The sequence below is a fragment of the Cupressus sempervirens genome, chromosome 1, assembly GCF_028749045.1.
Source record: "Cupressus sempervirens isolate cs-2001-9-10 chromosome 1, ASM2874904v1, whole genome shotgun sequence".
In the NCBI taxonomy this organism is placed as follows: Eukaryota; Viridiplantae; Streptophyta; class Pinopsida; order Cupressales; family Cupressaceae; genus Cupressus; species Cupressus sempervirens.
In genome coordinates this window covers 328006731-328073862 of record NC_143118.1, presented here as the reverse complement: position 1 = coordinate 328073862, position 67132 = coordinate 328006731, and the positions used below count along the sequence as shown (strand labels likewise).

The 67132-nt window shown below is 35.4% G+C and overlaps 2 pseudogenes across 1 annotated transcript; both read left to right on the top strand.

Annotated features, from left to right (window-relative positions):
* Positions 1-26260: 26260 nt before the first annotated feature.
* Positions 26261-27893, top strand: LOC149577490 (zinc transporter 11 pseudogene; annotated as a pseudogene).
* A 360-nt stretch (positions 27894-28253) lies between these two features.
* Positions 28254-30098, top strand: LOC149577489 (putative UDP-rhamnose:rhamnosyltransferase 1 pseudogene; annotated as a pseudogene). Its single transcript, XR_016363577.1, has one exon. The product of XR_016363577.1 is annotated as a putative UDP-rhamnose:rhamnosyltransferase 1 pseudogene (transcript).
* Positions 30099-67132: the final 37034 nt, after the last annotated feature.

Below are 67132 nucleotides of genomic sequence, written 5' to 3'. Positions count from 1 at the left end.
AGATTTTACATGTGATTCAACGTCATGGGATCTTTAAGGAATGCAACCTGTTATGTATGTTATTTCTTCCGCTACTTTGTGTTTGATGTGTATGTTATACTTTCTTTTTTTTAAAAAAATGCTATCAAACTTAGTTAAACTTTAGGTTATTTCTTTTGGATCCCTTGGCGAGGTGTTAAAAGGAAGTAGCTACAGCTAGAGAAGCTTGAGTAGTTTTTCTCTTGCTCTGACTTTTCATAGCTATCCACTCAACCCACTTCACAGTCCTTTTGATAATTCTTGCCATCATGACATCAAAGTTTTCTTCTATGTCAACATATGGTTTGGAACTAATGGGAGTATTCCTCAACTTAGTCAAATATGTATTACTGTATATATTTTTACCATCATCTTCCAATCCCTCCACATCTAAATTTATACCATATGTCTTTACCTGATCAATTGTAAATTTGGCAAAGGCATGATCTCGACTCTCTAGTTCATTTTTACAATCTGCCCAATAATCCTCCATGGTTGTCACATGTTTGATTGCTCTTCCAATTTGGAACACATCTCTGGCATATCCATTAGGATCAAACAGGGACCTTACTACTTCATACTCTTCCAATTTGTATTTACTCTCAAATGCTTCGAGTATGTTCTTTGCATCTGACCTGGTTTCACAACTGTATGCTCCAACTTTTATAGGGAATTCATACCCTTTTTTCCTCAAGTTGGCGCTCAACACGTTCACTTGGATTGCTTGCCTCACTATCTCCATGAGCACAATCATATCATCTGGATACCTGGGCAGCTTCATTGGAAAACCATCAAACACTGCAAGACACAAATAAGAAAATGATAAGAACTAAATGAAATAACTGCCAAATTGACCAATGGTCGCCAGCGCTTCTGGACTGAATCTCTACTCTGGACACCCTTGGAGCTCCCTGCAAATCCTCATGGTGAATGCATCATTTACTCGAATGTGTTCTGCATAACTATTCTATAATTGCAAGCATGGATAAAACTCATAACTTTTTACATTATCAGGAAAATTCTCAATTCGAGCGAGTCTCGTCCATAATTGAATAGAAGCCAACATGTATATCAATAAAGAGGACATATAAAATGAATTATAAAACTTGGCTGCACTGAGCGCCCTAGAAAGATGCTCACTGACCTCATATGCCCAGTCAATATATTGTGTGTCTGAGCAAATAACTTGCACCAAAAAGAAGTACTGCTCTACAAAATTAAAAGCTTCTACCTCACCTTTGAGTCGATGCATCAAAACCAAAATGTCAACAATTTTTGGTTTGAGGTCTATGCCGAAAAGAGTTTTAGGGACTTTACTCTTAGCTCCCCTTGGCTTTTGAAACCAAGACTGCATGATCTCCCTCCTCCAAACCATCTTCTTCAAAGAGTACTCAGACATGGCTCCACTCATCGTTAAATCACTTTATTTTACTTCTTTTGCACTATTGTTTTACTTCTTTTGCACTATTCACTTTATTTTAAGCCTTTGAAAAACACAAAACTGACTTCACAAGTAAGAGGTGGGACCCATGGCTCTCTTAATTCCTTTACATACACCTCTTCGGAAAATTAACTTCTGACTCCGAAGTCTGCCATGGAGAATCTCTTTCCTAATTTTTCATCAATCATTATTCTGATCATTTTTCAGACTTCAAAATGATTCTCATTGTAAAAACATAACATCATTTGAATGGTCTTTTCATAACATGATTCACCTTACTTCAATAAAGCTCACCAATAGCATTTGCTAGTCTTTGCAGAATTTCACCTTTGGGGTGCGAAAACCCTGCTAAGGAGAAGCTGGAACCTATTTTTCTGCCAATTCAATTTCTCTATTTCCAGATCAAATGAGGTACAAGAAAATCAATTGATGAAGCTCAATTTGAGAATCTCCATCGGGTATGGTTCTAAACTTCCCTTTAAGGCTCATGACAATGAAGAAATACCAACTCGGGCTATATGGGACACAGGAGAAGGGAAAAGATGAAAATCCGATGGAGAAACTGAGCATCTAAAGAGGAAATACCTATTGACCAGACATTGACAAAATATGACATTAGTGCATTTTCCACTTTGCAAAATTTGTATATGGTGAAAAGTGGGGCAATAGCTGGCTTTGACTAGGGACTTGGGTAGAATATGCCCAAGCAATGGGACATAGAATCTCTGGTTTCGCAGAAGAAAATAAAAGGCAGAAATACAAAAAAAACAAAGCAAAATGGGAAAACAAGGAAAAGACATCGGAAAGGGAAGGCTAACTAAGACACACACAACACTAAGTATAACTATGGTACATTACAAGAGTTACCTATTTTCAATTTGTAACTTGGTATAGCTTGAGATCTTGACCATTATAAGTCAGGGGTAGTACTTCACCATCTTCATATGCCAATTTGAAAGAATTATTTTCAAATGCCTGTTGAATTCTGAAAGGGCCTTTCCATAGAGTATCAAACTTCTTATGCATTCATTTTGGAGCCTTTCTTTTGTCCCAGAGTAGCACCATATCTCCAACCATAAATTTTTGAGGTCTTGTTTTCTTGTCAAAAAGTTCTTTTACTCACATTTGGTGCTATGTGATATGATCAACAATTTCCATCCTTTCTTCTTCCAGTTTACTCAGATATAAGATTCTCTTTTCTAGACCATACTTATAGATATCATCTTCAATTACTATTTTGAGTTTTCTTGTGGCCAATTCCAATGGTAAAGGTAGATTAGCTTTAGTTCTATAAACCATCTCAAAAGGAGATATTTTGATTGCCCTCTTAGGTGTTACTCTATCTACCTAGAGTGCCTCATGGATCTTCTTGTGCTAGGTTTTCTGATTATCTAAGACTAACTTCTTAACAATATTAATTAAATTCTGATTGCTAGACTCTGCCTGTCCTTTACCTTGAGGGAAATAATTAGATTAATGACTAACGGTGATCCCATACTCAAAAAAGAAGTCAGTAATTTCAATTGAAGAAAAATAGGGTGCATTATCCATTACTAACTTAATAGGAACACCAAACCTGACTAGAATGTTCTCTTTTATGAATTCACACACCACCTCAGAAGTACTCTTCTTTGTGGCCTTAGCTTCTACCCAATCAGTGAAGTAGTCAGTTGCAGTTATGATATATTGATGACCAGCCGTGGATGCAGGAGTAATTGGACCAATGAAATCAAGGCCCCATTGTTGAAAAGGTCCTTCAATGATAATAGGTCTTAGTGGTAGTGCAGCTAATTGAGGGTGACCAGAGAAAATTTTACACTTTTCACAATTCGCTAACCATGCATATGCATCTTTGAACATCCCAGGCTAGTAATAGCATTGCCTTAGTATTTTAAAAGCTATAACTGAAGAAGAGAAGTGTCCTCCATAGGCCTCATCATGAAATTCTTTCAACAAATTTTCTTGCTATGGTTATCTACGCACCTCAGAAATGTACCATTAATAGCCTTTTTGAAAAGCTTTCCATCCCAAATCACATACTTGGCCGCTTTTAATTTAAGATCTCTTCTTTGTTTTACATTCAAACTTTCTAGACATTAACCGTATGTTAAAAAGTAAGAAATGTTTTCCAATCATGAATCATAGAGACCTACTGCTAGTACCAATTGCTTCTGATCTGATTCTTCTAATCCTTCAGTGATTTTGTTTTCTGCAATTTCTCTGCATAGGGCATTTCCTCTTATCAGCTTGGTAGGTTTAATCTCAATATCAAATTCGTATATCTTCTCCACCCACACTCCTCTAACATTGCAACCTACTTCCTGTTGCATTAGCACACTTTTTACTGCTATGTCTAGGACAAAGACAACAGAGTGTGAATGTAAGATATACAAATGGAAATTCTTAAGTGCTCTAACCACTGCATAACCATGCTTTTCGATTTGTGAATATTTCAATTCGTGATTTTTCAAAGGTATGCTCATGGAAGTGATAGGAGCTTGTATTCCTTCATTATTCTCCTGCACAAGAATAGTTGATAATGTACGTTCTGAAGCATAGCAATAAATATTAAAATCTTGTAGTAATTTGGATGACATAGTAGAGGGGCATTAGCAATAGCATTTTTTATATTCTAAAAAGCTCACTTTCCTTCCTCACTCCATTTGAAACTTGAATTTCCCTTCATCATATCTATTATATGCTTAGTAGTTTCTGCAAAATCAGGAACAAACCTTCTAAGGAAATTCACCTAGCCAAAGAAAGATTTAACTCTCATTTTGTTTATAGGAAGGCTTAGCGTCTGGATGGCCTCTACTCTGTCAGGATCAATTTTAATGCCTTCCTATGACACTATATGTCCAAGTAGTTTTCCTTCAGTGACACAAAAAATTGACTTCTTTGGATTGAGAGAAATCTCATGCTCTTTGCATCTTTGTAACACTCTTCTTAGATCCTCCATATGGTCTTTCCTTTTTTTGGAGAACACAGTAAGATCATCCAGGTATATGACTATTATTCGATCTTTCATATCAATGAAGGTTTCACTCATACATCTTTGGAATGTAGCCTCAACGTTGATCAGTCCGAAAGGCATCCTATGATATGAAAATGTACCCCAAGGAGTTGTGAACATTGTTTTATGTTGATCTTTCTTTTCTACTTTGACCTGGTTATATCCTAAAAATCCATCGAGCATAGACATCATCTCAGATCCTTCGACTATTTGTAACAAATGGTCCATGTTCAGGAGAGCAAAATTATCTTTGAGAGATGCCTGATTCAAATTACGAAAATCTACACAAATCATTATCTCTCTGTTCTTCTTCCTGACAGGTACTATGTTGGCTATCTAGGTAGAGTGATGGATAGGATAAATGATCCTTGCTTTTAACATTTTATCAACTTCTTAGAAAATAGCATCTGCAACCTTCAGATTATAGTTTCTTTGCTTTTGCCAAAAAGGGACTACATCTGGTTTGAGAGGAATCTGATGTTTCACCTCTCCTCCTCTGTAGCTCTTCAGGTCTTCATAGCTCCAAGCAAAGACATCACTATATTCTTCCAACAATTTCTTGGCAATTTCTCTCTCTTCGAGAGTACAACATTTTCCAATATTAATCATTTTGGGACCATGGACATCTTGAATGTTAAATCCTTCATATTCACCTATGGTAGGTCCCTTTCCTATTCTTTTCTGCTTAACATAAGCATCATGTCTGTTAAATAACTTTTCCAAAGCTACAAAATATGGGGGAATAATATTGCTTTTTAGTTGGACCTCACCACTTTTGTTATGTTCATCGTCCTCATGAGACTTAGGTTCGAAGTTGGCTTTATCATTTTCAAGAAAAAATTGCAAACTCTTATCATCATTAAAGACTTGTCAGGATTCTATATTATTTGGGATAGCAGAGCGATATATAATTTCAATTTGATATTTCTTATCCTTAAAATCTGGATGTGGGAGTAACAAGGATGCAGAGACTGCAAGAGAGTCAGCCTTTGTATTCATTTCTCTTGGCACAACTCTAATGGAGAAGGCATCTAAAATTTATATCTCGTCCCGCACCCATAGAATAACATCTCCCATGCACTTTAGTAAGATTCAATCCCAAGGCTTTAGCTACGAAATATGGCATAACATTATCTGATGCACCTAAATCTATTATGCAATTACTGAGTTTACATCCATTAATATACAATGAAATATAAAAAGGTTCAGGCTTCTATCCAGCGAAGGTTGCTAAAACAGTAGAATATTCTTGATTAAACAAGCCAGATGTTAAGGTTTCATATTCAATTTCAATAGTCACATTATGATTCAAGTCTGAGGTACCTCTTTTGCATTTATTCACTAATCTCTTTAGCTCAGAAGGATGTGACTTTAAATAATCAATAGTGGAAATTTGAACCTTTGACTCTTCACAAAATTGAATGAAATCAAAAGATGTATTGTCCTTACCTGTTTGTGAAGTGGATGTTTCTTGATGAGTATGTACCTTACTCGTAGAAGGACTGGAGTTGTCTTTGTGAGTATAACTTGAGGCTTGATTCTTCATCCATTGTCCATGGGTAAGTGCTGTGTATGACATTCCATCAATAGTTGCGTAACACTCACCTTTTGATTTAGAATCTGATTCATATTCTAAAAATAAATTTCCAAAGTTGCCATTTGAACAGGAATCAAGATCTGAACATGGAGCTACAATATTTAATTCATTAATAGATAGAAATTTCATGATACGAATAGTCTCTGGACAATTTTCGTTGTCATGATGCGTGGTTTAATGAAAGATGGACATATTTCCCTTTTTGGTGCTACTTTGATTTGCAACCTAGGTTGTGAACTTGTAAGCTGCGAAAATCTACTTTCATTGCTTCTTCCAGGTGATTTTTGGTAATTTCATTGATCAGAGTTATTGAATCCTGGTAATTTCTTTTTCATTGCAACTAATTCATTAGACAACTTATGAATCATTTCTTCTGATGATGTGGTATTACAAGAACTCCCTTTAGTTTGAAGTTCTCGTATCCATTTTCCCACAGAAATTAAGTCATCCTCACATTCAATAGCTTTCTTTTGTGTGTCAGCTAGATCAGTAGCGTGTGCTCTTCTCAGATCATAATTGATATCTGGAGGCATAGCACTAATAAAGAAAGCTTTTAAATTGCTAGGCATGGGTCTATCAACAGTAGGAATTCTACTATTAATCTTATTGAAGTTGGCAACGAAATCCCTCATGCTCATAGTCGGTTGCTTCTTAATTGAAGTCAGCTGTGTTAGCAAGGCATGTTCATCTTCTGCAATTTTGAATCTGGCTTGAAATTCAGTTCTCATCATGTCCTAATCCGTTATTAAACCATCAGCTAAATGATAAAACTAGCTTGCTGCATTATCTATAAGGGTTTCTGCAAACAATCTTACAGCAATATCTTCATGTCCTACCCCCAATATATGGGTAGCCACAAAGAATGCTTTAATGTGTTCATCTATAGTGACTTTCCCATCAGTTGAGAATTTAGGGAATTTCTTCCTTGAACCAGCTAGAAGTGGATGATAAGCATTTAGTGCTAACGACCCTATTGTCACGGCCCATGGAGCAGCCATGATTGTTCTAGTAGTATATGGTGGAAAGTTAACAATTGGAGGTGTAGTAACTCTGTAAAGTGCTAACACTAGACAAGTGGAATGGGAAGTGATGGCATCTTGACTTCTAATAGGGGAAGGGGGTCTACTCTAACTTTTACCTTCACCTTTCCATTTTGGAACTTCTAAGATAGGAAAATTGAGCTCTATTAATTTACCAAAAGTGGAATCTTGCCCACCCTATTTCTTGGTACATCTAAGGAACCTAAATTGTTCCAGGATGCTAGGTCTAATTTAACTCTAAGCTTATTGTCTTAATTGTCTTTCTGCTCTTCGAATATCTCTTCTTTGAATAGCTCTTTCAAAAGCTTCAACTCTTCTTTCCTCTTCCTCTAATATCTGGCTAGCATTCCGATAATGTTCAGTGTTCCTTCCGTGCCTCCAAAAAAATGTGTTAAGAGATGAAATTATGTCCTCTTGGTCATCTTGAAAACCAAGGTTAGGTTGGAGCACTAGGATTATGTTTTCATGAGGTAGTACTATCTTTCCTCATGACATAGGCTTTTTGATCAAGCGACTATTCATCTCCCCAGTGGAGTCGCCAAAAATCTTTTGGTAAATAGATTTGTTCTTCTTCTTTTCCTCTTTTTATGTGCCCAAACTTATAATGAAGAATAACTTTACACAATAGTTGGGAAACCATTTCTAAGAATATCTAGTTTCCCTCTGAATTGGGGTACAACTCCCTATGTGAATGATGTTCAAGGAATTATGCTTTATTCCTAAGACTAATGTGGGGTATGCTCTTAACCCAAGAGCAGAAGAGGCAAACCAAATTAAGCCTAACTAGAACTTAATTCAGGCAAGAATACTTCACAATACTTAAGCAGATTCACGCATCCACATTTCTTATGAATTCATAAATCCACTCACACAAAATTAAAATAAGTTGAAAATCAAATCTAAACTACAACTGATGAATTGGAAAAAGAGAAACTAATAGCATCCTTTCATCAAATGAATTGTAACAATACTTATTACATTCATTTGTGTTTTGTAAAATAGGGGAAATGAAGCTTTGTTCTTCCTCAGTTCTCTGTAACACAGAAAGAAAATACTAACTAATCACAATGCCTACTGGAATAAAAAATGATTGAAATGAAGTGCCATTCAATTGTCTCTGCAACAAATAGTACTTCACACCAAAATTTTACCGACCTTCCATTAATCATTTAACTTCATACATATAGGGTTGAGAGATGACTGTTACAATAGGAATTTCAATCGGTTCATCTTCTGAATATGACAAATGGCAAGATGCCAGTTTGTCAAATTAAAAAAAATTCCAAAATTTGCAAAATTTATATCAGAAAATAGAAAACGAGTGTTAAATAAATCAGTTAGATTACTTTCCTTTTTCAATTTTCACCCTATATGTTCTGGCAGCCACTATAATTGGGATCATTTCTTCATGACTAGTGACATGTACATTGGTGAATCTTAAGAGCCACTTTGAATGCTCTCGAGCTAACTCCTTTACTGCATTCAGCTGACTTGTCAAATCTTTAGATGCCACATGTACGTATCCACCAAGTGTCTGCAACTCTACCACTCTGTTTGGACCGCTTGAAGTCATCCTAGATAGATTACTCAAGTATGTGGAGAAGTTATTTTTTATTACTTCCACCCCAATGAGAGCCTTTCCTTGCCCACTGTTTTGTGGATCAGTGTGTAATCCTCGCATGAGCTCAAATGCTCTGTCTTGGATCTTCTTCACCCTTTCCTTTGTTTCTTTGAGTCCTTCCTCTGCCTCTTGAATCATCTCCTATTTGAATTGCATGTTTTGAATCCATTCAAACAAAGGCTTAGTCCACTTCTTCAAAATATTAGCTTCAACTGCCTCTTTTTCCTTCATTTGGATGACCATATTTAGGAGAGAAATGCATTCGTCACAGCTTGCCTTTTTTGCGGCCAAAGTGTTGCGATTAGAAGTGATATTATCCTTCTCAATTTCTAACTGAATGATAACATTTCCAATTTGATCAATTAGAACGGCTCCATTTGTACTGAGCTTCTCAATCCATTCTTTTTCGATCTGGCCAAAATGTCTACCTTTTTGGAGCTATGAGATGAAGGCTTGCACTTCTTCTGCAATAGGGTTCTCAGTAGCAGGTACACCAGTAATGGTTTCCAATGGAACAACTAGTTGCCTGATAAATCTATTTAACTCTTCAAGCTCTGCTTTCATTCTAATTTTTGATGATTTGAGGTTCTCCAATTGTTCTTCTATCACCTCGTTACTTGATCTCCATAGGCCTACTTTTGTATCATGCCTAGCTTCCCCAAGATCAATTGAATGTAGAGTGAAGTCCTCTAACATCATATCTTCAATTCTCCCTGCCTTGTTTGGTTTTGCTACCTCCATAGTTAAGTGCCCTATTTTTGGATCTTGTCCCAATATTGACAAGGTCTTCTGCTTTTTAGCTTTTACTATTGAAGATCCTGAGTGAACTACTTGAGATACAACATCCTTTGAAGGAAAACTTTCATCTTTTCTTTTCCTCTTCTTCTCCAAAGTATCTTTGAGCTAAGACTTTGTACTAATCACTTTGGAGGCTATTCCAAGTGATTCAATGCTGAACATTTTCTTCTTCACTGGAGTCATTGTCACTGTAGTTGTGGAAAAGGCAGTCTTTGGATCTTGAGAAAGAATCCTAGATGAACTTGGAGCTTTCTCCTCTTCTTGAGTTTTCTTTGTAACTTCATCAGACTTAGTGGATTCGCTAGTACTACTTTTATCATCTCTGATCTCTTCTTTTTGAATAGGAGAACCAGTGGGCTTAAGAACAGGAGCACTTACAGATGGAGTAGGGCTATGATGAGGGGATAAGACAAGGGTGACATGAGGAGATAGAGTTGGAGTGACATGTGGAGGTGAGATTAAAGCAGGAGATCCATCTTTCTGTTCTTCTGTTTCTTTTTTAGCTTCAGCTTGAGCTCGAATGACTACTAGTGATCCACCTTGACAGGTTGGGGCTATTTGAACATTCTTCTCTAGGGGTTGATCACCTTCGCTTGCAGATTGAGCTAGGCGTTGAGCAGGTGCAACGGGTGTGGCACTTTGAGATGAACTGGGAGTAGCTGCAGCTGGAGAAGCTTGAGTAGTTTTTCTCTTGCTCTGGATTTTCTTAGCTATCCACTCAACCCACTTCCCAGTCCTTTTGATAATTCTTGCCATCATGACATTGAAGTTTTCTTCTATGTCAACATATGGTTCGGAACTAATGGGAGTATTCCTCAACTTAGTCAAATATGCATTACTGTACATATTTTGACCATCATCTTCCAAGCCCTCCACATCTAAATTTATACCATATGTCTTTACCTTATCAATTGTAAATCTTGCAAAGGCACGATCTCAACTCTCCAGTTCATTTTTACAATCTGCCCAATAATCCTCCATGGTTGTCACATGTTTGATTATGCTTCCAATTTGGAGCACATCTCTGGCATATCCATTAGGATCAAATAAGGGCCTTACTGCTTCATACTCTTCCAATTTGTATTTACTCTCAAATGCTTTGAGTATATTCTTTGCATCTGACTTGGTTTCACAACTATATGCTCCAACTTTTATAGGGAATTCATACTCAATTTTCCTCAAGCTGGTGCTCAACACGTTCACTTGGATTGCTTGCCTCACTATCTCCAGGAGCACGATCATATCATCTAGATACCTGGGCAGCTTCATTGGAAAACCATCAAACGCTGCAAGACACAAATTAGAAAATGATGAGAACCGAATGAAATAATTTCCAAATTGATCAATGGTCGCCATCACTTCTAGACTGAATCTCCGCTCTAGACACCCTTGGAGCTCCCTGCAAATCCTCATGGTGAATGCATCATTTACCCAGATGTATTCTACATAACTATTCTGTAATTGCAAGCATGGATAAAACTCATAACTTTTTACATTATCAAGAAAATTCTCAATTCTAGGGAGTCCTGACCATAATTGAAGAGAAGCCAACATGTATATCAAGAAAGAGGACATATAAAATGAATTATAAAACTTGGCTATACTGAGAGCCCTAGAAAGATGCTCATTGACCTCATATGCCCATTCAATATACTGTGTGTATCAACAAATAACTTGCACCAAAAAGAAGTATTGCTCTACAAAATTAAAAGCTTCTACCTCACCTTTGAGTCGATGCAACAGAACCAAAATGTCAACAACTTCTGGTTTGAGGTCTGTGCTAAAAAGAGTTTTAGGGACTTTACTCTTAGCTCCCCTGGCTTTTGAAACCAAGACTACATGATCTCCCTCCTCCAAACCATCTTCTTCAAAGAGTACTCAGACATGGCTCCACTCATCGTTAAATCAGAGAACTCCTCTCATTCTAGAATTCATAAGCAAATCACTACTGCTTGACGATCAATTGAAATCAACACTGTTTGGTCAGACAATAGAATCTGCTTTGTATCCGGGTTATAATGATTGATGCATTCCAAAATCAACTCCGGGGCTTGTACTGCTATAGGGAACCCAGCTGCTTCCACTAATCCACTTCCCCGAAGTTTCTCTATTATGGGATGAAATGGCTCTGCTCTTAATCTCCTTTGAAAATATTGCATATCATAAAAATGGAGTGAAGTATCTTTGATAGTCGACCATGCTAACTTAACTCCATCAAAACTCGTGATTCTTGTTGCCATTTTACTTGATGTATGATAGCAAAAATTCAAACAATTGCAAATGATACAAGAAGCAACTCTATAACTTTGAAAATTACTTGAAAGCACTATCCAATACAACAGTATAACAGTAAAATGGTAGTTCAAAAAATTTGTTGCTTCCCTCTTTATAAAAGAACCCTAGATTTGCTTGTTGAATTTCATAAATTGCGCCACACGAGCGAAATTAAGGGTAAATCTGTTGGATTGGTGGATGTAAAGGTTCTAACAGATTTATCTTTGTCTTTTCACTATTTTTGTTGTCTCAACAATAACTCTCATTAATTACTGGTTTACTTTCCATTTTCACCTATCTTTCGATAAACTAAGAACGGAGACCTTCCTAGGGCAAAATCCGCTTAAGTTAATTTTGCTTGCAAAAGCCTTATCAATTCACTGATTTGCTTCGATTTACTTGCCCAAAATAATCTTCAATCAATTCACATACTTACCATCCTTGCAGGAATGATTTTCCTTCAAATGCGAAAAATGACCTTTGAGGGTAGAAAACTCACAGCGGAGAAGCAGATTTCTGATTTTCCTCTTAAGCTTCCGCTTTTACCTTTCTACCTTAAGCACTTTATTAACAACCTTCGAGAAACATTAAAGACGCTTCGTGAGTGAAAAATGGGGCCCGCTAGTAACTTTACCTTTCTATTTAGGATTTTGCGAAAAATTTACCTCTTGGGTCAAAGTCCGCCAGAGGAGCAGCTACTTTTGAGTTTTCTGACGATGCTTATCCTAATCATCTTAATAAGTTTTGAGTAATTTTTTCTTTGAAAACATGATAATTCTAAATGATTTGACCATAATAAGGATTAGCTTTCCTTGTTTCAGCCTACAGATAGCATTTATGGTTTGCTGCAGAGTTTCACCTTCTATGTGCGAAAACCCATTATGGATAAGAAGAAACTTTATTTTTCGCCCAGGCCCATTGTTTTACTTCTTCTGCCCTATTCACTTTATTTTAAGCCTCCAAAAAACATGAAACCGACTTCGCAAGTGAGAGGTGGGACCCATGGCTCTCTTAATTCTTTTACATACACCACTTTGGAAAATTGACTTCTGACTTTGGAGTCCCGCCACGGAGAAGCTCTTTCCTAATTTTCTACCAATCATTATTCCGATCATTTTTCGGACTTCAAAATGATTCTCGCTATAAAATCATAACATCATTTGAATGATCTTTTCATAACATGATTCACCTTACTTCAATAAAGCTCGCCAATAGCATTTGCCAGTCTTTGCGAAATTTCACCTTTGGGGTGCGAAAACCCTACTAAGAAGAAGTCGAAACCTATTTTTCTGCCAATTCAATTTCTCTATTTCTAGATCAAACAAGCTGCAAGAAAATCAATTGATGAAGCACAATTCGAGAATCCCCATCGAGTATTGTTCTAAACTACCCTTTAAGGCTCACGAAAATCAAGAAATACCCACCTGGGCTATATGTGACACGGGAGAAAGGGAAAAGATGAAAACTCGATGGAGAAACTCGGCATCTAAAGAGGAAAGATCTATTGACTAGACTTTGACAAAACATGACATTAGTGCATTTTCCACTTTGCTAAATTTGTATATGGTGAAAAGTGGGGAAAAAAAACTTAACCATGAATGTCATCATAAATGTTATTGCTTCTTACCACCTGGGCCCGGAAGGAAATGTGTCCTCATGTCACTTCCCCACATTGTCTAAAGACTGAGTAGTTTCAAAATGTGAGAAAATGACATTTGTCGATCACCAAATGATCAACAATCATAAGAGATCGTAAAACTATTGTGCTTCCCATAGATATTTCTAGGCCCACAAAACACTCAAAATCCACCTCACTAAATACGTAGACCCTCTTCATGAATCAAGATAAAGAAACTAGCAAATCATCCACCAAGCAACTACCTAACATTCCTTTTCAACCCTTGTAGCCCACACAGAAGAATGGACCCACATGTACATGTGGCAACCTCTCACTTCCCTACATTCTTAAAAACCTTGCATCTTCATAATGCAAAAAAGTGATGATTGTAGATCATGCAAGATCAGATGGCCTAGGGAAAATGTGATCAGCTTGTTACCTGCATCAGTACTTCAGCCAGTAAGGGCTTTATCATATGCCAACTTGACCTAACAACTTTCCATCGTGTGGCCTACAATGAAAACATGATTGAGAAAGGACCCACCTAGCCACATGTCAACATGTCACTTCCCCACATTGTATAAAGATTGAACATGTTTAGAATATGGGATAGCAACTGCTATAGATATGTGCAAGATCTAATAGTAGAGAAAGTTGTGGGGATAGGAAATAACTTAGGAAAATAAAGAAATATAATAAAGTTCTTATTTCATATTTTCCATTAAATATTTTAATATTAAAGGTGGGATGTGACCATTGGGTGGGTTGTGGCATTTGAATTTAGCTATTTGGTGGGGAGGCAATTTTGCCCAACAATTTTGGCAACTTAGAGGGGATACTAGCCTGCTAAGTATATGACTAGTGACCTTCAACATCCATTGGGCTATTGAGTCATAAAAAATGTGGATTCTTTGTATTATGAAACCCTACCTCTACAATAGTAACACTCTAAAAATCCTGCCTCTAAAACCTTTGCAAGACTCAAAACTTCAAAATTTGGCTATCTCACAGAGAGACAACCTGTGCTCAGTACTTCTTGGAAAGTAGGAAAAATAGAAAACAAACTACTCTAACTATACATACATGAACAATAGAGAGAATAAGTCAAGAAAAGATGTTGACTGGCTTGTTGAAATAACTCCATTAAACAATGCCATTAATGCCATTAATACAAAAAATCCCTCAAATGGATAATTAGGAGGCAACTAGCATGTCTTTGCATTGTTGCTAACCATGCATTCATTTGGGAGTGGTTGAGATTGATCATAGAGATCAGATTATGCAGAAAAACCCTCTTCCTTCCATTCCTAGCTCGACAAATCAGCAGGAGTTAGCAGTCAAATAGGTCAACCACCCAGAAAGAGCCATGTGGACCAATGGTTTTATTTCTTTTTGCCACCCTGCAAAGTCTTCAAGTGTTGACCACCTTTTTAGCTTTACTAATTGCTTGCCTCATAAAATTGTGAATTTAACCATGAATGACATCATAAATGTTATCACTTCTTACCACCCAGGCCTGCAAGGAAATGTGTCCTAATGTTGCTTCCCCACATTGTCTAAAGATTGAGTAGTTTCAAAATGCAAGAAAGTGACATTCATCAATCACCAAATGATTGATGATCCTGAGAGATCGTAAAATTATTGTGCTTCCCATAGATATTTCTTGGCCCACAAAACACTCAAAATCCACCTCACTAAACACATAGACCCTCTTCGCAAATCAACATAAAGAAACTAGCAAATCATCCACCTGGCAACTACCTAACATTCCTTTTCAACCCTGGTAGCCCATGTGGAAGAATGAACCCACATGTACACGTGGCAACCTCTCACTTCCCTACATTCCTTAAAAACCTTGCATCTTCATAATACGAAAAAGTGATGATCGTGGATCATGACAGCCTAGGGAAAATGTGATCACCTTGTTACCTGCATTAGTACTTCAGCCAATGAGGGCTCTATTGTATGCCAACTTGACCTGACAACTTTCCATCTTGTGGCCCACAATGAAAACATGGTTGAGAAAGGACCCACCTAGCCACGCGTCAACGTGTCGCTTCCCCACATTGTATAAAGATTAGACATGTTTAGAATACAGGATAGCAACTGCTATAGGGGTGATCCCACAATAATGGGTTCCACTTTTTGACCAATTTTGACACTGAAATCAATATTTTTGCAACAAACATCATGTTCAAGTCACTATATCTCAAAAACTATAAATAATTTCAAGATGACATGAACTAATGATTTTGAGTACTCCGTTCCTACTTTGTAACCATATTTTTTAATCTAAAAAAAAATTATTTATGTTAATTTTTTCATCTCCTTCAAAAAGTGGTACATAGTAAAATTCAATATTTTAAAAGAGTGATAGTTTGTTTGACACACATAACTTTTTTTCTAAAAACGATAATGAAGTAATTCTTTCAGTGTTAGATTCGTAACATCAATATCCAGAGGATGCATTTGGTTTGATTCATTTTGGTTGAATCTTGTATAGTTTATGAAGTTTTGAAGTGACACGAATTGTAATTCAGACATAGGTTCCATTTGAAAAAGATAATTTGAAGTCAATTTATCAAAAACCTTTTTTTTCTTTAATAGAAAGGTATCTCAATAAGCTAGTTCCTACATATTTTTTAAAAAAAATTTGACCTAATTTACTAATTTTCTCGAGGTGTCGAAGTTAGTTGATGTTCAATTGGTAATGAACCTATGATGAGTTAAACTCATATTTGAAAGCCTTAATGATTAAAATATGTATTACAATTATAGTCATTAGAAAGCTTGCTCCGAGCAGCACATTTTGGCATTTTTTAATTTTATAGTAGGAGATCATTTATCTGCAATTATGGGTGTCAAAAGAGAAAAAAAAAAATTAAAAGAAAAAAGGGCCCAAAAAAATGTAATTTTGTATGTTCACACGAACATTATGTTCAGGCAAACATATAAAATATGTTCACGTGAACATATGTTCGTGCGAACATACTTATCATGTTTGTGTGAACATATTTATCACGTATGTTCGGGCGAACATACAAAATATGTTCGCACAAACATGATTAAAAAAAAAGTTCGTGCGAACATATGGTAAACTCAATTTCCCATTTTGCAATTTTTTTCATTTTTGTTCGTCCCACTAAAGTGGAACCCATTATTGTGGGTTCACCCATAGATCTATGCAAGATCTAACAGTAGAGTAAGTTGCGGGGATAGGGAATAACTTAGGAAAATAAAGAAATATAATAAAGTTCTTATTTTATTTATTTCATATTTTCCATTAAATATTTTAATATTAAAGGTGGGATGTGACCATTGGGTGGGTTGTGGCATTTGAATTTAACTATTTGGCGAGGAGGCAATTTTGGCCAACAATTTTGGCAACTCAAAGGGGATGCTAGCCCGCTAAGTATATGACTAGTGACCTTCAACATCCATTGGGCTATGGAGTCATTAAAAATGTGGATCCTTTGTATTATGAAACCCTACCTCTACAATAGTAACACTCTAAAAATCCTGCCTCTGCAACCTCTACAAGACTCAAAACTTCAAAATTTGGCTATCTCACAGAGAGACAACCTGTGCTCGGTACTTCATGGAAAGTAGGAAAAATAGAAAACAAACTACTCTAACTATACATACATGAACAATAGAGAGAATAAGTAAAACAAAGACATTGACTAGCTTGTTGAAATAACTCCCTTTCTTTCTAACCTTGGAATGTTTGACATGTTCAAACATCATCCCTCCACCATTAAGTGGCTGACTATAATACCATACCCCACCAGGACCAAATGCAAAAGGTGGCTCATCTTTATACTCATACCTATCATCCTGATAACTAGAACCTCCTTTAGTGTCCTTAAAGACAAAAATGTCTACATTAAACCCTTGATAAAACCACTAATCATCTAGTTGCTCTGTTTGTTCTTGATGCTCAAAACACTCAACTAGTGATGACTTGGGTGGAACCTCCACATTTTCTTCCTATGTCAGGTTTGGGATGACAACATTCAACTCATGCATAACATAGACCCCTGACTCAACCTCCTCTTCATGTCTAATAAGATTATAGTGACCCTCCTCCCTATCAAAGATAGTGCAATTCATATTTGAAGGGTCAACCATGTAAGGCTCCACATGCTTGACATTGAATGTTTTTTCCGTGGTGAAAGTATTTGTGCCATTCCTATCTTTAAAAAAGATATGGGACCAATCAGTAGCAATACATCCACCACTAATCTTAGTAGTGAAATCTCTGGATAAGAAAATGACAGAATGTGCAGGGAGATCTATAACAGTTATATCCTACAACATAGAGTAGCTAGGACATGCATGTAGAGTCACCTCTAATCCTTTGAATACTCCTATAGTCCTACAAGAACAATCATCCAACTGAATAATCCCATTAGTCACAGGCTCATATCTTATGCCTAGCTGATCAACTATCCTCCTAGGCATGACTGAGGTGTAATCACCAGAGCCTATCATGTAATTATGAACTACTTTATCTTCTATGACTAAAGAGATATAAAAAGGAGGTGGCTTCATTTTCTTATATTGATTTCCTTCCTTGCGAGGCTGTGTATGGGTAGCTGAATTTGAAGATTCACCTTGTGCTAATATAGAAATGGCCCTAGGCTCTTCCTTCTTCTTGCAACTTTGTCCTTTACTTTGATCTTGAACTAGTGTAGTTTCCCCTCTTGCTATCCTTGGGTCCATGACATGCATGGGTGCATTGCAATTGTTCCTCTGACCTCCATTACCAAAATCTTCTTTGCCAAAGATGACATAAGAAGCATAACCTTGCACTTTCAAGCTTGATATCCAACATTGGACTAATTTGCATGGCATTGTTGTCCTAAAGTTGCTGGCATATCTTGTATAGTTAAAGCCCGAGGAAATAAACTTTGATCATTAGATGGACAACCATATTTTTATCCTTGTTGTTCCTAAGCTAGATTTTTTTGATGAACAATTCTCCTTGATTGGTCTAGAGCTACATAAGGCATACCATTGAAAGATTTATTTTGTGCCCATGAGGCTGGTCCTTGATGTGTTGGCCCATATGACTGTAAGGGTTGAGGGGACCTAATAATCTAGGATTGTTATCCTTTGAGGGTTGTTACCTCATTTCTAAGGTTCCAAATCAATGATTGTTGCTGACCAATAGCCTGCCTAATAGATTGTGTTTCTAAGCTTTGATCTTGGAATCTTTTACCCGTGTTAGAACTACAGTCTTGAAGTCTTTTATCTATACTCTACATCAACATCTGCAACATGACGTCAATCCTATCTATCTCATTGGAGGATGTAGAGGCTTGAGGGGCTAGAGAAAGGGGTTGTGATGTGGGATAGAGGGTACTATTGGTTGGTGATTTGGCATATTAGGAAGGAAGGGTATAGGAGGCCTTGGAGCTAACATTCCTCCCTATATCAAGATATTCTTAGCCCTAATGCCAATTTCATAGGCAACATGCGGAGTGTGTCCTCCCATGGTTTGCATTGTACTAGAAATATCACTATTGAAAGCTTTAAGGTAATGCAAGAAAGCATTATCAGGGGAAGGCTTTACTAGAGTAGGTATTCTATCCCATGTTTTTTGGAATCTATAATTAAAATTAGTCATACATTCATGGGGGGCTCTCTTTATAGTTGTTAGCTACTCTAAAATTGATAGGTGGTCACTCTTATTCTCAAAATGCTTACATAGGGCTGCTCCTAACCCATCCCAATCCATTGTAGAGTTATGAGGAAACCCTCTATGTACCATTGAAGTGTTTTTCCTTTTAGGGATGAGGCTAGAAGCCTAACTGCTACAACATCTTTGATGATACCATGAATATTACAAACATTTGAGACTTCTTGAATGTGCTCAACAGGGGAAGTAGAAGTTTCACCAATAAAATCACGGATATTCTTTAGGGCTTATACTGGTATGCCATGACTTTGGGCTAGCAAAAGAGGACTTCCACCATTAAAAGTGGAAAAAGCATGAGCTCTAGGTTGTGCCATATAAACAAGTGGCCTATTGATATGAGCAGATGGTATTCTAGGTTGAGTTATATCAATAGGAGGAGTGGAAAGAGACCTTAAAGGTGAATGATTTATTGCAACACTCCTAATTGGTGATAAGGACAAATTCTTTCTTTTCCATCTAGGGTTTGAAAATGAAAGCTCAAAATACTAAAAATTACCTCTAGAAGATGGCCTTGTGTGAGCTTTGGGCATGAATCACAACAACTTTAGTCTGGAACCAGAATGTAGAGTGAACCCACAAAGTACTTGAAAATGAGCCTCTTGAAGGCCTAGAATACTAAGAGCAACACTATCTTCTCAGCACATGCATGAAATCTTTCTTTGACACTAGTGAACTTAAGATCTTCTAATAAGTATCCTTTGATACTAGTCCCATCGGGCATGCCAAAAATTGTTAACACAAAATCTTGCACCCTTGCCTAAGGTAATACTTCTTTGGTAGCCTTGTGTAACATGGAAACAATCTCAAAAGTGTGGGACTTTGCGACTTGAGATTGAGCCTCTAGAGAAGGTTGGTTTCCTTTATTATTAGGGTGCACCTAACTACTCTTGGAGAGGAAAAGGGAGAAGGAATGCATGAAATAAAATCTACCTATTCTAACCTAAGGGGTGATGCACCAAAATAGAGTGTTCAATCCTATCTTTGCCCATACATGCGCAATTAACTATCATGACATCAAATATATAGATTTAGACTTGTTTAATCTGCCAGTCACATGGAGATTAGACAACCAAACAAATGACACAAGGAAGGAGATTCACTTTATATCATTCATAGCCCAAAAATAAATATAGTTATGCAAATGAAAAAGAACCACAATACATTGAAGAGAGGAAAATAAGTCTTATACAGTACATCAATGACTAAAAGAGATAAGGCAAAATATCATGAAGTTCATAGGTGAAGGGAATTTATAATGTGCATGTCAAAACATGCCAAGGAATCAAAGAAGGATTGACCCTAAGAAGAATTACAAAATCTACCTTTATAGTTCAAGCATAACTCAGATAGCTTCTACCCTAAGGCATAGCACAACTACCATCATTAGGATTATAGAGAGAAATCATGTAAATACGGAGAAAATTTGATCCTAGTACACATCCGGATGCAAGTCAATCATCAAAACACTTACTAGAAGAAATTTTGAAGGTGACATAAATGATGCCATTAATGCAAAAAATCCCTCAAATTGATAACCATGAGGTAGGAAACATGTCTTTGCATTGTTTCTAGCTATGTATTCATTCAGGAGTGGTTGAGATCAATCATGGAGATTAGATTGTGCAGAAAAACCCTCTTCCTCACATTCCTGGCTCCACAAATCAATAGGAGTTAGCAATCAAATAGGTCAACCACCCAGAAAGAGCCATGCTGACCAATGGTTATATTTCTTTTCTCCACCTTGCAAAGTCTTGAAGTGTTGACTATCTTTTTAGCTTTACTAACTACTTGCCTCATGAAACAACAAATTTATCTATGATTGCCATCATATTTATGTTACTATTGCTTACCACCTAGGCCCACAAGGACATGTGTCCTCACACCACTTCCCCATACTGTCTAAAGATTGAGCAGTTTCAAAATGCGAGAAAGTGATGATCATCAATCACCAAATGATCAATGATCATGAGAGACCATAAAATTATTGTGCTTCCCATAGATATTTTTGGGCCCAAAAAACACTCAACATCCACCTCACTAAACACGTAGACCCTCCTGGCAAATCAACATAAAGAAAATGGCATATCATCCACTTGGAAACTACCTGACATTACTTTTCAACCCTGGTGGCCCACACAGAAGAACGCACCCACATGTACACATGGCAACTTTTCACTTCCCCGCATTTCTTAAAAACCTTGCATCTTCATAATGCAAAAATTGACAACCGTGGACATGCAAGATCAGACAGCCCAAGGAAAATGCAATCACCTTGTTACCTGCATTAGTACTTTGGCCATTGAGAGCTCTGTCATACGACAACCTTGACCTGATAGCTTTCCAGGTTGTGGTCCACAATGAAAACATGGTTGAGAAAGGACCCACCTAGCTATGTGTCAACATATCGCTTCCCCGCATTGTATAAAGATCAGACATGTTTAGAATGCAGGAAAGCAACCACTATAGATCTATGCAAGATCTGACAGTAGAGAAAGTTGTGGGGTTGGGAAATAACTTAGGAAATAAAGAAAAAATTAATAAAGTTCTTATTTTGTTTATTTCATATTTTCCATTGAATATTTTAATATTAAAGGTAGGATGTGATCGTTGGGTGGGCTGTGGCATTTGAATTTAAATATTTGGTGAGGAGGCAATTTTGGCCAACAATTATGAACTGGATCAAGGATTTTGAGCTTTCGACAATGATAGTCGTTTACAATCAATTTGCAAATCTCCTTCCAGAACTTATAAAAAGTTGACCAACGATAAATAATTCTGAATGCTAACAATATATTTCATCATATTTTCTATAAAGTACACCATTATAATAATAAAACATTTACCAGGAGATCTTTGTGTTTCTTTTGTCTATTTATTTCTAGACATTTTTAAAGTGGTATAATGATTGCTGACATTAAGAAGATTTTCCCTACCTGAAAGAAAGGAGACAACACACCCGCTAGTCATCTTATTGTCCTTAAGCAGACCTTCACATGACATACTAGAAGATCTATCATTTCACTTGCTACCTTTAGTTTTGAAATACGATTGATTTGAGCATGGTGGCCTCCTCCTTCTTTGGTCGGGTCACCTTTTATATCACTTTTTCTATGCTTCCTTTGTAAATGGACATCCACTTCGTAGGTCTAAGCACATTTAAAATTCTTCATGAAAAGTATTTTGGCTATGAAGAAGATGTTCTTTTTGGAAAAAGTGGAATTTCTTTGAAGGATTTTGATGGTTTTGCTTGAAAAGTTTATTAAGGATCTGCATAGCAGTAAGGAAAAAGTTTCCATGAAAAGCATGATAGAAGGGATATTCTAGTTAGATGATGTAATCATAAGTATTTCGTGAAGTTATTGAAGACTTAATTATGTTTATTAATTAATTAGCAATTATTTAATGACAGATTTGAACAAAGTCAAGAACTGAGAAACAACTTCAATTAAGTATGTATATAACTTCATAGAATCAAGAAGGAATATTATCATAAAATGGAAATAGAGAAAAGAAAGTGATTATAAAAATGAAGAGAGCTAACAACAATACAATATCTTGTAAAAAATTATGGTCATAATCAATATTAGAATTATATTCTTGAACAAAAATTAAGATTACACATAGTCCCTCAATAAAATAAGGCATTTCAATCATAAAAAATGGTTGAAGACTAAAACGTTCTTCTTTGAAAGAACTTAGAATAAAAAAAAATGAAAGCTAAAATTTTGATGGCCATTACAACTTCTCTTAATAAAATCTTGTATTAGTGCTTTAAGAAACATATTTTTTTAATATTTAAAAAAATATAATGTCAAGTGTAGTGTAGAAAGAATACACAATACAATAAAAAATAGAATATGATCTTAAATGTGAGAGTTATTAGTGGCATGGGACCAAAGCAAAAATAGAAAATGTAAAGAAAGAAAATGGAAATTAAAACAAGGATGATGTTAACTTAGAAATTAAAGTTATTAAAATTTTATAACTTGTTTGAAGAACTATATTTAAAAAATAGAAATAATGGAAAGGATAATAACTAGATAACCTCTTAGACAATATTTAGGTCTAGTAATTTGTTGGGTTCCAATGATATTAGAGAAAAATATAAGATTGATCAAGCACTAGAATATTTTTTAATTTATAAGATGCTATTGCATTATGTGAATGTAGATTACTAGAAGTACCATTTTGAAAGTTCAAAGTTAGTAAAGTTTGAAAGAATTAGAATATTACAAGAATTATGAAAACTATAATGTCCTTAAGGGTGCCAATATTTTGACTCCAAGGTAATCCATATAACATATAATAATGAATATAAGATAAAGTGAAATTGTAAGAACATGCAATTTTTAATATCAAAGTTGTTATAATGAAAAAAATAAAAATAAATCTAATTTATGTCTTGTAATTTGACACAATTTGTTTAAGAATAATCATATATACATGTGTTTGAACCTATATAATTGTTAAAACATTTCCTAATTATCTAAGTAATAAAGTCATATTAAAGTACACATGAAACCTAAGATTAATAAAAATAGATAACATCAGATATGTTTTGAAGTTTATTTTGAATAAATGTATAGATATAAAATTGCATTTCAAAGTTTTATCACTAAGCTTTTTATATATCACCTATGAAAAACCTCTTTTAAGCACGTGATTTTTTTTAATACAGTCTTTGATAATCACATTCAATAAAGACCACAATGATTTTGCCAAAGAATTTGATATGTAACAAAACTACAAACTTTATATGCTACAATAAAACAATAGAGTGACAATACGACAATTGAAAAAAAGAAAAGACGGTAGTAATAGGACAAACTACAAGATATGTTTCAACAAGTCATATCATGGAATACTACGAATGGCATACAATTGATCGGATTGCGAGATAATAATTTAAAGCATTATTGCAGACTAATAATCCAACCTGCTCATGATTAATATATTATTTTACAGTTAAACATTATTCTACTTATCGATTGTTTTACTGGTTAAATTACTCATGCGATGGATGCGATAAGTCATGCAGAATGGAAAATGATTTTCGTGTTTTTTTTTGTTTTTTAATTTATGCTTGCAAGGGCATTGCAATTATGATGCCAACATCAATGGAAAAAGAGCACAAATTACACCACCGTCGCAAATTGCTATCACAATTTGACCCCAAATGTTGTAATGACTCTACAACATGAATATACATAATTATCAAATGAAATCTTTTGTATCTTTGATTTTGCTAGACACTTGAACGTATATTAGCATATTGCCAAGAAACCCTACAAAACAACAATAACATCTTGTCCAAAACAATTAAAAGCTTAAATCGACAATAATTTTCTTTCTAAAAAAGCTTAAATCACCAATATATCGACATTATGAGTGGTGTCAGAGTGGGACATGAACTGGATCAAGGATTTTGAGCTTTCGACAATGATAAGACACAACCATTTACAATCAATTTGCACATCTAACCTTCCACAACTCATTTAATCGACCTTCGATAAATAATTATGAACATTAACATTATATTTCATTATATCTTCTATAAACAACATTATATTGATAAAAAAATTAACAAGAGATCTTTATATTTCTTTTGTGTCTGTTTATTAGTTCCTGCCAACTATAGCATTCAGTGAATGCTATTTTGTTTTTTTCTTCAACCAATTGAAATATAGAATTTTTGTCATTCTTTGTACTTTTACAATGTTCTAATTTTCATATCTTTAGTAGAATTTATTAAAAATCTTTTATTTGTATTCTTATTGGCCAGTACAATAAACAATCACAAGTGGAACAATTTGTAATATTTACTTTTCTCAATGAAATATTTTTTCCTCAACTTTAACTTTTCTATAAACTTCTTAAAAAATGTACCATTGGTTGGTGGTTGTAATTAATGTATATCTTTGGAAACATCTAATCTTGTGATATTGCTATCAGGATTTAACTGTGTGATTTTTGAGTCAAACTCATTGACCCATATTTCATGAGTAGTGATTCAATGTGAATCCATCTCTCATGAGAATAAATGGAACACTTAGCACTCACTGGATCTAGGTGATGCTCATAAGGGTGAAAGCACTAGGACTTTCCAGGAGGTCACCCATCCCAGTACTACTCCAATCTAAGCGCGCTTAACTACAGAGTTTCCTCCATGGTTAAACCGAAAGCTTGCAACCCCATTTGCAAAACCTTCACCAAGTGTTGTGCCTTATGAACCTTTCATTAGGAAGTCCCTTAAGCTCATCAATTGATAAGTAGGAGATAATTTCCACAGCAAGTCAAATTGTGATATTGCTACGAGGATTTAACTGTGTGATTTTTGAATCAAACATCTAATCTTCCTAATCTTTTCCTGTCCACAAATTTTATTCCCTTCCATCATATTCTGAAACATTGAAGACAATGTTGAGGCAAAATGAGAAGATAATTTATTGAGTTAACTAAGCTGGGAAATTCTGGAGGTGTGTATGATCAATGCATGTTGTAGTGTTGGTGTTGGAGACGCATTTCTCGCAATGTCAGTTACCAAAAATGCTGTCAGTTTCCCTAAGCATCAAGCGCCATATTGCAATACCAGCGCAGACACTAACTTTCAGCCGACTGTCAAGTGCTACGAATCTTTAGTGGGTTTGCCAAATCGAGGCAGAGAGATGGAAGAGAAGGGCTCACCAATGGCGGTTTTGCTCTGTGAAGAACACGAAAACCGTGGTTTTCTCGAAACTGCTAAAGAGAGTAGCTTGGCATAAAAAAAAAGGGGAAATATTTTCTCTACAATGCAAGATGCTCGTTATTATTATTACATTGCTCGAAATGCTCTGGCGTGGTGTTTTGATATTGTTGTTCCTGGAGATGCAGATCTGCCATAGCATTTTTTATTCTGGGGTTTCTGATTCCACTCATTGTGGCTCATGGAGGTGGCTCAAATGATGACGACCATGGTGATGATGCGAAGCCCAATTTAAGGGCAACATCTTTGATTCTGGTTAAAATCTGGTGTCTATTGCTCGTTTTCATTGGCACCTCTGCTGGAGGAATTCCTCCCTATTTTTTTAGATGGAATCAGGGGTTTTTTTCTCTGGGTACCCAATTTGCAGGAGGGGTTTTCTTGGGGATGGCCATAAATGCATTTCTTGAGCGATTCTGCTGAAACATTCAAAGATTTGATAGAGAAAGAGTATCCATTTGCATTCATGCTCTGTACTGTTGGATATCTGGTTACTATGTTGGGAGACCTCGTTGTCACTTTGGTTTATGTCAAGCAATCGGACAAAACAGAAATCATAACTCTTCAGAATTTAAATGGTATTCCGTTGATTTGCATTCTCTTTGTCCAATCATGTCTATTGCCCAGTCTGTATGTTCAAGTTTATCTGATCATTTTGTGATTACTAGATGGTAATGGACAAAGCGTTGCAAGTGCACACAATGGAGACAACATTTAGATATTAGGTCAGTTGATAGTGGACCTGCAATTTCATGATTTTTCATCTATTTCAGTTAAATGATTTCAAGGTTTCTTTATCTATCTCAGTAAATGTTTTTCAGGTTTTCAAAAAGTTCAAACAAACCCACTTTTGAATTACCTTTGAAATTCAATTTGGGTGCCACTGATTGAGTTGGCTTATCAGTCATATACATAAGTTGCCTCCCCTGGGAATCATTCACCAGTTTTAAACAGGGGAGAAAACGAAAAAGCAAAGTAGGCTAAGTTGGACAGTTTCTAATGATGCTAAATCTATAGATTATTAGGAAAATATTAGTATTTTGGCTGCCCAGTGAATTGTCGATGATCATTTCCACAAGAAAACTTGTCAAAAAGGAAAGATGTTGAAATCATTCAATCTGCTTAATGAAAAATTTGGCAGTGATTGCATCTATATTCTTTTAAATTCTTCAGATTGTACTTTTTAACCTTTCAAGTAAGGAAACATCACAATTTTGTTCATCTAAAGCAGAACAAAATCATGAAACTTCAAATCTCCCAAACTTTTTGGGTAATACTAAAACAAATGGACTGAGCAGTTGAATAAAACCCTGCTGTGAAAAGTTTATGATCAATATGGTTTAGCAATCATGCATGTTTTGCCTTCATACAGAATAGAAAATCCTAGACCCACTGCAAGTATCTAATCATAACTTAGTTCAAACATGGCAGGAGGCTAAGGCCCCATTACCTAGCCCGGCTTCATTGGGCAACAATTTATTACTCATAGTTGCTCTCAGTTTTCACTCTTTCTTTGAAGGAATCACCATTGGAGTGGCAGGCAAGTACTTTTTTCTCCAATTTTTTAATAATTTTGATCACGAATTGACCACTTGCCTCAATCTTCCTTCATGAAACGAATCCAATTAAAAACTCTAAAAGCTGGGAGACTAAACTTCTTAGCCAAATGATTCTAGATGCTTTACATAATGGATAATCTAGTAATAGGCAATTTGGGCATTAACTTTTGAATCAAACAATATGCAATTTGGGGTTAAAATTTTATGATCTGAACTCGGGCAATTTATGGAACAGAAACTAAGGTGGAGGCTTGGAGGGCATTGTGGACGGTGTCTCTTCACAAGATATTTGCAGCAATTCCAATGGGAATAGCTCTTTTTCAGATTGTCCCACACGGGCCACTCTTATCATGTGCAGCTTATTCTTTTGCATTTGCCATTTGGGGTTGCAATCGGCATTATGATCGATTCCACTACACAGGAACGGGTTGCCATGTGGATATATGCGATTTCAATGGGTTTGGCGTGTGAAGTCTTTATTTGTTAATGTCAATTCTTGCAAAATGCATCTACCAAACTATTACTTGACACTTAAATTGGTATCTCAATGGTGGAAAATGAATCATTTTAAACAAATAAATTGTGACGAGTACTTTTATCTTAACACGAAAAGCTTCAATTCTAAATACACGACGGCAGCAACTAGAGTCTTTGCGTCCTTGTTTCTGGATGTTTTTAAAGCGGTATAATGATTGCCGACATTAAGCAGATTGGCCCCGCTGAAAGGAAGGAGACAACATACCTGCTGGTCGTCGATATGACCCTCATCGATTGGACCTTCCCATAATTCCAAGTATATAGTCTTTTGATGACTACAAGTACGGGTACATCTGCCATGCAGAATATAAAATGAAAAAGTGGACTCTGAAAAGATTTGTTATCATTATCAATGACCCAAAATTTTCAATCGAATTATTGCTCCATGTGATCAGCTTGTAGATTATCCATGCCTTAGATCTTATAGACTTGAAAAACCTTAGGATTGATTATAAATATAACAGGGCGGCGTCCTCAAAATTCATTAATTAGTGTTGCAGATGCTGTGAAATAGAATAATGGAAGTTGAAGGCAAGAGGCAGATTCACGTGCTCATGTTTCCATGGCTCGCACAGGGCCATATCGTGCCTTTTATCGAGCTTTCCAAAAGGCTTGCAAATCATGGGCTCAAAGTAACATTTCTTTCCACTCCACGTAATATTGCAAAAAACAGGGCAATCTTGTTAGACAATATCAAGAGTGGAAATATAAATCTGGTGGAGCTGCCTTTGCCGGCGGTGGATGGGCTGCCGGTGGGAGCAGAAAGCACCGCAGACATCCCCAACGAAATGGAAGGCGTGTTAAAGATGGCGCTCGACGGTCTGCAGCAGCCATTTGAGGAGATTTTACGGCGGCTCTCACCTGATTACGTTGTCTACGACTTCGCCCAGTACTGGGCTGCAACTGTCGCCGGCAAAATTGGTATTCCGGCGATTTTCTTCCTCATTCTCACGGCCGCGGTGTCTGCTTACATGTGGGTTCCGGAAAGATACAAGAAAGAGGAAACCACCGCGGAGGATATGATGGCGCCGCCAAAGGGTTACCCTTCTCCACAAATTGTTTGGCGGCCCTTCGAAGCACGGTGTGTTGCAGGTAGATTTATTCGGTGCAACGGCAGGTTGTCTGTCATGGACCGCTTCTTTCTATCGATTCAAAGATGCTCCTTTCTGTTCATCAGATCCTGCTATGAAATGGAGGGAAAGCTTATAGAATATCTTGAGAGAGCCACCGGAAAGTCGGTGTTTCCGGTGGGTCCTCTGCCGCCGGATCTTCCCGAGAAGAGGCTTTCAGGGGATCAGGAATCGTTTTGCCTGAGATGGCTGGACAAGCATCCGGAATCTTCTGTAGTTTATGTTTCGTTCGGGAGCGAATGTTTTCTGTCGAAAGATGAGATCTTTGCTCTGGCACGTGGTCTTGAGGCTACTGGGCTGCCGTTTCTGTGGGTACTGCGCTTCCCTCGTTATTCCAACGAGGAATGCAACGTTTCGGAGTTTCTACCGGAGGGTTTTGAGGGTCGAACTCACGACCGCAGGCTCGTTTACAGCGAGTGGGCCCCGCAGCTGCAGATTCTCTCGCATCCGTCGTTGGGCGTTTTTCTGAGCCACTCCGGGTGGAGTTCTGTCTTGGAGGCGCTGAAGTTTGGAGTGAAACTGGTGCTGCTTCCGATGAATAATGATCAGGGTCTGAATGCGAGGCTTGTGGCAGAGGAGCTGAAGTTGGGGTTGGAAGTGGAAAGAGAAGAGGATGGGAGTTTTACGGAGAATCATATTCGAACGGCGGTGCTTGAAGTGGGCAAGGAAGACAGCGAGGAAGGGAAGATAGTTAAACGGAGAATTAGTGAGATGAGAGAGAGCATATTTGGCGACAGCGGGTTGGAAGAAAAGTACATCCACCGGTTAATCAAACGCCTCGACCCTTCTGCCTCTACAAATTGGCCAGTCTTAAACATCACACACTAATTAAGAAATTAAGCTTGGAAAAGTAAGTCAAACTTTGACTATTTAACACTTTTACTCTAGGAATGAAGCATTAGTGTGTGATGTTTAAGTCGTTCGTTACAAATTAGTGTTTTTCTTAAATTTGTAAAATTCGTAATTTTGTTCTTATCGCTTCCATTTTAAAATTTGATTAAGCTGGCAATCTTGTTATAGTACCTGAAATGTTCTTTTAAGTTTATAAATAATAACAAGTGTCAAATAATGACTAATACTTATTTAAGTAAAATTAATAATACTAGCACTTGTACCGAAGGTTCAAGAGTCACGTCGATTTTTATGCCACAATCTCGATTATAATTTTATAATTAAATTCATTATTACTTTACAACTTTTTTTTTTGGAAAAGAGGGGTAAACATTTATTAAGACAGAAAGGAATACAACAAGGAGAGCTCAACAAAGAGCTCGATCCTGAGCAACAAGATCATCAAATTCTTGCACCATCTCAAAGGACAGTTGCCTCCTATCCCTAATATTCCAACCCGGATCATGACTAGAAGCCCATTTGGCTAAACAATCAGCAGTTCTGTTCCATTCACGAGGAATATATGTGAACCTAATGAATTGAAAAGAGGTAGAGAAGAGAATAATCTGCTTAACAACAATGGCCAGCTGCCAACTAACATCCTCAAGCTCTTGCGAAGAAAGCATGTTCACCACCACCTGGGAATCAGACTCACAGATAATCTTACTCCATCCCCGCAAGCAACACTGTTCCACAACATATAAAATAGCCTGAGCTTCCATGAGATTGTTAGTATAATCACCCTTATGAACTGAGAAGAAAAATTTAACATCCCCAGAACTACAACGAGCCACTCCGCCAATACCAGCAGGGTCAGGATTCCCACGGGAAGAACCATTAGTGTTAATTTTCAAAACTCCAGAGGGAGGAGGAGTCCAGTGCCCATCCCGATTAACCCGACCCTTCCTCTGATGGTGAAGCTGCCTGGACATAGAAGGAAACCTATGAGCTGCAACCCCATCCTAAAGATGAAAATTGAGGCGATTACAGATAGCAAGATCAACCGGATCCATACCCCCATCAAGCTCACACTTCACAAGAATAGTTTTTTGAAGAGAATGTGATATTTTCCACCAAAGATGCAAAACACCAAGCCGATCATTTTGGAATATGCAACGATTCCTCTCCAACCAGATATGCCAAAGCATGAAAGATGGGCCAGCAATCCAAGCAACATGGAGAGAAGAAGACTTGGAGGGAGCACTACCCAAGCGGGCCCAGAACTCAGGCAAAGAGGAAGCATGTCGACAAGAGCAACCCCAAGCGCTCCACCGAAGGTGCCATATTTGAGTAGAATAGGAACAATGGAAGAACAGATGGGAGACAAACTCCTCTCCATTACCACACAAAACACAATAAGAGGGGCCCTGAAATCCACGTTTACAAAGATTATCCCAGGTAAGACAACGGTTGTGAGCCACTAGTCATATGAAAAAATTGCACTTGGACTTACAACTTATTGAAGCTTAAGTAAATAATTTATTTTCATAAATCAACATTCTTTATAGGCAATAATCTTAACAAAGACATAAGAACATTCCAAGAACATTTTTATTTATTCATAACGAAGATAGAATAATAGAAACACAATAGGCTTTATTTAATCCAAAATATATAGAGAAACACGAAAGCATTTATCCAAAAATATATATAGAAACATGGAAGCATTTATTTAAGCAAAAAAAATATTTGAAGCTGGTTAAGATGAGAAAGGAGTGCATAATAGTCAATTTTTTTACAAAAGCAGGGGCCAAATTTTTTTTTTTTAGGCTTTAGATTTATACAGCAGTTTGGTTAATCTATGCAAACATGTTGTTCCATGCAATTCTAGGAAAAAATGAAGAGACATCCAGAAAAGCCATACATAATTTTTTAGTTGTATGGCTTGTCAAAAAGAGCTTCAAGCAAGAAAGTCCTCTGAATATCGATCGCTCCCATTGTATCTCATCTCCTTTTATATAAATTTTGTTAATTCTTTTGCTGGATTTAAGCAATGACTCATGACATAAATCTAATTTAGTATTCTTTTAATTATCACATTTAAATATCTTCAAATTAGATTGAAGTTGTTTCTCACCTAATATAATGTTGCACTCTTTGTTTTCTTTGATTTTGCTGGCATTGGTTTTTTACATTGAAGATTGGAGCAAAACTTGTAGCATATAATAGTCCATAATACTGAGGATGAGATGAGTTTCTCATCAAAAAAAAGCATTACAAATCAGATATGGATGTCCCTCTAAAATTGCGTTGGCATGAGAGTTGCTTACCTAATGGAGGACTGCTTTACTGGATATCTTTGCCAAAAGATGATTTTCAATGTAGATAGATTAATCATTCCTAGCAAGCCTTAGTCTCTAAGAGTAGGCAAAATCAGTCGAGCACCTTGAGTTCCATTGCCCGCAACATAGTTTTTCACCATACCTAGAATTGTATAATGCTGTAACGGGGCTTGACTTTAGATTTTCCAATCACTAATGTGGTAAAAATCTCATTGAAAATGGTGTGATAAAGCTACTTGATGTATCTAGAATAAAGGTTCAGTCAGTTTTCTATTGTTTTTGTCTTATTTTATGGGCTGATTTGCTAAATATCTGGTCTACTATATGTGACAGGGGTCTGATTTCGTTTAAGTGTTGGTATTGTAGGTCTAGGTAGATGTTTCCAAGATGGTCTTGAGCAACAAGTACATCTGAGACTAATAACTTGCCGTTCAAATCCAAAAAATTAAATAAAAAAGAGGAAAATCTAAAACTAAAAAAATCCTACCCCCAATTCAAGAACTTATCTTATGAGTGGGAGAAAAGGAAGGCAAGGCACTGCTAAGAAGCATTTGTGTGAGATTTCTTGACCATATGTATAGTTGTCAACAAGTCACACTTTCTTGCATATTTTCCATGAATCATATAAGTTATTATATAGTTATAAAGAATTTAATGATTATTTAATCTAATCAATTTCAATTGCAAAACCTTGCAGTCATAATATTTGAGTAAGAAATAAAGTAGAAATCTCTGAGTACCTGTGCTATGTATGAGCAATAAAGAGGCAGCCTACAGTAAACCCCAACCAAGAGAAAGGTCTAGAATCTAATTTATATTGCCTGTTAGCATAATTTTCCCTCCTGCAAGTAGCATTATAAGCGAATGGCTTAAATATCACACATTAAGGCTTGATTCCTAGTGCAAAAGTGTTAAATAGTCAAAGTTTGACTTACTTTTCCAGACTTAATTTCTTCCTTAGTGTGTGATGTTTAAGGCTGGCCCATTGTAAGAAGTAAAGAACTAATAAAGGTAGCCTTTCCCTAAATAAGAAGTGGGTACATGCAATAGGATGCTCAGTTGGAAAGATGATCTACATATACTCATGATGACTCATCTACGTCTATAAACCAGCTCAGAACCAACTTTATCTCTGTCTGATATGCACAAATATTTGCAATGTTTTCTTGAGTTTGACTCCCTAGCTTATCCAAGTTTTGATATTTCATCCCTCTTTGTAAATATCTCATAGCATAGATATTATTTTGAGGAAGCTTGTTTTAAAAAGATATACCAATCTTCAAATATATGGCCCACAAAAAAAAAATGACTCAAAATTGAACACCTATGAAGCTGACTAACCCCAAGAAATTTGAAATTCTGATAATTTTTGTAAAACAATAGGAAATGCAATATCTTGGCATCACTTTTTAGTCTTCTTGAATACTATCTCACAACCAACACTCTTGGAGTACATATAGTTCCTAGAGCATGCTATAAAGTATCTAAGTTTCTTATAAATGACCCTCCAAGGGAATGATTATTTCAGACTGCTACAGAAAAGATGGAGCCACAAAATCTGCAGAAGGAAAACTAAACATTTGTCAAGCGGAAAATAGTAACTTCGTAACAATCCACCAAGCAACACTGGAAAGAGAGCTGGATGTATACAGATTGGAACAAAATATAACATATCCAATTATTTTGAATGATTAGAAAGTTTTACCAACTAATCAATTTGATACAGGCTGTACCTTTCAAGTTTGATGATAACAAAAGTAGTTTTAAAAAACTTTAAAAACTTTGATGACCAAAATAAATATTTTATAACAGGAAAAGTATAGAAGATATTGTTCCACAGAAATAGTGTCATGTTTCATTTAAATGTGCAAATTAAAAATCATAGTTTTCAAGAAAAGTAATTGATAGATATTAATTGACAAAATTTTGATATAAAATACGGATTTATATTTAGTTTAAAAACTCTGAGATAATCTAAACATGCCTAAAAGTGAAACCACAACCCAAGAATGTGAGAATGTAACAATAATAAGAATAATTGCAAAACATTTTTTTAAAAGAGTAATAAGAATAATAAGAATAATGGCAATAATACCTCTTTTGCCCGGCAGTAGATAGCCTGGCCTCAAGGCGTTGGGCCAAGTGTTCAGGATTAGCAGAATGTGTAGAATTTTTTTTGGCTTTGAACAAGCTTTGTTTGCTAGCCACTCATGAAATTGCTACAAATTGGAATATTTGGATGACTATAATACTATAACAACTTAACAAATGGCGTGAAAATAAATACAAGAAGGAACTTTCATAGAAAATATCATGATATATAGGCTTCAAATAATTACAAAACAAGAGAAAAATGAAACCAAGTGCTATCCAGGCTAAAATAGTTTGAACAGAATCACGTCTTCAGTTTGACAACTCTAAAACAAAAAATTTGTTAGTCTAGGAGAAACACTTAATACCGGAAAACATAGTAACCTAATTACTTTTCTTAACAATTCATGAACAAGTTATATCAAAAATAGAGAATGGATAAAATTAATAAAGTTTCGCCCTAGATCTCAACACATTGGTTCACAAATTTAACAAATTTATTAAGGGTTTAGATTCCCTCGCAAATATCCAACAATTTACAACAATTTAAACCATATAAACCATATTTTATCAATATAAATTCGACAGATGCAATTTGATGGATGCATATTTGTAATGAAAGACTGCATGCACTACACGAGTGTTGAAAAAAATTCTTGCCCCACTAATATGACAATTGGAAGTGAATTTGATGTACATGATAAATCTACTCTAGTTATCTGCAGAGGGGAGTTAATAGAAACATATAGACATGACCTAAGTATTTGTATGCCTAAAAAAAAGCTTTCAAAATGATTTTAGTGTACCTTTTCCTGGCCTTTCTGACCTACATGCCCATCCAGAAATTGAGAAAATAGTATGCCAAAGAAGTAAGGACTACCCATCCAAATGAAGGAGGTAAATCAACTGCCATTCTACCTCCTGTATGAAATCCAAAGGCATTTTCTTTTGTTTAAATAGAATGCCAATCTTGTGTAAAAGATAAGGTTCATTGTTATCATAAGAACTCAATACAAACTTGTATGGAAGATGTGTAGAAATCCCATTTTATTGAACAACATACAATGCCCACCTCATGGGGGCCTTTGTGGCTAAAGGAGCTTTGTGTTGGTATTTGTATGCTAATGAAGATTCTATGTGGTAACTAGGCTTTAGCAATGCAAGTATTTTAAGAGTGGATCTATTATGAGGAGATGATTTGAGGGTGTTTCTTGAGATTTTCTAGCCTCTTGTGACTTCGAGAAATCTAAAAGAAAAATTAGTTGAATAGCAGGAAATTCAAAGCGAATACTCACCAAAAAATCAAAGGGTGGGTGGTTTCTTACATTGTTGCATGCCCATCATGAATGATACTCTACCATGAAACCAAAAATAGGAGGAGGCCACAACAGGTCCATGATGAATGTCGCTCACATCTCTCAACAGACAGGCACAATAGGAGGGAGCACTGTTTCGAGGCCAAGATATTACATCCGACACCTAAAGGGGATTCTAGTATGGACAGGACATTTCCTAGCCACGAATCCCATAGTAAATAGCCTATCGACTAATTATAATTGTATTTACAAATGAAAGAAAGTAATGAAATTTTTTTAAAAATAAAAATTCAATTGTAATTGTGATTTTACTAATAATTATAATAATAATTGTATTTATCTTTAAAATGATATCAAGAAAATTTTCAAAAATTCCAATTCAAATCTTAGTAGACATAGATTTTTAATATCTCTCTTCATTATACTACTTAGTGTAGGTTTTTATATTATAAGTTATCTTAGACTCACATATTTCAAACTTGTAACATTCAATATACTTACACGAGTTAAGCATGGTTGAAGGATTACAACCCAAACTAATTTCCTAGAGGCATAAAACCATCCTGAAGTAATAGAAAGAGCTAAATTGATGTAATTGATATTTTTGCAATACTAATATGATGAGTTAGTTTGAAATTCTCTGAGTGATGCAAATAACCTATGACGAGACCCAAGCATAACAAGAAACAACATGTCTACTTTGATCAAGATCTCCATCTTCACATTATAAAGAAGGCAGATGAAACTCAAAGTGAATGTATACATAAAACAAAGACATCTTCTAAAAAATCCCCCCCAAAAAGGGATAGTTGTAAATTTTCTACTTAATAGAATATATGTAAGAGACATAATCATAAAATATATTACTGGGGTATTGCCCCTTTTAAAATGTAATTTGTATAGGACAATGTCCTAGGGAAGACTAGAGGTTTTCTTCTCCATTATTTCCTATGAGCGCTCGCTTGAATGGAGTTTGTTGTAATTCTTTTTACTTTAATTAATAAAATATTCATGACCTCAGCCTTTCATTGATCAAAATAAAATAAAAACTTTAAAAAAAATTTAGATATTGCAAGTTTAATAAATTAAATATTTTAGAACTTATAATAATAATATGTTAAAATATTGTTCAAAATATAACAATAATAAATGACATATAACATAACATTCTATATATTATATGATAATATATTTTTAAATTTTAATAATTATTTATAGAATGTGTATTTTAAGTTTCATATAAAATAGTGATATATTATAATATTTTTAAAAATATAACAATAATATATATAATTTATATTGATATAAATTTTATAGAATTTGTTATAATATATAAATTGTTAATAGTAATATTTATATAATTAGGCAAGTTTATAAGATATAATTATATATTTCTCATTTCATAGGAAAATAGACTATTATTTAACAATTCATAAATAATGTTTACTTAATATTTAGCTAAAAAAAATGTAATATGGAATATCCTTCAAAAAAGTTCTCCTATCACACAAAATTAGATGAGGCAACCAAACAATTTATATATTGTATAAAAATTTATAATTAAATAAACAAACTTTAGAAATAATGCAATTTCTCAAAATAGTTATTAGTGATTGGTGAAAATTAATTCAATTTTCTCATACAGTGAATGCAATAGTATATTGCCTACGACATGTACAATAATATATAAATCATTCAAATAATTTTATTTATGGAAAATGTACAAAATAAATGTAGTGATCATATATATATATATATATATATATATATATATATATTAGATGCAATTTCCATTACTATAGTACTATAAGGAAATATTCTTAGGTCTTAATCAATGATCTTAGTCTTCTCACATTTTATTATTCATTTATATTTTATTACTTTAAGTATCTTGAATAAAGAAAGGATTGGTTACATTATTTATGTTGTTTTTATAGATATTTGAACATCATAAGTCATAGAATATCATGGCATTACTTCTCAATGTATATGGTATATGTGACTGTTCTATTACTCTTGCTCATGACATTATCTAAAGTATAGGAAAAAACATACAAAAGAGGTCCTACAAAAGTTGCCTTAGAATTGCAATCCCAAGAAACTTGTAGATGGCTAGATCTAATGTAGACAAAGAGAATACATTAGTTCCCTAAGAACTACATTAATGAAGATTATATATATCTTATAGGTGAAAATGTTTATATTGGATAGAGGTTTTCATTCACTAGTTAGTTGCGGGGTCAGGGGCTTATGTCATCCAAAGTCTAATACAAATGAATAAGATGCTTGGTCTATTTGTGAAATGATTTTATGAAAAATTGGATGACACATAAGAATCCTATAAAATAGGGGACATTACAAGTTCAAACATTTTTGGAATGTTGTCACATACAATATTTTTATTATTTTTTGAAGATTCGGAAGTGGAATGGCTTTGTCAAAATGACCTATTCGATAATTGTAAGTATGATAGCATTGCGAAATTGCTGATCTACAACTTGTATTTATCTTGATTTTATTTAACAAAACAACTACAAATAGATCTCTCTTGATAAGTGGCTAGTAAAAAAGAGACAATATCCTAATCAAATAATTCAAATACATTTAAAGAAACACAATCCACCAAAATTATTAAAATAGACACACATTTACCTTCACCAACAAGATAATTACTCCTAAACAAAGCATCAAGATTAGTATAAATTTTTAACTATAACAATGCTTTTACAACTTGATTGATGTAAGAATATTGATATTGTTATACTACTTCATTAGATTTAAATCTAGAATTTATAGAACTTCTAAAGGTATGAATGAAGCAGCATACCCAATTTCATAAGAATACGAAATCTAATTAGTCTATGCATTGACGTTCCTTAGATGGAACAAATTGATCTGACAAGTGCTTAGACTCAAAGTAGTCGTCTTGAACGGTGAAGAGAAAATGAGTAATCACAAAGGAGTGATGGTTTGACAGGGTATTAATCTTGGCATTCCATCTATCTATGGCGTCTGGTCAAGCAATTCATTCATCACTTTTGGAGAAAGTTGTACTTCAAACAAAAATCGAACGGGGAAAAGTAATAAGACATTTCAATTTGGTCTCTCAGATTGCTCAGGTTGAATGGGAATGATGATTTGACTAGTAACTAACCTTCTCTTTCCAGCTAACTATTGCGCCTGGTCAAGCAAACTCATCAATTATCGAGAAAGTTGTGCTTCAAACAAAAAGGGAACCGAAAAAGTCGTAAAGACAAAACACAAGTTGCTCCCTTTCGTGTCTTGTTATGCCCACAACAGTTCTCAACAGAGACAATTTTGTTTGTTTTCTCTCACGAATGTATATTGTAATTCTATACTACTATCAATAGATCATTGGTCAACTGGTGAAGTTGAATGGTTCACAAAGAGCCCGTCAAGGATCAAGTCTTGCTGAGTGCAAGGCTTCGACACCATAATCGATGAGGCTGGGATCGTGCCCTGGGTGATTTTGACGGCTTGGATGCCCCTTAGTCCTTGGCTCTAAGCCGAAGAGGTTTCAGGCACGTGTGGGCCCATATCAAGTTCCTAAAACTTCAAGTGGCGGCTTGTGCTGGTTGGTAGCTTGCAAGCTTTGTGCCTCGCTAGACTGCCTTGTAGGTTTGAAGCCTCCATCAAAAAAATAATAATTCTGTACTACTTCGTGCTTCTTCTGGGATTGGGATTCAGATATAAATTTTGAAAATGATAATAATCACACCAAGCAATTTGCAACCTAAGAATGAAGATGATGCTCCTTCTTGTACTCGTTTCCTCTTCTTTGCTTTTTTATATGACTGAGTTTTCTAATTATTTTAACTAATCAGCAAATTCTTTAAGACTTCCAAGGATTCTGTATATAGAAAATAAATAATTTTCTACTTTTTAATATATTATCATGCAAATAAATTTATTCTATGGGAAATCATAAAAATAGACTGTGGTGTTGAAAATTTTAAATTTTACAATAAAAAATAGATAAAATATGTTTTTTTATAAAGTAGTTTAAATAAATAGAATTAAAAATATATATGGCAGATAATATTCAATTTTATGTTTTATTAAGATTATGTTAGATTATTTATTAAATTTTGAATTTTGTAATGCTAGTTGATTTTCATATGAATATATTAATGAAAGCATGTCAACATGAAATATGCTTTTGGGTATGGTTTGAAAACTATTAACATTGAAAGTACGTGTCACTTAGTCATTACATATTAAATCCATCATGGTAAGGACTAATTATTGAAATACTTCCTGTATTTTTCCCAGGGTTTTATATTCTTAAGGTTGGTAGATTTGTGGGAGACCTCTTTGGGTTTTATGTTCTTATCTTGTTTCCTATTCTAGGCTTAGTTGTTTCAAAAATATCTTGTAATCTCCTTGGACATTACTTTTGATATATTTTAATCATGTTGATCATATCTAGCCCAAATCTCAATCTCAATCTAAACCTTAACCCCAACCACAACCCCAACCTTGCATTACATTTAATCCTACTAACACAATTAAGGAACTTGATGGTCCTTTTTATATTGTCGCTAGGATTACTAGTCTTCCTTGTTGTGGTACTCTTATTGATCCCTTATGCATGGTAAATGTGATAAATGAAGAGCACCTTTATAGTAAATGCATACATAAAGATTATAAAGATATATCTAATGTTTTTATTCAAACTTGCAATGGTTTAGGTTATCCTTACCATGGTTGCATTAATTTTCCTATGGAAGTTTGTGCTAAATCTATGGATAATCATTTTATTGTTATTCCTACCTCCAATCAAATTCAATTCAAATTTGATCTTCCTTTGAAAGTACCTCTATGAAAATTGCAACTTCATCTATTCATATATGCTTTTAGTTTTTACATAATGAAGAAATCGTGATTGTTAACCATAGGTTTTATTCAACTTTTGTACACTAAAAATATGTTACCCTTGATGTCTTATGGTCTTCTATGCCTCAAATTCTTTCAGATCATCTTGATCGTCTCTTCCAATCATACCAAACTTTCAAGATTAAATGGATTTGTGAACTAAGAAAATTGAAGGACAATCCTAGTTGTGGTCTTCTTCCTAAACCATCTATTCCTCCTCCTTACACTCATCCTATTCTTATTAACTCTTAAAATACCATGTTTCCCTTAGTTCTTCCTCTTAAAGAAGAAAATAATCTTATGTTGATTGATTCTATTCTTCCTTGAATATCTAGTAAAATTAAAAGTAACTAGCATGCCCATGATCATCATCACAAGCGTTGAGCTAGAACTTGAGAAAATGCTTATAAAAAAACTTGTCACCCCATACACCTTTTCATACTTCACTTTCCTTTGACCATACCATGATTGAGCCTATGGAGGAAGCGAATATCAAAAGAGTTCAAATGAATAAACATGGATCCTATTATGATTAATCTTGATTAAGAAGACACTCCTAATGATGATGGTAAAATGATAACAACAATGCTAGCCATGCTAGTGATTTTGATGATATGTACGAAACTATTAAAATTGATTTTGATCTACTAGTTATTCTTTCACAACAATTATCTATCACTCATGTAGTAACAAACATAGCATGACCTACCTTCGAAACACGATCCTTATTTGGAGCTAGCTATGTTTTCTTCTTCAATGCTTCAATTTTCTCCTCTTGTAAGTGTATGCACCCTAAAATGGTCGCCTAGATTATGGGCCCCCATTCTTTAATTTATCAAATGATGGAATCAAGTTATACATTTCCTAAATTAGTGCCTTACAATATTTTCATTTCAAATCAATTTTCTTGATCAAATCGTAATTAATTCAATTATTTCAATATTTCCTAAGGTTTAATCATTTCATCAATAATATTATTTAATTAAAAGAAAACATCCTTTTTAAATAAATAACATAATCTTTTTTTTTTTTAAAACTCTCTTTTAATTAAATAATTTTATCTTATTTAATTAAAATCTCTCTTTTAATTAAATAATTTTATCTTATTTAATTAAAATCTCTCTTTTGATTAAATAATTTAGTCTTATTTAATTTTTTAAAAATCCCTCTTTTAATTAAATAAATAAATTGCCACTTAAAGCTCTCTTTTTGATGAAAAAAAGAAATAAATTAAATAAATCAATTAAAAATAAATAAAGATTCCTTTTTTGCACATATTTATGAGTGATGGGCTTTTTCCTTACACTTTCCTTTTTAGGGATTTATCCCACATTGCTCTTGAGGATGCATTCCTCTCCACACTTTCCTTTATAAGGAGCCCTCTCCTTCTCATTTTCATAGATCAAGATTTTATTATTATGCTATCAGTTTGGAGAGCGGTTTTGGAGGAGAGCTTGAGCACTTGAGCTTGGACATTGCAACTTCTCTTTTCTTATCTTCTTCTCTCATGAATCCATGACAATCCATTTATATTACTCTTGCACTTACATGTTAGATTAGATTTATATTTCCTTTCATAGAATAATCTTGCATTTGTATTTCCTTTCAAAGAATAGTTTTCTTTCATGCATTTTTATCATATAGAATAACTTCCATTTCCATTTACATTCATATTTGATGATCATGGAAACTAGCACTCTTTCTTTTCCTCTTTGAATCTCTCACTTTATGGTGTTTGCATGGGCACAAACTAAATCTAAACTGAGGGCCTCCATTATAAACCCTTGCACTCCATGAATAGAGAGCTATGAGTTGTCATTTGAGACCTCATTCTTGAGAAATATTGGATATAATGATTCATAGAAGTGTGTCAACTTTTTAGTACACATTTTTGGCACCCAATTATGTGGGGTGAGTCACTTTTACATGCTAGTTTTGGTTATCTTTGGAGTTAATCCCCTTGTGCATATTTGTTTGGAGATGAAAACCCTAGATTTTCAAAGATTTAATCATATCTACAAAAAAATTGGAGGTTTGGATTGAATATATTTTTGCAGGTTGGCGACATATTAGGGAAGCTTCGGTAAAAGAATTAGAATTTTCTAAGGTATTGTGATTTTTTTATAATTTTTTCTTTATTTTTCATAAATAACTAATTTTTGGTGCAAATCAGGATGTTTTTCAGAAATTTTTACATTTTTGGAAAGGTCTCTAAATTCTATAGGGAGTCCTTTCTTTACGTTTTAAATTTCAATACAATATTATTGCTAATTTGGTCAATTTATGAGAACTAGTCTATTTTGGGAAAATGGCTCCCTAAGACACAAATGAAAAGATCTTTTTAAAATTATGACATTTTTGGAAAGACTCTATTTTTAAATAGGGGTCTCTTTTCTATATTTAGGTTTTGGGATCTGAATTCATGTCATATAGGTCCAATCCTATTTTCTAGGACAAAAATCAAAATTAAAAATGGGCATTTAATGATTAGCTTGCACTTATTTTTCACATGGTTCAATTCATGATATGAGTTGTCATTTGGATTATCTATTGGTTATTATTTCTCCCAAAAATTAATTTTAAGATCTAACCCTAGGGTTTGCATAAGTTGAGTATACATTGTATATCTTGTTTGCTTGTTTGCTTGACTCTCTTGTTAGAGAGTTTGTGGCTTGCTTGTGTGGAAAAAGCTCAACAAAAATAAAAATGAGGTAAAATATACTAAGTGCATTGCATGGATTACCAGGTATTATGTTTAAATCTCTATAGCATTTGGTTTCCTTTAATTAAAGTGAACCTGTTGCATGTCTTACTTGAGTGATTTCCTGCCTTCCTAGATCACATTTCAATTTCTGCTCTAAAATAATGAACATAGATTTATTTTCTTGCATATCTATTACACATAGTAATTGGGCCCTATGAACACTATTTGTGGATATTTAGAGAGTGGGCTTCAAGCTCTTCTTGATGAAAAAACCACTTGTAGGTAGGGATGGTGTTGATCAACTCTAGGTTCAAAAACTGTCGAGTCTTTGGCAGCTGACAGTGTTCTCTCTCTCGAGAGAAACATAAATTGTTGTCAGTAAATAGACTTTGTTGAGTTGGTATTCATAATTTAGCAGTTCAATTAATCTATTTGTTGTGTTTCGGTGAGGTGAAGAGGCTAGAGGATTATGCTTTGTTCCCTTTGGGAGCATAAAAAACTTGGAACCCTTGAATCTAAACCAAGTCCCCATGTGGTCTATGTTGTGAGTCTTCCTTGTTAGAGAGGGTTAACTGTAGTGGACACTCCCTTTATTGGGTAAACCATATGATGAAACCTCAAGTGGTATTAGCCATTCCTTCGGTGGAGCAACAACCACTATATAAATGTCCTTGTCAAAGAAATCTCCACAAGTGTGGTCTCTTGTTGGGCTATCAAATATCCTCAACAACCCTTGATTAATTAAATTCTTGGATTGTGTCAAAACCTTGGTATGCTAGGATTGAATTTCGTTCACTTGACATTGCAAGATTTGTATATTTGACCATTACTACAAACCATAGTGCAAACAACTTTTTGTTTTCTAAGACTGTGTGCATAACTAAAAAACATTGTGAGAACATACACAAGTAGAGTCCTTAGGGAGTAGAATATTAGGTCACTATTCTTGTTCATGTGCAAGGTTGCTTTGTGCCTTGCTCATTTTTTGAAGACAATCATTTTCTTGAACTCCTTGATTGTTGTCTTGCGTGCCTGATCAATGCTAAAAATATGTCAATGTATCTAGTTGGTCAATTAAAATGAACAAAAACTGAGTTCCTAAGTCAAAAAAACAACTTTTTAACTTGCTTGATTTGCTATCCTGTCAATTTCAATCTTCCTCGGTTGATTCAAGTTAGATTAGGCCACTTACCCATTGTTACAAGTTTGTTTGCACTTTGGATTCTTGTTTTTTGAGCTCTTGAACTAGTAATCTTTGATTTCATGAGTGACCTTACTTAGAGTTGGTGAGCTACAAACTGTCCTTGTTGAGAATATAAACCTTTGGATCATTTGATAACACACTTGGAGAGTCTTAGTAATCTCTTGTCCATTCATTTCCATACAAATTCAAATTCAATCAATATAACTTGAGTAAGTCATCCTCCTGATCCATATGTGTTAGGGTATTCACCTGTTTAGTGGCACCTCTCTGGCAGTGTTTGTTTATGCCTCTTGCAAAATTCTATCTTATCGCCTATCTTTTCAACAAGTGAGTTCTTTTACTATCCTAGTTTGGTACCAACATTTCTTAGGGTCATCCTATCACCTAGTACATCTTCTTTCATGTCAAGTACAACAAGATATCTAGTAGATCAAGGAAAGCGACCTCAAGTAGTCTTCAACCAATTACCCTTAGTTCAAACTCTCCAAAATATAAAGCAAAATAACCCATATTTGATAGATCACCCAAGAACAACTCAAAAGTTTGGTTTGATTCCAAAAGTAACCTTAGTGAGTTGAGTACACCCATAGCATCTTGTCGCTCGGATATGGATATGAGTTACACAATGACTCGATGAGAGAGGGAAGAAATGGATAAACATCTTGATGACATATTTGAAAAACATAAAGATACTATTTCATTTGGCAGACCCTCCCATGAAAATCGATCAGTCTCAAACCTTATCTCAACTAGATATCTGGATGCACACCAAAGGGTAGAAAGAGGTAAGAAGCAAGCCTATCTAGAATAATAATCACAACATGAAGACCAAGATGATGAACCTCATGACAGTCATGTGAATGTAACATACACCAATGACTTGTTTAGACATTCAAGACCAAGTTCACTACTCAAAAATACTTCAATATACACAATTGAAAGACTTAAGAAAATTGAGCTTGAAAAGAAAGCCTTCCTAGATGAACAAGCTAAAATGGAAGAGAAATTTAGACTCTTGGAGTTGGAGAGAAAAACCTTGTTGGAGATAGAAAGGAAATCCTACCAGGATGAGCAAGATAGATTCTTGGCTCAATAACTTAATGGTCAATTTAACAACATGTGTATTGGTGGTGGAAACAACTCTCCTCCATCCACCCCTCCTAAGACTCCATGAAGTGGAAGATGTTCAAGAACACCTTCATGATCTCCTAGCCCTAGAGGAAGGAGGGCTTCAAGACATTATCATTATAGGAGATGAACACCTCTTAGGAATTCAAGACAACCTTCACAATGTGCTCATCATGATTCACAATATGGGGCTAGTAGCTAAAGTTTTTATCTCAACTCCTAGGACGCATGAAGATACAACAAGAACCACTCTTCCAGCTATATGTGGAGAGATACGTAGGGAAAAAAAAAAGACACGTTCGTAGAGAGTTTAATCAACAAGGGCGCTAGAGTCCCCTACAACTTTGATGTGGACAAGAAGATTAAGAAGTAAGGTCCATCTCGAGAAGAAGAGATAAAACAAATTAAAAGTATAATGGAAAAGATGTTGGCACCCAAGAGTTCATTCTCACTTGATTCAATTTTTCCTAATCCTTTTGACAAAAGTGTTAACATGAAAGACTTCCCTAAAAATGTTGAGATCCCTCGATATGAAAAGTATGATGGGAATGGAGATCCACATGATCACGTGTGTCAATTCTATATCATGATTTTTGAGTTCCATCAAGATTATTCATACCTCATGAGATTGTCCCCAAGGAGTCTTCAAGGTCAGTGATGGAATTCTTCACCAACATAGCTCCCCCATTAATATGTTCAAAGAGCTTGTCCATATATTTGTTGAACACTTTTCATACAACCTTTCAAAATATATCACCATGTTGGACTTATGTAACTTAAATTAAAATCAAGGGGAATCATTTGTCACTTTCTTGCAAAGGTGGAGACAACAATGATCTCGCTACTCTAGGATCATCCCTAAAAATGAGAAGATTGAAAACCTTGTTAGCAACTTGGTTCTCAAAATGCAATATGAAGTTAGGAAGATGGTTTTTGATTCCTTTGACACCATGGTTAAACTACATGTAGGATTGAGGATGTTTTGAGAGAATAAGTAATTTTGACCACACATGGAAATAACAGCAATAGTGGTCAAAATAACAACCCTAACAAGGATAAAGGAAAGAACTCACATTAGAATAGGAACAAACAAGTGGTAAATGATTGAGTTGTGGACTCCTCCAAATCCAATAATCAAGATGTTCTCCACTTGTCTAGTGCTATTCAAGCCATGAAACTCAATGCATCTAATCAACATGAGAACAAGCCAAGATACCAAGATAGGCCTAAGAAAGAGAGACACCAATTTTCAAAGCTTGGTGATTGATATGAGGATGTCTTGAAAACACTCATTTCTAACAACCTTGCACATCCTCAAGATCCCCCAAAGCATTATATACCTGATGTTAAGCCACATTGGTGGGATGAGAATTCCTTATTAAGTTTCACAATGACATTGGACATGGTATTGAAAATTGTTGGAAACTCAAACATACTATTTAAGATCTCATTGATAATGATAAACTTAAGGTAGATGGATTGAACAACAGTGCTGATCATAAAGAATTTAAAGAACCTTTGCCCAAGTATGAGAAAGAGAAGGGGGAAACCTCTAAACCTAAGAATGAAAAGACTGAGGTCAATTACACTTACATAGATGCAAATAATACTATCAACATGCTTGAAGTCATAGAAGAAAATATCAACATGATGAGGGGTACAAATCCCTATGGTTATGATTTAGACATAGACTCTTCTCCTATCTTTGATGAAGAACCCATTGTGGTACTAAGGGGTCCTAACTCTAGAATGTCATCTCAAACTCGCAATGCTATCACATGAGGTCAAGGTCCCATTGTCATTAGAGGACCCAGTTCAATTCAACCAAGTAAACAAAGAAAGTGGCATCCAAGAATGTCACCTCAAAACCAATAGTCAATCCTAAGTTGAGCTATAATCTTGTTGATTAGTTGTAAAGAACCCTAGCTTAGATTTCGATCTTTGAGCTCTTAGAGTCGTCCCTGAGACACAAGAAAGTCCTGGAGGATTCTTTGCATGCAACAAACATCCCCAACAACCTAGACATTGATCAATTCCAATACATGGTTAACCATATTTCTAACCCTCATTACCTTACCTTTTTAGAGGATGATGATAAAGCTTTGAGCCACCCACACAATCTCACTCTTCATATTGAGTTCATGATCCACAAAACCCATGTTAGGTGCATGTCGATATGTGGGGGTGTTGGGATTAATATTTTTTCCTTGAGTCTTTTAAGGAGTTGGGTTGTTCTAAAAAAGTCATAGATACCAAAAAAAATCACTATCAAAGCCTATGATGAGGAGGAAAGAAGTTCCAAAGGGTTGGTCATCCTTCCAATTAGGATTGGAGCTATTGAAAAAGATATTTTATTCTAAGTGGTTGACACTAGTCCCCTTGCATGCAATATCTTACTCAATAGACCATGGATTCACAATATGCAAGAAATACTATCCACCTATCATTAGTGCATTAAGTTCCCTTACAATGGAATAGATATTTGTATACCAAGGGATAACACTTTATTTGTTAACTCAATTTCAGCAAGTTCTCATGTTCCCCTAAATAGAGAAGTAGAAGACTTCAATGCAACATTAATTGAATGTAAAGACAAGTTCAAGTCAGTAGACCTTGGCATGGGGGGGTATCAACTCAACTCCCATACAACACTACTAGTTTCACTTAGGTCTTATGAAAATCCTTCACAAGAAATGAGACCTTCCTATTCAACTATGAATTTATTTGGCATGTTTGTAGAGTCTTCAATGCCTATTCAAAATGAGAAAGAAGAGACTACTATTAGAGACTGGATTTTTAGAGAAGAGAAATACATGCACAATGAGAATTTTTCTCCCTCTCCTACAGCTTATGGAAGAGGGTATACTTTTATCAAACATATGGGCTATCCTATACATGGCCCTCTTAGTCACAAATTGGATGCTAGAGCCAAACTCCTTGATCATGTTCTTTTTGGATGCAAGTCTATGGAGATGGTTGGCTTAGGATTTGCAAATCAAAAAAAGAACTTTACTCATATTCTTGATGAGTTAGATAGTGAAGATGAACTAGAATACATATGTCATTTAACAAATCAGAAAGATATGTGTGAAGATGGGGTCCCTTCCACTAATCTCCTTTGGGGAGATTCAGATAGTCTAGTCACTCATGAGACAGTTGCAACCTTAGAACAAGATGAATTAGATGTAGAAAATCCTATCAGAGAAAGTCAATGAAAGAATCTTGTTTGTTTGATGGAAAGAGAAGGTGTTACCCTTGACGACATTAGAAATTCCACATCAAGACATCCCAAACCTTCATGGTGTAAACATCGTAGTCAAAGTTCAAAAAAAAGTTCATATGAGTATGAGTGGGACTCCTTCTCAGAGCCTTCCATAGTTGACATGGATGTTGATGTCATCGAAAGTTATAGTTCTAAACCTGAGGTAGCCAACAAGTCACATGTATGATTAGAATATTTGAACCCACATGTTTCCTTAGTGGACGATTCTTCACTTTTTAGGACAAATCTCAATTTGGGTGACTTAGAGGGATAGTTCACGGACCCCAACTCTTTGGTCACCATAGATGATATCATTCACATTTACAACCTTAAACTAGTCATTGAATTACCTTTTGTTCATCCTAAACTCATTAATTGGTTGACCCAACATTATCAAGAACCTGAGCTCTTAACATTTCAAAATGATTATGAGATAACATGTTACTTGAATGCCATTGAACCTATAGTCTCTTCCACCAGTGAACTGACTACAAGCATGAAAAAGCTAGACATCAAATACCTTAGCCACATAATTAAAATAAAATAAAATAAAAAGAATAGGAGTTTCGATGGAAAAAACCACTGTGTGGTGGTGTTAAAACCAAAAAAAGTAAAAGAAACAACAAATTCAAGGGTAAAAATCTCTTTGAGGCACCTAAGGATGAGGTACTTGATCGTCTCCCTAACTACTTTCAAGATAGATCTGTAGTGCTTATTGAACCAACACAAGCAATCAATTTGGGTACATATGAGGCTCCATAGATAGTACACTTGGCTTAGTCCTTGTCATCACAAGAAAAAGAAGCTTACATTATGTTCTTACAAAAAAAGAAGATCAAATTTGCATGGACTTATTTAGATATGCTAGGGTTGGACACTAATCTTATCATGCATCACTTGTCCATAGCTCTGGGTGTCAAACTAGTTAAACAAAAATTGAGAAAGGTGCATCCTCACATAGCTCTCCTAGTCAAAGTAGAATCTGAAAAAACTATTGAGTGTTGGATTCATATGGGCTATAGCTTATGCAAAATGGATCTCAAACATATTACTTGTATCTAAACATGACAAATCCATTCATGTAGGCATAGAGATTTCTGAGATCTTATCAAATCTTTCCCAAAAGATTATTTCCACTTCCAAACATAGATATGATAGTGGATATGACTACGGTTTATGAGATTTATTCCTTGATGGATGGTTTTTCTAGATACAATTAGATTAAAAAATAGCTCTTGAAGATCAAGCAAAGATTACATTCACTTGTGCATGGGGTACCTATTGTTGGATCGTAATGCCTTTTGGATTAAAAAATGTAGGAGCCACCTATCAACACGCTATGACCACCATTTTTCATGACATGATGCATAAAAACATGGAAGATTATGTGGATGACACCTTGGCCAAGTCTAAGAAAAGAGACACACACTTAGATGATTTAAAGGCATTCTAGATCGCATGGAATAATTTAAATTAAGGTTAAATCCTAAAAAGTATGTATTTGGAGTCACCTTTGGAAAACTACTAGGACTCATCATTTCAACAAGAGGAATAGAGGTAGAGCCAAAAAAAATTCAAACAATCATATGTTGGAAATATTCAGGTCTAACAATGTTACTGAGAGGGGAGGGGTGAATCAGTAAGCTTTAAAGTTTAAACCAATTCAGCATAATAACAAATTCACCATTCATTCATCTACTTTACTGAACGCATGAAAAGATTAACACACTGATTTGGTGACCCAGAAACCTTTCAAATTGAAAGTAAAACTGGGGTGGGGATGATGCCCACGAAACTTCAATACTGCAGTATAGAGTTGGCCGGTTAAGGCTTACAGTGATCACTTCTGGTGATCTGCCTTGTTAGGAGCAAGTAGGACTGCTAGATCCACCTTGTAAGAGGATTTACAAACATACAATGAAGTATGCACTCTGTTAGGAGATTTACATAAGACTGTTAAGTCTACCCTGTTAAAGGATTTACAAAACTAATTCACCTGTTAGGATGAAGCAGTGGATCTGCTTGCAACTGATTTGTTGATTAGATCTTATGTATTGATCACTTGATGTGATGGATATATCTTTGCTGCTCCTTGATAACCTTGCTGAATACTTCGCTGCTGATTCTTTTTCAATTCGCTCAATTACATTCTTACTTCGCTCTTGCTTGACTGTTACTCTTCTTCATTATTTCTTTTTAAATGGTACAATACATTACATATATACCATTCCAATATTTACAACAACAAGGTCGGCCAAACACAAGTGGACAAAATATTACTGAGTCGGCCAGATAGTAGAAAACTCAGGTTCCTCAAACTTACTCAGTGACCTTCTGACACTCGGTATCCACTACATTACACGACATCTTCATGCACTCGGTAGAGGTAGGGGCTCAGTCTGTACTAATCACTCTGAGTAGCTTGGAACTTGGTAACCACTAGTGACTCGGTAAACATTGTGTCACTCGGTAGAAACTAGCTCTTTCAATTCACTTGGTAAGCACTAAATACTATCTTGGTAATCACTAAAACCTTTATTTACCTTTCTAACTCGGTAAACACTAAATCCTTCATTTACCTTTCTAACTCGGTAAATACTAAATCCTTCGTTTACCTTCCTGACTTGGTAAACACTAAAACTTTCGTTTACCTTCCTGACTCGGTAAACACTAAAACTTTCGTTTACCTTCCTGACTCAGTAAACACTGCTGAACATACTTGGTAACCAACGAATGCTCGGTATGAACTATAAACTAAGTGATGAACTCGATAAGGATTCAGAATCAAATAAGTGTTGTAACTAATGACAAATGTATCATTATTCCAACAATCTCCCCCTTTGGCATTAGTGACAAAAACACTTATGAGCCAAACTTTATATACAAGATCTGACAAAACTGATTTGATTCTGTTGTGTTGTGTGCTGAATATACATGGGCTACCTTACATATGACTCCCCCATACAATATACACAAGGTTTTTACATGAGTTATATGACTTTATTCTTTATTACTTTATTACCTTCTCCCCTTTTGTGTCTGATTTTCTAATTTTCCTCTATATATTGCTTTCTCCCCCTTTTTGACAATAATGCCAAAGAATAAAGAATGTATTTACATGTAGACACCAAAATGTGTGATAAACTCAGAATGTACCTAAAGAATTAGTTGTAGAGTTTTATCCCAATTGTCTTGCAGGATTTTACATGTGGAGAGAGCTACTTGAACTTTTGCAGAAAGTTCAATCACATGGTCTGCAACAGAGAAATTATTGTCATGGATCAATGTTTTTGAATATGCAATGTGCTTCTGCATTGTGTTCATGACAGGAAGGATCATATTTTGGATGTCAATCAGAGTAGACCTGATCCTTGCTTCCTCTCTTAGCAATTCTGCCTGTTTCTCTGACAAAAAATTGATTCTCAGATGATGGGATGAACTTGCACTGTGGTCAAATTGCAACATTTGGGCACTGACCTTCATATCCGCATCAATTTTATTCAACTTTTCTTTTACTTCCTTTGTATACTCGGTAACATCACAAAGTTTTGCAAAAAGTGAGGTTACATTATTAAAAGAATTTTCGATGTCAGACAAAATTGAGGTTAATTCAACCTGTTTTATTGCTAAGTGCTGAGCAATGTGCTCAAGCACCTTATATTCAAATTTCTTTTCTGCTTTCTCTATTAATTTTTCTTGTCCTGAGATATCCTCATTGAATTTATTCACTGCTTCTTCTAGTGGTAACAAAATGTGTTGAGATGAATCCACATCAACACCTATAGCCTTAGTTATTATGTTTTTAGCACTCTCAATTATATTGAATTCTCTGTCCCTTTCATTCCTTAGCTGCATTTGCTGTGCCTTTTGCTCTAATAGCTGACTGATCATTCTCATTTCATCAACTGATGCAGTATCTAGATCTATCTTAGGAATGACAATGTCCTTATCCAGATCTATTTTGTCATCTACTGCCTTACTGGAAAACATGTATCTTTTTGGTTTTTCTGCAGTGACTGCACCTTTGCCCTTTGAAATTGAAACAATAGTTGATGATGTTGGACTGGCTGTCAAAACTGGAATGGGACCAACTAAAGGTAAACTAAGAGAAGTGCTGGCTGTATCAAAACTTGATATACTTCCCAAAAATGATGTACTACTCAAAAATGATGTACATACTAGTATATTTACAGTTGGAGAACTGACTGGAGCAAAAATTGGGGCCAATGTGGTTGAGGAAGACAAAATTGGTAAGAAAATGGGAAGACTTACTGTACAAGCTACAGGTGGGAGAGATATACTCGGTGAAGTAGCTGCTACAGTGGATGACTCGGTGGCTGATGATGTGCTTGGAAGCTCGGTAACTGAAGAAGTGACCGCCAGCTCGGTAGATGAAGTGTTTGGCACTTGTATTGCAGAAACTTGGAGCTGAGAGGAGACAGGTGAAGATTGATCAATTGATGAGGTCAATGAGCTCACAATCTCACCAGTAGAAGCTGTAACTATTTTAGGTGGAGAGTGTGGAAGAGATGTAATGACTTCAGCTGCAATTTTTACTGGATCTTCTTCCTCTTTGTCTTGTTCATCTTCTTCTTCTTCCTCCATTTCTTTTTCAGCTTCTTCTTCCTCAATTTCTTTTCTAGCTTCTTCTTCAACTTCTAACATTATTGAATGGAGATCCCCTGGAATATCTTCAATATCATCATCATCATCATCATCATCACTGTTGTCAATGTCCTTGATTTCAACAGTATCATCACTAGATTTGTGTAGATGATAGATGTTTTTCCACATGTTTGTTGCATCATTTATCACATGCTCAATATCTTTGACAAGTATCAAATAGGTGTGGAATCTAATCATCATGTTACCTTCGTGGTCTTTCATTGATGTCTTCACTTTAGCATCAGTGAGACTCGGCAAGAGATTCCTCAGGGTCTGCTCATAGATGTCTTTGACAGTCTTGGTTGCAGCTTCCCATCTTGATTGCAACCTCTCCAATAGTTCTTTGGAGATCTGAGAGGCTATCTGATCCGGTGAGTATTTCCATTTACCCATCTTGTTCAGTACTAGTTCCTCAATCTGCATCTTTTCCTGTTATGTTCTGGTTTCAAACTTCAATGCTTTGAAGTTTGTGAAGCTAGCACCTGCTTCTAATTGCTTCAATCTTGCCTCAAATGTGAGTGGAGGCTTAATGAGTACAGGTTCCTTCTTCCCCTGTCTTGTTCTCCTGGAGAAAACTACAGAAGTTTTCCTTTTAGGTTTGGTGAAGATTACCCTACCCTTTTTCTTTGCTAGTTCTGCTTCCTTTTTTGGCTCCTCTTCTTCTTCTTCTTTTTCTTCATCCTTATCGTTGCCCTTGGTAAGCATAAGAGGTCCAGTATCAGCTTTTAGCTTTTCTATCTTTCTCTTGCCTTTAGAGATTGCTTGAGGAAGCTTGATTTCAAGCTCTATTCTAACCTTAGCCTCTTCATAGGTTCCAAATGCAGGCAACTTGGGATCCACTGGTTCATTTACTAGTGTCTCAATGATGCCTCTGGCATCATCAATATTTAGTTCATAGGGCAATGGTTTTACCCATGCCACTCGAGGTTTGACTGCCTGGATGTAGACTCTATCACAGTCAACCATGAAATAGACATCATCCTTATACTCTTCAAAAAGCTTTGGAGGTATTCTGAATCTGTTGTTCATCCTTTCCTTGAAATATTCAAAATAATTATCCATTACTTTGTTAAAATTCATACCCATTTCTACTATGAATTCGTTTATTTGATACAAAATTGGAGTATCTTTCCTCCATACAACTGCACCCTTAGATGGAAAGAATTTCTGTACATAGAAAAATAAACAAACTAGCAAAGAACCAAATTTACAAGGGTTTGTCTTTGCAGTCCTTATGCTATCCATGTTTTTATTGAATTGTTTTAATAGCACATCAGCTAGGTCAAACTCCATATTTTTCTTTACAATTTTATATGCCAAATCTATAGCCTCATAGGGTACACTATTCAGCCCGCTGGAACTATACAGTTTGTATGCAATAACACAAATACCAAATTTCAGTTCTATATCTGAAACATTGTTGAGCTTTAAACCTCTGCCATCCCATTCATCTTGGGTTAATTTTTGGAGGTCATCTTGACCTAGGGTTTTGGTGGTTTTGGCTTTGGTCAACATTGGTAAGCCCGTGATCTTGTGGATCATCTTCTTTGTTATGAGGATGGATTGTTCTAACCACAATTATCCATTATGCACACGGCTTAAGATATATCTCACCCATTTCACTTGGAAACTCCTTGGCAAATGCGGGATATGGGTTAAGCCTTTGGTTTCCAAATGTTTGAACTCAAGTTTTAGGGTTCCATCCATGCATAACTCGGCTAGGGTACTATCCATATCTAGTGTCCCTATTTCTTGCACAGTACACTTGAAATGAGTACGAATATCATTGATTAGAAGTACCTTTGGAGGGATCTGTGATTGAGCTCCATGCGGGTCGAGTGATTCAGTGATGGCAGGAACAATTTTGAAATTGGGCGCCTTCCATTTGACTCCCTTCACAAGCATTTCAGAACCTCTCTTCACCTTGCTGCCACTGGTGCTTGCGGATGCCATTGCTACTCGATGAGAGAACATTTTCGTAACACAATTTCTTTGCTGGAAAATTGCTTCAAATCACTTGAACTCGCTTGGATGCACTTGAAAATATATTTGCTCTGTGAACTCTGAATTCGTGGTGAAAAATGAGATCAAATTCTGCCTTTTTGGTCAAAATCTTGTCATTAATGCTTAGGTACGTAGGTAGATGAGAATTAAGGTTTTATAAATAGTCACTAACTTACTCGATAAACCTTGCAGCTCGGTGAACACACAAAACCTTTCTTATCTTCCCCACCAAGCTCGGTAAAGTCTAAAAACCAACCTTACTCGGTAGATGCAACACTGTGAATTATGACTTGTATCTGCAATACTAATTTTTCATTTCCACTTCTTCTTTCTGGAACTGCCTAGGATATGGCTTGAAGATGCAGTCCCTTATCCTTCTTGATAAGTCTTAATTAGATATGGTGGAGTCACCCATTTCTAGTGTGACATTTCCATCATTTGAATTTTCTTGCTCGGTAGACTTAGGAATCCACTGTTGTTTCATTTGCTTTCAAATATTATCAGCTCTAGTTTTCTTTTCATCTTCAACCTTTCCTATATTCATGCAATTCTTGGCTATATGACCAAGTTCAGTACAAGTATAGCATCTTATGGTTGTATCTTTCTTCCTTAGGTGATGCCTTCTACAGTTTGTTCCTATGTGTCCATATTCTCCACAATAGTGACATCTACACCAAGTATTGTAATCGCAACCAAATATTGCTTTGACAATTTGTTCTATTGGATTGAGTGATTTTGATCTACATTCAGATGCCTTACGTCCTTGTTTCTTGCATTTGTGACACTTGCCTTCAAACTTTGGTTTCTCCTTGCATTCATTGGCTTTGTCACCATGCTGATTGCAATTGAAACATTTGCCATTGAATTTACCTTTACCATTACTCCAACATTTGTTAGATGTATGACCTATCTTGCCACAATGATTACAAGTGGGTCTTTGATTCCTTTGAGTACCTTGTTCAGAAGATTCACCGTCTTCCTTGTATCCAAGACCAGCTTTACCTTTTTGCTTATAGAAATTCTGCTCATTTTGCTGATTCAATTGATTCATGTCTGCTTGAGATTTCATCATCCTTTCATTGACTTGTTTTTCAAATTTTAGATCATTTTCCAAGCTTTCATTGGTTTGTCTCTCAGTTCTTAAGTCATTCTGTAGACTTTCATTTTGTGCTCTGAGAATCCTGATTTCTTCATTTGCATTGGATAGTTGATCTGCTAGATCTTCATGTTCAAGGGATTGATTTTGAGTTTCATGACTTCTATCTTCCAATTCTTCTTGTGCTTTGTTTCTTTGTTCCAAAACTTCACATAGCCTGATTGACTGTATTTCTTGCTCTCTTTTAAGCTTTCTTACCTCTTCTTGCAGAGATCCATTCTTTTCTAAAAGTTCTTTGATTGCTTTGTCAGCTTCTTCTGAATTACTTGATGGTAACAAATCTTCAATCCTTTCTTCAACATAAAAATGGTCATTTATTTGTCTTGCAAGTTCCTTTCTTCTTTTTAGGGATTGAGAAAGATGTTCCTTTGCTTCTTTGAGTTGAACCATGGCCATCTCCAAATCTAGCTTCTCATTCTCAATAGTTTTGTCAAGTCTGAATATCTCCATTGTCTTTGATCTTTGCTCAAGCTATCAAGCTCTGTCCTAAGAACCACAAAGCTCTAATACCAATTGTTGGAAATATTCAAGTCTAACAATGTTACTGAGAGGGGAGGGGTGAATCAGTAAGCTTTAAAATTTAAACCAATTCAGCATAATAACAAATTCACCATTCATTCATCTACTTTACTGAATGCATGAAAAGATTAACACACTGATTTGATGACCCAGAAACCTTTCAAATTGAAAGTAAAACTGGGGTGGGGATGATGCCCATGAAACTTCAATACTGCAGTATAGAGTTGGCCGATTAAGGCTTACAGTGATCACTTCTGGTGATCTGCCCAGTTAGGAGCAAGTAGGACTGCTAGATCCACCTTGTTAGAGGATTTACAAACATACAATGAAGTATGCACTCGGTTAGGAGATTTACATAAGCTATTAAGTCTACCCTATTAAAGGATTTACAAAACTGATTCACCTGTTAGGATGAAGCAGTGGATCTGCTTGCAATTGATTTGTTGATTAGATCTTATGTACTGATCACTTGATGTGATGGATATATCTTTGCTACTCCTTGATAACCTTGCTGAATACTTCGTTGCTGATTCTTTTTCAATTCGTTCAATTACATTCTTACTTCGCTCTTTCTTGACTGTTACTCTTCTTCATTATTTCTTTTTAAATGGTACAATACATTACATATATACCATTCCAATATTTACAACAACAAGGTCGGCCAAACACAAGTGAACAAAATATTACTGAGTCGGCCAGATAGTAGAAAACTCAGGTTCCTCAAACTTACTCGGTGACCTTCTGACACTCGGTATCCACTACATTACACGGCATCGTCATGCACTCGGTTGAGGTAGGGGCTCAGTCCGTACTAATCACTCTGAGTAGCTTGGAACTTGGTAACCACTGCTAACTCGGTAAACATTGTGTCACTCGGTAGAAACTAACTCTTTCAATTCACTTGGTAAGCACTAAATACTGTCTTGGTAATCACTGAAACCTTTATTTACCTTTCTGACTCGGTAAACACTAAATCCTTCATTTACCTTTCTGACTCGGTAAATACTAAATCCTTCATTTACCTTCCTGACTTGGTAAATACTAAAACTTTCATTTACCTTCCTGACTCGGTAAACACTAAAACTTTCGTTTACCTTCCTGACTCGGTAAACACTGCTGAACATACTTGGTAACCAACGAATGCTCGGTATGAACTGTAAACTGAGTGATGAACTCGGTAAGCATTCAAAATCAAATAAGTGTTGTAACTAATGACAAATGTATCATTATTCCAACATCATAAACATGCCACCTCCTAGATGATTTAGTCAAATGAGGAGTCTTTAAGGATGTCTTCAATCCATAAGGAGATTCATTTTATAGTTGGCAGATAGAGTTCAACCTTTCAACAAGAACTTACATAAAGGAGTCAAATGTGTTTGGAATGAGGATTGTCAAAAGAGCATAGATCAAATCAAGAAATACTTGGAAAATCCTCCCATTTTAATGCATCCTATCCCAGGGAAACCACTTATTCTATACATTTTAGTGACATAATCTTCCTTGGGGGCATTACTAGCTCAACTTGATGAACATGGGAAAGAGAGATAAATATACTACATTACTCACACTCTTGTTTCATATGAGGTTAACTACACCAGCATTGAGAAAGCTTTCCTTGAAGTTGCATTTTCTTGCCAAAAGTTGTGGCATTACATACTTATACCCACTATGCATCTCATAGAAAAAATAAACTCACTCAAGTAGTTACTAGGTAAGGCTGCCCTCACTAGTAGACTTACTAAATGGATGATGATCCTTTCAGAGTTTGACATAGAGTACATTAAGTGTAAAGAAATCAAAGGACAAGCCATAGCATATCAATTTTTTGATTTCCCAATACAAGATAATGAACCTATTCAAGTTGACTTCCCAGATGAACACCTCATGTATATGACTAAAAGAACATGGAAGATTTTCTTTGATGGATCCTTTATGCAAAATGGTTCAGGAGCTGGTGTGTTTTTTGTTTCTCCCCATGGGTACATGATTCCTAAGTCTTACAAGTTATTGTCCCCATGTACAAACAACATTACTAAGCATGAAGCTTTAACAAATGGGCTTAAGATGGCCATAGAATGGAGAATCACAGAGTTACACATTTATAGGGATTAACAACTGATAATCAACCAAGTTAATGATGAATATCAAACAAAAAATGAGAAAATGGTACCTTACAAGAAAATGGTTGATTCCTTGAAATTATACTTCACATTTTTCATGTTTTAGCCAAACCCTAGAGCAGAAAACAAAGCAACTAATTCTATGACTACACTCACTTCACTCCTTCAGTTAGAGCAACATGAATCTAGGTTTGAATTCTTGGTGGAAGAGCTACATCACCCTATCTATGACTCCGAAGAAAGTTTTTTGGTTGCAATTAATCCTGTTATGGTGCCATTTACTCATACCTCTATGATAGCATTATACCTAAAACCTTTAACTGATCTGATTGCAAAAACCTTACCAAAAATGTCTCTCACCATTCCCTTATCTTTGGTGATTTGTATAGGAGGGGTCTAGATGGAACACTTCTTCAATTCTTAGAAAAGGAAGAATATGACCAATTGTTAGTTGACATCCATGAGGGCATCTATGGGGAACATTCCAATGGTCTTGCCATGGCCCAAAGGTTGCTTAGGGTGGGGTACTATTGGCTTATGATGCAGTGCTTTTGCAAAGTCATGTGAAAAGTGTCAAAGACATGGTAACCTGATACATGCTCTAGGCAAGGAGCTCATTCCTTCTATATCTCATTAGCCATTTCAGCATTAGGCCTTTGATCTTGTTGGGCAAATTCATCTGAACTCATTAGGTGGACACAATTTTATTATCACTACTACTGATTAATTCACTAAATGGGTAGAAGTTGTCCCACCTTTTGTTGCCTTTGGCAAGACAGTCTCTCTATTCATTCTAAACCATATCATTTTTCAATATGGAGTGCCTTCCAAGATTATCATTGACAATGGAGGCGAGTTCAAAAATAAAGACCTTAAACAACTCTACAAGAAATTCAAGATTAAACAACATTGGTCCTCCATTTACTTCCCACAAGGAAATGGTCAAGAAGAGGCATCAAACAAAACCATTCTTAAAATCCTACATAGAACAATTTGAAAGAGTGGTAGAGATTGAAACTTATAGATAAATTCAGCTTTGTGCCCCTATAGAATGAGTATTCGTACTCCTATTGGAGCTATGCCTTTTTCCCTTACATATGTCATTGAAGTAGTGTTACCTTTAGAGGTTGAGATTCCTTCACTTAGAGTTTCCCTCAAAGGTCTAGTTACAAATGAAGATTATCATGCTATGAGACTTCAAGATTTAGAACTTCTAGATGAGAAACATCAAGCATCATTTGACCATATGAGGGTTTATCAAAAGAAAATATCCAAAGGGTTCAACAAAAGGGTTTGCCCTAGAGAATTCCAAGTGGGAGTGCAACCAAGTACCACAACAATTGGGGAATAAAGATAGGAGCCAAAGGAGGAAGAAGTCACTCCTATAGAAATTTAGAGACCAAGTGTGGATGTCTCATCTCACACTTTACAACTAGCATTATCGAGTTCCAATACTCCTAATTCCTGTTGAGCTATCATTTTGCATGATGGTTAATGGTAGGAATCCTTTCAAACTCCTCTCTTGAAAAGTTGATCTGGTATCAACTCCAAGGTTTTGGGTGATCTTGCGACCTATTGGAATTTGCTCAGTTGAAGATAATTATATTTGTTTACAAGGAGGCCTTTGCTGGTTCTAACCAATTTTGGATAAGATTTCAAATCTACTTGCTATCTCAAAAGAATAACCACACAAAAAGAAATATGTTTATGTATTTTTCTATTTTTCAATGAGTGAAATCTAACAATGCAACTATATGAATTCCTAAATTAACCAAATACTTGTAAAAGAAAATAATGAAGATATGGTAATAAGAAGTTTAAGAAAACAAGTTGAAAAGTAAATTCCTAAAGAACATAAGCTATGAAAACAACACATCTATGAATTAAGCCTTTGAAAAGATCGGTAGGTAACCAATGAAAATAGGAGTAGTGCTTCCTCAATTCCATTGATGCAATCATCAATGGGAATTTAGTAACCATAAGATGTTTCACTTTTCATTAGATCACAAGGCCATGAAAAGTGCACTCATTTGAGACAAAAAGCCATGCAGGAACAATATGGTGATCTCTTCTCAAACTAAGTACATCAATAGAATTTATAATACCATAACAAAAACTAGAACTAAAAGATCACTCAATCAAAATAACACAATAAAACTATTGGCTCAATTAAATTCCATGAACATACATTCATAAAATATAACACACTTAGGAAAGAATCACTACACTCCAAATGTGAGCACCAACAACATATATTATTGCATAAAAATAATGGCCTAGAATACATATTACATTCCTAAATTTATAAGAAATCTTCTCCTCAATTTGTGTTGAGAGTGAGAGATCTCTTTATGCAAACATATGCTTCTAAACTAATAAAACTAATCTATTTATGGACGAACTAACTCTCTAACTGGTGCTTAGTAGGACTCCATCCATATTTATATCATTAAATGGATGCATGAGCCTTTACATGTCATAAAACAAAGAAAACATGAGAAAATAAGAAGAAGAAAGCCATTAGATGATGTAGGAGTGTTTGGAAGTGCCAAAAATAGAAGCTCCACCTTAATTAGATCTTTGTAGGAGTTAAAATATCATCATAATGCATTTTTCTTGCATGGGAAGCTCTAAATTTGGAATTGGCAATTAACTATTAGTGCACCTCTAACTTCTTCAAAAACTTCTGGTGCACCTCTAAAGAAGTGCACCTATGCACCTTGGAAGTTAGCGCACATTGGAAGCAGCTCCAAAAAATGTAAAATTTTACCAAGTGTCAAAACTAAAATTATAGCTTATGGGTTTTGTTCCCCTTCATACCAGAGCTATGTTTGTGTATTTTCTCTTGAATTTCTCTATAATCTCAATGACTTGATTTGCATCCAAAAAGTCTAAAGCTTCATATTTGTCCTTCACTTTTTTCCTATAGTTGCCTACCTCGATGCGAGTCTCTACAAAATCTCCTAGTTTCGCATCCAAATCCAACAATGCCTCTTTTGTCTTGAATTCCTATCTGATATCCTCATAAGTGGAAGCTTCTTCAAAATTATTCCAAAACTATTCAACAACTTCTTCTATAGTCATTAGTTTATACCATGAATCATCTTCAAAAATATCTAAGCACGCATCACTATAATGTCTCTTTGCCTCCAAAATTTTCTCTTGGTTTTGATCCTTGAGCTTATGAATATCCATATATAATGTTTACAATACTTTATTTCCATCTGCAATCTTTTCTATCCAATCATATATTTTATCTAACTCTTTTGTTGTATATAAATCCATTAACATCTGATACTTTTGACCCTTTATTGACTATATTGCTTGCAAATCCTTAGCCTAGGTATGCACTTCATCCATTAACCCAAAATCCTAGTTCAAAATAGCCACTAGCTTATATGCATTATTTTGTATATGGTGTAGCAGTTTGAGATTTCCTTGTATAATGTACACACCTTTCTCTTCAAAACTTTCTCACCATTTTTGACAAGCCTTCAAAAATGAATCAAGTTGCACATTCTCCTTATCCCTTTTCTTAAGTGCTGCATTTAAAGTCTCCTTGGGATTTTTAGGATCCAATGGACCAACTACTTCATTTAGATATCCCTTTAGGATCTCATTTTGCTTTTGAAGAGTTATCAATTTAGTCTCATCCTATTCTAAGTGCCTAAACACTTCTTTGATTCTTGTTGTCACCATTAATTTGGCAGTGTCCACCATGGTTTTTCCAAGCACAACCTCCTTGATTTGAAAATCTTTTATAGTCAAGCCCTCAATGTGTGCATGCAAAGGAGGGATAGAAATATGAGCAAACAATTCTTGATTCTAATCACTCATTACAAAAGCTAGTGTTCATGCATCTTCTACAGGTGAGTCAAGCTTCTTGAGAGCTTGAATTAATTTTTCATTCCCTCTTCCTTAGTGGAATATTGTTTCCTTTTGTTTCTAATCATCACCTCTTTCCTAAGTCATCTTGGAGTGTGTTCCATTATATATTTATCCTTAGATGAAGATGGAGCTTGTAATGCTATATTTTTTCCCTTATCACTCTTCTTTGGAGTCTTCTCCTTTTGTGAGAGATCCACAATGAGCATCTCTAAATCTATTGAGTCCACGGTCCTCACCTCTATGTCTTGGGAAGTCTATTGAGGTTCTTCATATATTTTCCCTTCCTTTAACACTTCATCAACAAGTACTTGATCTGGCTCTTCTTCCTATTCAGCTTGGACGCATTCTTCATCAACCAGAGGGAGAAAAGTAGCTAATCCTTTATCCACACAAGATAAATCTTGACTTGATGATGGTAGAGAACTTAAAAGTATTGGTGACTGAGGTCGAAATTGACTCCAATCCTCTTGTGGAGGTTGATTTTTTGGAGTATCCCTTATTTTATCTCCTACCAACTTAGTGCCTACCAACATGAAATCAAAATTTGACATATGAAAGACATCAACCCCTTCATCCTCATGCTCATCAATCTATTGTTGCAACTCATCCTCTAAAGTCATAGACTAAATAGGTTGTGTAGGAATGGATGGTGGTGTAATTGTGGAGCTTCTTCTCCATTCTAACTCTGTTGCTCTAGCAAGACGAGTCCTCTAACTCAAAGGGAGGTTATCTTCTTCATCTTCATCATCATCTTCTTCCCCTTTTGGAATGACCTCCAACACTAATGGAAAAGGGATAACTTTTCTAATCAGCTTTTGTCTCCTTTTGACTAGAGTTTTGATCTTTCTTCTCTTAGGAGCTAATGGGGAGGCTTGTACTTCTTGTTGAGGTGGAGACACTTCTTTTACTTCTACTTTAGCTCCTCCTTGACCTTGTTCTATTTGTGACACTTGAGGATTATCCAAGGTCTATGTAACTTCTACATTCTCCACTCCTTGTACATTCTCTTCCCCTTGTTGTGGCGGTGCTTGATTTGTTGCTTCTTTTGGCTCGAATTATTGAGGTGAAGTTCTTTTCCTCTTACCCTTACCCTTCTGAGCCCTATAGTATCCAACTTCTCTGTTGAGTTGGTGCACTATTTCTGGCCTCACTAGGGACTGAGCTATAAAAGTGGGCACTATCACCTTTGCTTCTCTACCTTTTGTTGTGTGGGTTATAGCTTTGAAAACCTCCTCTTGAGGAATTGGATCCATCTTGAATGGTATTTTGATCCAATCCTTGGTCAATTGGATAGCATGCCTGGCCCTATGATCAATATTTGAATTTTCCTCCTTATCAATCTTTGCATTCATAATAGGTTGATCAAAAATATTATCACTATTATACAATGGATCTAAGACCTTTTTGATATCTTCTTTTACTACCTTTAAAGGAATGTTTATCTTCAAGGCACTACCTGCCAAATAGAGAGTCATCCTACAATAATCCCTTATACAGATTTTGTAGTCATCCAGTGCATTCATCTAATGGTTCTCTATGGCATCTTCATGTTGGAATTATTTTCTTTCTAAGTACTACACTCTTCCAATGTTATCAAAATAAAGAGAAGGAGATTTATATTCATTCAAAGGATACTGATCCCACTCAAACTCAAAAATTAGAATATCCTATCTCCAGACCACAATAAACAATCTTATAGTAATGGGCCATAGCCAAGTTTTCTTGTGTTGCTTCCTTACTTTGTCATATGTAGACAAGAGTTGTTGAGCAATCTCTAGCAATATGAGTTTGTCACATTGATACCTAGGGAGCTTCTTGGGATTGATAGTCATACCCAATACCCTCAAATAAGTGAATGCCCTATATTGGATGTAATAAGTGCCGATTTTTTAAATCTTTGCCACTGCCTCATCTGACATCTTTTGTGCATAATCCCCTGCAATGAACTAAATAATTTTAAAAATGAAAGCATCATTCACTATTCTATATTCCTTATTGTGCTCTAAAAGCTTTTTCTTCACCAACTAGGGGTACATTATATAAGGCTATGCATTTGCATCTTGCATGCTACCCTTTTTGAACAATCTTGGATAATTTGTTGCTCTCACAGCTAACATGTACACCAAATAGGATGTCATATAGAACTTATGGTTTTTCTTGACTACCACTAGTTGCTCATCCAATTTCTCACTGAGTATCGAAGCCCAATCAATTGGCATCTTCAATTTTTGATGGTCTCAATGAAGTGTACCATCCATATGTTCAGGTGTCTTGATGCTAGTAACTCCATGACTCTACTCAAAAGTATTATAGAATATTTGATATAATCTTTCATATGGCCTCTTGTCATGTCAACCTTGTTGGCTTTGTGTCCAAGAGGAGTCTTCTCAATGAGATACGAGGATTGAATGATTTTAGATGCTTCTGCTCCATGTTCCCTGTACCACCTTTCCGCTTGTTGATATGTCAATTTGATATACTAATCTATTCTCAAAAGATGGAATACCTTCTTTATGTTCTTAGGTCTCATATCTAACATGATCTCTCCAATTATACTTTTTATAACCCTTTCCTCTAAGACATAGTTCTTTGCTAGTGCCATGATCAATTCTAAAGACTGTACCGATATCGGGTGTGATGCTGCATAGAATAGCCCTGATATGAGAAGAGTAGATATCATTAGGGACCTCTCGATAGGTATGTTTCATAGAACTAGGAAATTGTTCCAATTGGTATGGCCAAGTTCAGTGTCTCGAATCTTCAAATACTCATCCTAGAAGTGTGATTTCGCTGGAACACCTTAAAAATTGAAAACTGTAGGTTTCAAAACCATCTTTGCAGAAAGGGAGGATGATGAGTAAGCCATTAGATCTGCACAAAAGAAAGATCCATTAGTCTGGAAGAAAATAAAAATCAATAATATAAACCCTAACAATGACCAAAATACAACCCAAAAACCTTGACTCTCAAAAACTGTTAACAAACATCTAAAAAGTTATTTCTAACTGTTGGTGTAAATAAGTATTTACTATTTGCACTTACTTAAGTTTACTTAAGTTAATGCACTAATTTATTATATTGCATTATTTTATTATTTTATTTTGTGAGACACTTAGGAGTTTGCACACCTTTATGAGTTGTCATGTTGACAATACAGAAGTACGCAACTCTAATTCAACACATGGTGTCTACAACATTGTAGTTTGCATCATTCACTGAGTTGTCATGTAGACACCATAGTTATTCACACTCCCTTTTTATCACATATTTTCTACAACATAAATTTTCATGTTACACCTTTGTAGGCTTATTCTCTCATCATCGAACTTACTTCCATGCTTAATGGAGGATAACCCATATCTGGTGGACATGTGCTTGGTTGTATGACTTATCATGATGTTGATTCTTAGGCATTATAGATGATTCTTAGAGGCCTTTATATATAGGCACTCCTAGTGTACTTTTATGAATATTAAATTGAATACATTGTTATTCTGATCATACTCTTTTTGGTTCACAATTGTGCTTGTGCTTGAGTTCTCTTGATCTTGGGTGAATTTTCCCTAAGACAAATTCTTACATGGTATCCTTGTGTCGATGCCAATGGTTGTTCCCTCTAAAAATACTAAAAAGAATATGTGCACATCAAGCAAGGATGTGTGTAGAACCTATTCCAAAGAACCAACAGTCTCCTCAAATAAAAAAGAGACCTTTGACAATCCCAGTACATAAGTATCCACAATCATGCCAAACAGTAAAGATTGATCATGTAGAGAATGGACATGAGGGTCAGAGTGGGCCCTTGCAAAAACTATAGAAGGATCATCCTCCACAAAGAGAAGTGCTAGATCATCAAAGAAGTCCTCCAAATCTTTTGTGTGTGACTCTACAAACAAACCTGAAATGTCAGTCAA